Source organism: Neopsephotus bourkii, unplaced genomic scaffold, assembly GCF_033783945.1.
Source record: "Neopsephotus bourkii isolate Nb327-2 ecotype Australia unplaced genomic scaffold, CSIRO-AGI_Nbou_v1 NB_1139, whole genome shotgun sequence".
Taxonomy (NCBI): Eukaryota; Metazoa; Chordata; class Aves; order Psittaciformes; family Psittacidae; genus Neopsephotus; species Neopsephotus bourkii.
Window position 1 is genome coordinate 822,450 of NW_026901625.1, and position 61,413 is coordinate 883,862.

General features: G+C 54.9%; 4 protein-coding genes across 6 annotated transcripts; all 4 read right to left on the bottom strand.

The window, feature by feature from the left end:
* Nucleotides 1-930: 930 nt before the first annotated feature.
* RAB29 (RAB29, member RAS oncogene family) lies at nt 931-6,946 on the bottom strand. Its single transcript, XM_061362851.1, has 5 exons — nt 6,803-6,946; nt 6,288-6,359; nt 4,554-4,735; nt 3,290-3,411; nt 931-2,634 (listed from the first exon to the last, which is right to left on the bottom strand). Exons 1-5 carry the CDS (start codon nt 6,924-6,926, stop codon nt 2,517-2,519), a joined length of 618 nt encoding a protein of 205 aa, XP_061218835.1. The 5' UTR covers nt 6,927-6,946; the 3' UTR covers nt 931-2,516.
* A 2,661-nt stretch (nt 6,947-9,607) lies between these two features.
* SLC41A1 (solute carrier family 41 member 1) lies at nt 9,608-23,815 on the bottom strand. Its single transcript, XM_061362850.1, has 10 exons — nt 23,122-23,815; nt 18,964-19,071; nt 14,492-14,563; nt 14,113-14,257; nt 13,872-14,018; nt 13,071-13,218; nt 12,606-12,685; nt 11,786-11,920; nt 11,146-11,294; nt 9,608-10,011 (listed from the first exon to the last, which is right to left on the bottom strand). The coding sequence occupies exons 1-10, from the start codon at nt 23,497-23,499 to the stop codon at nt 9,826-9,828; spliced, it is 1,548 nt and encodes a 515-aa protein (XP_061218834.1). The 5' UTR covers nt 23,500-23,815; the 3' UTR covers nt 9,608-9,825.
* Nucleotides 23,816-30,124: 6,309 nt separating this feature from the next.
* Nucleotides 30,125-40,701, bottom strand: PM20D1 (peptidase M20 domain containing 1). 2 transcript variants are annotated; one of them, XM_061362849.1, is made up of 14 exons: nt 40,500-40,701; nt 39,693-39,779; nt 39,188-39,420; nt 37,897-37,983; nt 36,998-37,131; nt 36,442-36,561; nt 35,820-35,895; nt 35,549-35,610; nt 35,234-35,312; nt 34,071-34,142; nt 33,220-33,388; nt 32,456-32,555; nt 31,517-31,676; nt 30,125-31,427 (listed from the first exon to the last, which is right to left on the bottom strand). In XM_061362849.1, the coding sequence occupies exons 1-13, from the start codon at nt 40,699-40,701 to the stop codon at nt 31,547-31,549; spliced, it is 1,551 nt and encodes a 516-aa protein (XP_061218833.1). In that variant the 3' UTR covers nt 30,125-31,427; nt 31,517-31,546. The 2 variants fall into 2 exon arrangements, with proteins under 2 accessions (XP_061218833.1, XP_061218832.1); XM_061362848.1 differs by having other exon boundaries at nt 30,125-31,676.
* Nucleotides 40,702-43,047: 2,346 nt separating this feature from the next.
* SLC26A9 (solute carrier family 26 member 9) lies at nt 43,048-60,488 on the bottom strand. 2 transcript variants are annotated; one of them, XM_061362846.1, is made up of 21 exons: nt 60,123-60,488; nt 54,078-54,219; nt 53,373-53,512; nt 52,982-53,092; nt 52,528-52,703; nt 52,165-52,329; nt 51,483-51,635; nt 51,068-51,150; nt 50,706-50,853; nt 49,952-50,065; nt 49,489-49,566; nt 48,841-48,936; nt 47,449-47,555; nt 46,879-46,948; nt 46,540-46,632; nt 46,260-46,376; nt 45,439-45,741; nt 45,191-45,245; nt 44,656-44,801; nt 43,862-43,939; nt 43,048-43,265 (listed from the first exon to the last, which is right to left on the bottom strand). In XM_061362846.1, the coding sequence occupies exons 2-21, from the start codon at nt 54,200-54,202 to the stop codon at nt 43,218-43,220; spliced, it is 2,406 nt and encodes an 801-aa protein (XP_061218830.1). In that variant the 5' UTR covers nt 54,203-54,219; nt 60,123-60,488; the 3' UTR covers nt 43,048-43,217. The 2 variants fall into 2 exon arrangements, with proteins under 2 accessions (XP_061218830.1, XP_061218831.1); XM_061362847.1 differs by lacking the exon at nt 60,123-60,488 and adding an exon at nt 55,669-56,314.
* Nucleotides 60,489-61,413: the final 925 nt, after the last annotated feature.

Consider the following 61,413-nt stretch of genomic DNA (forward strand, 5'->3'; position numbering starts at 1 on the left):
GAGCACGTTGATCAGAATCGAGCTGAGGCTTTTCTGCTTCATATTTGAAAGCAGCAAGTTCTTCTCCATCTGCACGAGCGAGACTTCCCTTGGGTTAAAATACCTCTAGAAACAGCTTTGCTCCAAGGTGGATTTTCCCTTTGAGGTGTTTGAAAAGCCAGGATTATCTCCACTAGGACAAGCTGGGCACAACCCATCTCACAGTGTTCTCCCCACACTGCCTGCCCCAGCAAGGAGCACTTCTGAACCCCTCTGTTTCACAGCACTGAATCAAAGTGGGGTTGGGTTGCCTTTATAAGCACCTTATGTGCTCTGAGAACACACATGTGCACAGTCAGATCCTTTTCCTGTCTGGTTGGGTTATGCCCATCTCAAGCAACGGCTCTTTCTGTTGTGCACACTTGTTCTCTGACGCTTGGCTGCTGTCTGTTGAGATGTGAACAAGCAGCAACCAGTGTGGGAGGAAACGCAAGGCCAAGGCACACAGTGGTACCCACCGGGCTGAGCAGAAATCATGTATCATAGAGGAAAACCTTGAAAGAGCTTTCTTTGGCTTTCTGCTTGCTTTTGAGAGGCACTTAGGAAGAAGAAATCCAGGTGAGAAGGTCCAGACCCCAAAGAGGCACTGGCACATCCCACACCAACAAGCAAAAGGTATAAAGGCACTTTCCTACAGGACACGGGGCTGAGGAGCTGGATCATGGAGACAGGAATTAGGAATCTTCAGTGCCAAGCTCTGACCCCAGGGACTGGGTCCTGGGCAGAGATTCCTCAGTTTCCCCATTGCAAGGGCAGCTCTAACACTTGGTCTCTTTGCTGAAACACTTTAGAGGTGCATAGAGAGAAAGCAATAAATAAAACATGAAGCTTAAATGGTTTCATGAGAAATCCTTTAAAAAACCAGACCCTTCTCCCCATGTTCCATAAAGAAAAGAGTTTTTTCTTTTTAACACAATATTTAGGAAGTAAAATTCAACCAGAGTTCCATTTGGTCACTAACCACTTCTACACGTTTCACGTTTCTACAACAGCACAGACAAGGGTAAGTTTAAGTGCCTGTAACCCCAAATTTGGCACCATTTACATGACAGAACCCTAGCACAGACATGAACACAGTGGAATACAGCAGCAGTTCTCCATTTCTCAGCCCTTACTCTTTCCTAATCAATCCTTTCCAACTCCAGAGTGTGAAACCCCACATTTCAGTGTGCTCAGTGAAGGCAACCAACCTTCTTACCACCTTCTCCCTCCACAGATGACAGAAAGTCAGCAAAGAGAGACAAGAGGAAGACTTTGACAGAGAAACACAGCTCTCCCTTAGCAGGGATCAGGACAAGCCAATTTAAACATGGTAACTAGTGAGCTTTTACCCACTTATTCGTGTTGTTGCCCAGAACCACTCTCACCAGTGAGCACCTGGGGACGTGCTCTTCATTTCCTTCCTGTCCTGCAAAGTCTTCTCCTTTGCTCTCCCCTTGCACCAGTAAACCCAGTGGGAGGGCTTTCAGGGAGCTCCCTGTCCCACATCAGCCCTGCCACCAAAGCCACCCCTGGCTACAGAGCAGCTGTGGGGAAGCAATTCCTCAGCAGTTGCAAAGCTACTTGAGATAGCAGGCTACAGGGTGTGCTATGAGGGAAAAGGATGTTCTGTCATACAAAGGAGTTTACGACCTATTCCTCATTCCACTATCCGTGCCCTAATAAAGTGGCAGCAGAAGGACTGTGCTAGGCAGAGGCTGAGTGAGAAAGGACAAACAGAGGCAACTGGGTGATTCCTGATGAAAGCCTGAGGTCTCTGCTGTAAAGCACCATAGTTGGGATGTACAAAAGTAAGGGCTGTGCTACCCCATTTGTCAAATCACACCAGTGATTTCACAGGTCTGGCTGCACAGGACACCAGCTCATCCACATCTGGCTTCCCATCCTAAGGGCACTTACTGGCAATGAAGAGCTGTGTTGGTCCCTCCAGGACATGTAAGCAGAGGTCTGCAGTTCCAAAGCACAAAGTAAAGAGTTTGCTGCAATCCCACACTGGGAATCCAGAGGCACAGAGCATGTGCATGGAATGAAGGTCACAGCACTTGGGACTGGTGCCCTTGGGTATGGCGGGTGCAGGCAGTGGGGAATAGAAGGTGCAACAGTATTAAAAATATACCTTTGCCATCCTTTGCCCTGCTCGAGGCCAGCCCATGGCAGGGGATGAAGTGCTCCAAATCAGTTAAAATCAATCCAAGCCACATGCTTGAACACGGACCGTGCTCCTTTACGAGCAGCAGAGCTCCCAGCTGCTACTACACAAGAGCAAGGGGAATCTTCTCACTCCTCCCTTCTTTCCTTGCTCCAAGTCATTGCAGCGATGCTCTGATGAGGAGGAGTTTGCATTGAACACAAGGCAGCTCGTGAGCGAGGAACAGAAATACCCCCAAAAGCAGTGACAGCCAGGTTAGGAAAACACGATGGTGATAACAAGAGGAGGAGGTTGCTGCTAGAGCCAAGCAGATGGCCCCGTCAGGGCTCTAACAGCAAGCCCAGCCAGGCGGGGTTGGCTCTTTTATGTTAATATAATCCCCGCTGCCAGCAGAAGAGGAACTTCCATCACCAGCGGATGAGGACATCATCTTTTCAATGAGGACCCTAGAAGACAAACACACGTGAGGTTGGGTCGGGTTGGGTTTAACAGGAGGCACGGGGCCAGCACTACAGCAGAAATCAGCAGCAATTCTTTCCAGCAGGACACAGAACTCCAGACCTGCACTAAACAAGCAGGTGAAGGAACCCAAGAGCACTGACAACAGCACTACTGCCATTACCTGCCAGCATCAAAGACCCTGTGATGAGCAGGTAACACAGCAACCACCTCACCTTGGGTCCAGGTTAGGACTGGGACACAGCAAGACGCTCGCTATGTACTGACTGCGCACCCTCAAGGTGCAAAAGCTCAGTCTAACACCTTTCAGACAAGACCAAATCCCCCCCTGAAGGACTGGTGCACCACCAAAGAGTTTCTTACACCTTTGCACAACAAGTCCCATCCTCCTGGTAGAAGCCAGCACATGAAGAAACATTGCTGGTATTGTTCAAATGATTTTCTGTCACCAGAAGCACATCAGAGCTTAACCAAGGAGAAAGCAAGCTTCTGACCTTTCAGAATTCAGGTTCCCTTGGGAGATTTCCTTGTGTTTTATTGCTGCTGTCTGTTACCTGCTGACAGCATCTCCCTCACCTCAAAGGCAGCTGTGTCTGAGAGAGGGAATCAGCTCTTAGGTGGATCACCAGCCACTGTGCCTACCTCATGGACTCATTGATGTTCTTGTTCTCCTTCACAGACGTCTCCACCCAGCCAGAAAAGCCGTTTTCCTTGCTGAACCGATCCACTTCTTCTCTTGTCACTGCCCATGGGGAGAGGTCGCACTGGAAAACAAAAACCCCTTGAAGTTGAGCTTTTTGGTTCTTCAGCTGGGAGGGGAGCTGTGCCCCTCACTCAGCAAACACTGCCCGTGTGCAGGCAGGCAGCAGGCTCAGCCCATCACAGCTCCCACATCACAACCCATAGAGAGCTCTTAGGGCACGGTTCTTAATGGGATGTTGCAAGCACCCATCTATTTATCTCCTCGGAGATGCTGACACGCCTCAGTGAAGCACGCACGGAATGGAGGCACAGGGAATCGTTGTCACTCATCCAAAATCTGCCTGGCCTCTGGCTAGCAAGGAAACGTGTTAGCTGTAAAGGTAACCTGTGGTACGTGTGTGCTGGGAAGGGGCAGGGCTAAAACCTGCTCCAGTGGAAGGTGTCCCTGCCCATGGCAGGGGGTGGAACTGGGGGAGCTTTGAGGTCCCTTCTAACCCAGACCAGCCTGGGATTCAATACAGATGATAACAGCTTGTACCGGGTGAGTGCAGTGTGTCAGTCACACAGGTTTCCTTAATGCAGCAAAGTGGTAACCTCAGAAGAGCCATCAGGGAACGGTGTCTTTGTGGAGGAGAGAAGAGAAGCCACTCTCCTGCCCACCCATCACGTTTTTGAGTCAGCTCCAGCTTTAGGCTCTCTCAAAGCAGGCAAATCTCAAGCTGCATCTGGGAAGCTGCTGAGCCAGCGCTGGCATGGGAAGAGCATAAAGGTAGGCTTGCAATGAAAGGGAAACAGAGGATGGAAAGAGAGCAGCTAATCCTCACCGGGAAACCTGATCCCCAGGAAGCCAGGCATCCCTCGGGCAGCTCTGAGCAGCACCCACAGCACCACACAGAACCCGCCCAGGCCACTGCAAGTGAAAGCACAGCACAAAAGCTTCCTAATCCAGGAGCTGCAGAGCTGAGCTCCAGCAGCACAAGAGCTGCCTCCTGGGAGGGAGCAGCTGATAACATCTTGGTGCCTCTCACACCAACCCCGAGGAGAGCCCTCAGAGAGGCAGAACATGCAAGGACTTCAGGAAGGGATTAAAGAGACCACAAGCTATGGGGCAGCTCTGGGCACAGCTCATTGCTAAAGGGGTCTCCTTCCCTTTGGCACCCCTGTTGCACAGCCGAGCCCACAGAGCACACGCAGAGCTGCTCACTTTGTTAGCCAGCAGCAGGCAGGGCACGGGGCTCCCATCGGGCAGCAGGAGCTTGCTGTCCAAATCCTGCTTCCACTTCTGGCTGTTGCTGAACGTGCTGATGTTGGTGACATCGAACATGATCACACAGGCAGAGGCCTCCCTGTAGTACAGCCGGGTCATGGACGTGAAGCGTTCCTGCCCTTGGGATTGAAAGGGAACAGAAATTACCCCCCTGAGGTATCATTTGCAGGTTTGTTCATGCAAGGAACACGTTTATCCCAGAACATCGCGCTCTCAGCTGGCACTAAACCTACACTTAAGTAATGGGGAGATATGGGGGCACTGAGAGCGCTCGTGTCACACCTCATAGGTCAGGAGAAACAGCATTTCTGACAGCAGCATCCCACACTGGGGTGGGTTGGACCTTAAAGCTCCTCCAGCTCCAACCCCTGCCACAGGCAGGGACCCCTTCCACTGGAGCAGCTTGCTCCAAGCCCCTGTGTCCAACCTGGCCTTGAGCACTGCCAGGGATGGGGCAGCCACAGCTTCTCTGGGCACCCTGTGCCAGCGCCTCAGCACCCTCACAGGGAAGAGCTTCTGCCTAAGAGCTCAGCTCAGTCTCCCCTCGGGCAGGTTCAAGCCATTCCCCTTGCCCTGTCCCTACATCCCTTGTCCCAAGCCCCTCTCCAGGTTTCCTGCTGCCCCTTTAGGCACTGGAGCTGCTCTCAGGTCTCCCCTTCAGGAGCCTTCTCTTCTCCAGGCTGCCCCAGCCCAGCTCTCCCAGCCTGGCTCCAGGGCAGAGCTGCTCCAGCCCTCGCAGCAGAGCAGGACAATCCCCTCCCTCGCGCTCTCCCTGGGGCTCCCATCCAGCCCTGTCTCTGCTCCGCTCTTTCAGTCCCCTCCAGCCACCCGAGTGCCTCTGCACAGCTCAGGGCTGGGGAGCAGAGTGCAGGGACCATGGCTGTGGCCATCCCCTGCTGCTCAGGGCACCCCGAGGGCTCTGTGCCCCCCCGGCTGCCCGTGTTTTCAAACGCCTTTCTGGGGCTGAAGCTGAACCCGGCTCCCTGCTGCAGACTTCTCCTTCCTGCTTGCTTCTTTAGGGACTCCAGAAGCACGCGCCCGGGCAGAGGAAACCGCAGCCCCGTGCTCCTCACCCTCCCCATCCAGAGCTGCTGCTTCAGAGCGGGTGCTCCTCGCTCTGCTTCATCCTGGAGCACCCCCTGCTCCCGACCCAGCCCCGCATCTCCGCATGCCCTGGGTGCTCCCCAGGGATCTGCTTGCACAGATCCGGATCCCAGCAGCTGGAGCAGTGCCTGGAGCTGCTCCACACAAGAATCACGGCCAGGTTGGACACAGGGGCTTGGAGCAAGCTGCTCCAGTGGAAGGGGTCCCTGCCCATGGCAGGGGTTGGAGCTGGAGGAGCTTTAAGGTCCCTTCCAACCCAACCCATTCCATGATTCCCGGCTGTCCTGGCAGTAACTGGGACTTTAACACACCCTCGTGGCTGAGGTGTTACAAACCCAGCTTCAAATGGGCACTTTTCCCATTCACTCTCCTGTGGCTTTGAAACAGGAAAGGTGATGGATTGATCACCTGTGCTGCTGATGGGCTTTGATTGGGCACTGAAATTACCCCTGCAAACCAGAGCCCCTCGGAGCAGAGCAGCCCTGCCCCTGCAGGAGAATCCTATTGGAGGGGGGGAAAGGGGGAAAGGAAAAGAGAAGGGAAGAAGCCACCGAGAGCTTCGGGTACCTGCGATGTCCCAGAGCTGGAGCCGCACGGTCTCGGACTCCGACCACTGCACCACCTTCAGCGCGAAGTCCACTGCAGCGCCCGGGAAAGAAAGGAAACCGCGTCAGGGGCTGCTCCTGTGCAGCCTCCCCCGTTCCCCAGCACCGGAGGGACCGGGAGCTGCTGGAGCGAGCCCGGAGGGGGCACGGGGATGCTGCGAGGGCTGGAGCAGCTCTGCCCTGGAGCCAGGCTGAGAGAGCTGGGCTGGGGCAGCCTGGAGAAGAGAAGGCTCCTGAAGGGGAGACCTCAGAGCAGCTCCAGTGCCTAAAGGGGCTGCAGGAAACCTGGAGAGGGGCTTGGGACAAGGGATGTAGGGACAGGCCAAGGGGAATGGCTTGAACCTGCCCGAGGGGATGGAGCAGGGCTGGGGGCAGGAGCTCCTCCCCGTGACCCGGACGCGCTCTGAGGTCAGGGGGAGGCAGGAGCCGCGCGGGGGCCTCGGGCACAGCCGGTGCCGTTCCCGGGGCCGGCCTCACCTCCCACCGTGCTCTTGTAGTGCCGGCTGAAGCTGTCGCTCGCGAGCCGCCGCACGAGCGAGGTCTTGCCCACGGCCGCGTCCCCGACCACGAGCACCTTGAAGAGCCGGTCCCGAGGGCCCATCCCGCACCGGGCCCGGGCCGCCGGCGTCACGTGGAGCCGGGGTCACGTGGAGCCGGTCACGTGACGGCCAAGTGAGCAGCAGCCTTAAAGCGGCGCTGCCGGGACTGGACACAGGAGCCGTGCCCAGTGAGCCCCAGCCCCATGGACCCCTGCACCCCTAAACCCAGCCCCATGGACTCCTGCACCCCCAACCCCAGCCCCATTGGACCCCTGCACCCCCAAACCCAGCCCCACGGACTCCTGCACCCCAACCCCGGCTCCATGGGTTCACAAACTGAACCCAGTTGGAAAATGCCTTCAAGAGCATCAAGCTCCGTGCCCCCCGCATCCCCAGTCCTGTCCCTGTGCCCTCCTTGCTCCAGGCGGCTCTGAGCCCCGCTGGTCCGTGTGTGGGGCTGACCCACAGCAGCGAGGAGTGGGAGCCGGCGAGGGCCCTTCACGGGGCAGGATTTGCGCTGGGAGGGAAAACAGCCCCAAACCTGCACCAGGGAGGGCAGGGACCCTCCAACAGCCACCACCGAGGGGCTCAGGGTGCCCCTAAAGGTGCCCCTAGAGGGCTGCGGCAGCGGTTGATCCCTCACCCCCATCGGCAGCACAGGACACACGCAGGGAGCCCCTGCAGCTCCCTGGGTCCCAGCAGGGGTAACCCTATCAGTTACCCACATCCCAGCGCTCCTTCCGCGTAGGAAGGCATTGGCTAACTCATTCCAGCGCCTGTCCAGAGAGCCCCAGTGTAAGCAGAGATGCAAAGCACGGAATGGTTTGGGTTGGGAAGGACCTTCAATGGTCCATGGGCAGGGGCACCTCACACCCTGCAGCACCCAACAGAGACCTTTAACCAAGAGAAGGAGACACCAGGGTCCGCATAAATAAAGGCCCTCTTTATTTAACCGCTGTAATGTACTGGTGAAGGTGACAGCTCTCACGGGAACTATAAATAACCACAGTCTGTGCCTTGGGCAGAGAGAGGAACCCGGTGCCGGCAGCGCAGGCAGCAGGGGTGCAGCGGGGAAAGGGCTCTCCCCATCCAGAGGCAGCTTCCAATCCCTGGTCCGAGCAGAGCTGGGAGCAGTCAGCACCGGAGCACGAGGGTCAGAGCCACGGCCACGGCGTGATCGAGGGAGAGGAGAGCAAACCCCATGGGGCATGGGGAAGGGGAAAGCATCCCCAGACCGGATCTATGAGGATCCCATCTCTGCCCGCAGAGTGCAGCAGCAGCAGCAGCAGCAGCAGCAATGCTTACACCCAGCTGCAACAGGGATGGATCCTTTACAGCCTCAGAGGGGAGCAGGCAGGAGCCCGGTTCTGTCTGAGCTCATCCAGTGCAGCCGCTCCCAGCAGAGCCAAGGCCACCACTTCCCCATGGTACTGAGCTCCCAGCAGTGCCAAGGCCACCACTGCCCCACGGCACTGAGGCCTCGGCTCGCCGGTGCCTGCAGCCCTGCCCTGCACAGCCTGTTCCAATGCCTGAGCACCCTCTGGGGCAGGAAGGGTCCAGGGCAACAAGGAGCGCTCCAGCCCAGCCTGGCCCCATTCCAGGTGAGGATCAGCATTCCCAGCACCGCACAGCCCCACTCGCCAAGCAGAGGTGCCCAGCGCTGCGGGGACACAAAGCCAACAGAAGACAAGCAGTGGTTCATGAGAGACACAGAAGTTAAATTAGGGAGAGATGAGGCCAAGCACGGATGGGTTCTGCTGTGAGGAACACACTTAAAGCAAGGGGTGAAGCAGAGACCACATCCACAGCTTGCAAGTTCCACCCTGGAGCTGCCCATGAGGATGGGCAGTGTCCAGGCTGCAGCACAGCCACCTATGCCCAGAGCTTGGCTGTCATTCCAGGACTGGGATGCAAGGTGCTGCAGCCATCCCCTAGCACTTGGGAAGATGCTGGCAGCTCCCAGGCTTCAGGCAGTGCAGCACTAACGTCCCATCCCATGGGATAGCCTGCATTCTGCCTGCCCCGCACGTGTGAGGAGCTTTCCCTACATACACACTTGGGCATTCAAGTGGTACTCATGCCCTGGAGCCTGTTTAACAGCCCTGCTTGAGCACATCACTTCAACCGGTGCAATGGGTGAAGTTGCAGCTGATCAAACCTCCCTCCTCTTTTCCATGCCATGACCTGGGCTGTGCCCATGGGAGCACCAAGGGAAGCGGGGACACAGGATCCACAGGGGCTCCAGCAGGGCGCTGGCAGGCAGAGGGGACAAGGATGGGTGGGGAGAGCTCGGGCTCTGCAGCCCAGGTGCAGCAGGAGCTGGAGCCAGCTCCCAGTGAGGGTCAGCAGAGAGCTGCTGCAGTCCTCAGCCCCAAAGCCTTGGCTCCCCTGTGGGCACACAGTGATGGGGCTCTGGCGCAGGGGACCCTTCCTCAGCATCCTCATGAACCCCTCTGCCAGGGACTCGTGGGCTCGGGGTGCCAGGCACAGGAGGGGCATTGGGGAGGGAGGAGGGCAACAGGAGGTGCGCAGCACCCTCAGCCATGAGCTGGGAGGTGCCTGTGCAGTAAAACCAACCCCTTCCCTCCAGTACTGAATACGGTTACGGAGCGAGAGAAGCAGCTTTCCAGCTCCTGGGACAGGGGGCTCCCTGCGGGACCCCACTGAGCAGGAGCCTCCCTGGAGCCTTGGTTCAGACACAGCTAAGGTGAAATTGCACTTGGTGATTGTCTCGGTCCGCCTGGGGGGTTCGGCCTTCCTAAAACTAGATTTATTTTCTGTACAAACTCGGCTTGAAATAGAAACCACATAAAATTCCCATTGAAAATAATGAGAATCCAGTATCAAAGAGGAAGTCTCGAGAGAGACGAGGGCTGGGGGAGGAAGCAAAGAGCAAGGGGGAAGGAATAAGAACGACAACAACAGAAGGAGAGGAGGAGGAGAGCTGGGAGAAGGGGGGAATCAGTCTCCCACATCAGAGTCCCGGTCGCCAATGAGCCACAGGACGTGAAAGCTGAGAGCAAGGAGCCCTGTTCCAATGAGGTCCCCCAGCGCGGTCAAGTATGGGATGGAGAAGTTGTCCGGGTCGAGGTCCCTGCCCCACATCCAGTGCACCATCCAGTCAGCAATGTAGAGGAGAATAAGGACCTGGGGGGCAGGAAGAACAGAGCCACATCAGCCACAGATCCCGACCTCTGCAATCCCGGGATTCATGGGGGCAGCTCAGAGCCACAGCCTCAGCCCGAGGGCTCAGAACCACCTTGCTGGGTCCTGCCCCAGAGCTCAGCTCAGTCTCCCCTCGGGCAGGTTCAAGCCATTCCCCTTGCCCTGTCCCTACAGGCCCTTGTCCCAAGCCCCTCTCCAGGTTCCCTGCAGCCCCTTTAGGCACTGGAGCTGCTCTAAGGTCTCCCCTTCAGGAGCCTTCTCTTCTCCAGGCTGCCCCAGCCCAGCTCTCTCAGCCTGGCTCCAGGGCAGAGCTGCTCCTTCCCAGCCTCTGCCCTCTCCCTCTTTAGCTTCACACCACCATCAAATTTAGGCGTAAAAGGGAGAACTCTGGAACTCAGACACGAGAAAGTCTCAGTTTTGCCTCTCTGTTTTGAGCTCTAACCAGAACAGGCTGAAAGCCATTTGGGCAAGGAGGGGACTTGGAAGCACAGGAAGCATTTAATCCAGACATAAAAGAGCAACTTCCCAGCAGCCAGAACCCAGGAGGGATGCTGCTCCCCATCAGTGCCATGAGACTGTACTGGTATCTAAGACAGAATGAACCTGCAGTGGAGCCTCTCAGCTCTCAGCTCTGCCTCTGAGGGATGCTCTGAGTCCCGGGAGTGGAGCTGGCTTTGGGAGATGCCCCAGCCAGGGCACCCTTCCTGCCCTCCAGCACAGGAGGCTGCTGGATTCCTGCTCTGTGCGTGGGGCTGGATGGGCCCCACAGGGCACGGGGGTCCCTGCTCATTCCAGAGCCTGATTTCCTCACCAGCAGGGTTAAACTTGCTAAAGCACACAGAGGATAGATCACCTCGTGTGTGTTAAACACTGTGCTAGCAGAAGGACTTAAAGGAGACAAAAGAGAGATCCCAAACTTGCCAAGAATGACAGGAAGGAAGAACTGTGTGTACAGCTATCAACACAGCAGATTTATTCGGGTTGGTACCAGCTTATTTGACAAACAGAGCCTCCCTAGCGCGTGGATCACTCACCTGGGGACAGGGTTTGTGGCTGTGCCCTCAGGAGTGCAGCCACCCCGGAAGGACGTGGCAGTGTCCCTTTATTCCAGCTTACCTGGAGAAGCGCTGCTGTCATGTAGAAGACAATGAAGATGAGGGTGAGCGTCGTGTGTCCCCCCTGCATGGAGCTGATGGTGTAAAGGAAAACCAAGTGCCCAGGCACCACCAGGAGAAAGAGCACGCGAGCAGAGCGCGAGTTCACATCTGCAAGGGAACAAAGATGGGTTCAGGCTCTGCAGCCTCCCTGGGCTCCAGGGGATGAGGCAGCACAGCTCCGGGCAGACCCCAAGCAGGGCCCTGCACACTGGACCCTCAGCCCTGCGCTGCAGCGGGGACAGCTCCGCAGGGCTCAGGGCAGGGGTGCCAGGACTTGGCTGTCCCTGTGCTGGAACCTGGGGCTGCGCTGGGCCTCAGAGCACTTTGCCAGCCGGTGCTGCAGCCCAGCAGCCTCGAGGCAGGTTTCAGTGCCCCAGACCCATCTGGAGGGGGTTTGGGGTGGAGGAGCGGCAGGGCTGTGGCAGCAGGGCAGGGCAGGGGACACCCAGCGCAGCTCTGCCCTCTCACACTCAGCTCTGCTGAGGCCCGAGCATCTCCAGGCCGCATCCCTGAGCTGAGAACTGCCCCGGAGCAGGCTCCAGGCACCGCTGCCCACGGCACTGCTCCAGCACCCACAGAAGCGAAGCCACCCCAGGTACCTGAGCTGAAGAAGGTGGTGCAGGGGCTGGGGCACCTGCGAGGGGCCGTGTCCGGGCTCTCCCCAGGCATCCCACTCATGTGCAGGTAGGTGGAGATGCGGCTCGCCTGCACTGCCACCAGGTTGCCCCCCACGCCTGCAGAGAGGAGAGAGCAGTCAGAGGATGGCCCATTGCAACCAGCCTGGACCTGCCAGGTGCTGCAATCACACAGCCCAGTCTGGGTTCCACCTGGATCCCACTGCTGCAGGATGGGAAGGGCTGGGATAAAGGACGCTGCTCTACAGCTTCCCCTTCGGCCCCTTCGTAACACGGATGCAATTGTGGCACTGCAGCTTTCATTGCAAGAAAGGAGGTGAAGCAGAATGATGGGTCAGGCACCCAAACAGACACAGGAAGTTTAAAGTTACTGCTCGTTGTAGGAAGCTGTGGAAGCCACTGCCCCAAAACTAACCCCATTTCTTGCTATAGGTAATGAAATAAAGGAGTTTTCCTGGTTCTCTATGCGGAAGGGAGGTCAAAAGCAATTGGATGTCCTGGCTCTGAGCTGCAGATACAAATCTCTGTGTCACCAGGCCCAAACCTGGGGGACGGGGGCTTTCCAGCAGCCAGGGGGAACTGGGGAACGAGGAGCTTGTGCTGGACCGCTGGGAAATGCCCTGCAGGGCAGGGAAGGGCTGGCACCAGGGGGAGCCGGGCGGCTGCAGAGCCCCAGCCAAACCCCAGTGCGCTGGGAAAAGTGTCCTGAATGGGCCTGGAATGGGGAACACGGCAGAATCCCAGTGTTTCCCAAGCCCCGTGGAAGCGGGGGGGAAGAGCTCACCGTTGATGACGGGAGTGAACACAGCCATGCCAGCAAAGTTCGGATCCGAGACCGTCCTGTCCAGAATCAAACCCCCAACGCTGCAGAGGCAAGGATGAAGAGCTCAGTGCTGAACGCTCCCTGGGATCACCCACGCGAGGCACAGGGGGCTCAGTGTGTGCACCCAGGGGTGAGGCAGACACCCATGGACATGCCCTTGCAGCGGTGCTGTTGCACAGGGGTGGAAGGGGCAGTATTTGATAAGAGAACCTGGTTATCACAGCATCTTCATCCTTGTTGCCAAACCCCACCCAAGCCTGAATCCCCCAGTGTGCAGCTCACTGCAGGGCCAGAACCAGAAGCAATCCTGCCCATCGGAGGGCAGAGGGAGCTCTTGTGCTAAAGAGGATCCCTGCTTACTCCCTGGCCATGCCCTGTGCAGCAGCTGGGACGCTGCTGAGGCGCTGCATTCCCAGGAACCCCTACCTGCTGATGGCCATGGCAATGATGACAGGCTCCCAGCCCGAGTACAGCACCTCCCGGGTGGCCGCGTTCCTCTTGGCGATGATGACCCAGATGGGCAGCAGGGCGATGAAGAAGGCGCACACCAAAGGGTTCACGTAGGCTTTGCTCTCTGAGGGGGAAACAAGCAGAGGCAACGCATCAAGGGCACATCCTGCTGCAGCGCTGAGCTCCCCAGGCCTGCCTGCACCCTGCTGCCTGCCAGGGACTCCGGCAGGGGCAGGCAAACCGGAGCTCAGCTCCGCAGGACGTGGCCTTTCCTTCTCCTGGTGCCCTCCCAGGGGAGATCGCTTCAGTTTGAGCCGCTCATTCCCCTCCTGGGCAAGGCCTCCCAGGGCTGCTTCACCTCGGGCTGAACCTGGCTGAGTCACATCCCTCGGCCAGGGCCAGGGGAGGGAGGAGGAAGTCTGGAGCCTGCAGCTGCAGCTCGCACCGAGGAGCCCAAGCTGGTGCTCACGGGGCAGAAGACAGGAGCCAAAGCTGCCTCCTCCCTTGCTTCCAAGCTCCTGGCGCTCGGAAGGGGACAACCTCTCCCTTGGCACTTCACCTGGTGAGCAGGAAGCATGCAGAGCAGTGCAGGACTGCTGCAGCTAAAAGGCAGTAAGGAGGGCTCTTTGCTCCCCTTATGAGCCCTGGCTGGGTCTCACCGACTGAGGCAGCTTCCAGACCCCCCGAGAACAGACAGGATAAAGGAAAAGGGTGAAATGGTGGGGAGATGCGCATGGAAGCACCATGGAGAGACCAAGGCCTTCTCCTGCTCCTCACCCAGCTCCTTGTACAAGCCCCAGCTGATCCCTGAAAGCAGAGCCAGGGTGATGAGATCCCCCAGGCTGGCAGCAATTGGCGTGGCGACGTTATCAGGGTTGATCCCCATCTTCCTGGACCCGATGATGACCCCAATCATAATCATACCTGCAGCCAAAAAGAGGGAGAGAACGGGATGAGGCCAAGGGGAACCCAGCATCTCAGGAAGAGGGGTAGGGGGTGTGCAGGGTCTGCCTCTCACCCAGAACAAGGGAAGCAATGAAAGCAGTGGCCACGCTGCTGGCACACAGCAGGACAGCATGGTCAATGCTGAAGTGCCCATCTGGGATCCATCCGAACACCACGGCTGCGATGGAGGCCAGGAAGCCAACCACGGTGGCCTGAACCTGCAGATGAAAGCCAGGCACTCACTGAGAGGACTGGAGAGCAGGATGGTGCTGGGCTGAGGGAAACACCACCCAGGGCACTGTTACATGGGGATCAGCAGGGATCTAACCTAGCCTAAGCCACAGGGCAAGCTGTCCTGGTAGGTGGCTGTGGGACACAAAGGGGCCATTTCCCTCCCAGTCAGAGGTTTGCACCTACTGCCCATATTTCCACTTTGTTCTCCTTCTTCTTACCTGAATCAGGGCCATGTTCCCCGTTATCATCTTCCAGAGCTCTTTGGGTGTATCCATTTGGCCAATGTTAGCCTGCGAGAGGACATGAAGCATCAGTAGAGGCTGACAGCATTTAGCACTCGGGAGCAGTCAGATTCCTGCACTTGAGCTATGCAAGCTCATGCCAGGAACAGCAAAGAGCAAGGACCTCGCATCCTTAGCTCCTAGGGGAGCAGTCACTAGGAAAGGGCTGTGCCTGGGTGTGCCCTGCACCAACAGCCCAGCCTGTGGGTGTCACTCGGGCTGTGCACCCCAGGTAGGGACAGTGCCTCTTCCAGGTTACTGTGCTCTCATCAGACATCAAACCTGTTCCCAGTTTCAGCACCAGCGCCTTCTTCCCAGCTGCAGGAAGGGGCTGACACCCCACAGGAGCGGAGCCAGAGCTGCTACAGAAGGGGGTTGGAGGGGAATTGCCCTCAATGGAATGTATACAATCATAGAATATAGAACCATAGAATAGTCAGGGTTGGAAAGGACCTTCAGATCATTCAGTTCCAACCCCCCTGCCATGGGCAGGGACACCTCACACTAAACCATCTCACCCAAGGCCTCGTCCAACCTGGCCTTGAACACTGCCAGGGATGGAGCATTCACAACCTCCCTGGGCACCCATTCCAGTGCCTCACCACCCTCACAGGAAAGAATTTCCTCCTTAGATCCAATCTAAACTTCCCCTGTTTCAGTTTTAACCCATTACCCCTTGTCCTATCACTGCAGTCCCTAATGAAGAGTCCATCCCCAGCATCCCTATAGGCCCCCTTCAGACACTGGAAGCTGCTCTGAGGTCTCCATGCAGCTTCTCTGCTCCAGGTTGAACAGCCCCAGTGTTCTCAGCCTGTCTCCATACAGGAGCTGCTCCAGCCCCTGAGCATCCTCGTGGCCTCCTCTGGACTTGTTCCAACAGATCCATGTCCTTTTTCTGTTGGGGACACCAGAACTGCACACAGTGCTCCAGGTGAGGTCTCACAAGAGCAGAGTAGAGGGGCAGGATCACCTCCTCCAACCTGCTGGTCACTCCTCTTGATGCAGCCCAGGATACGGTTGTTTTCTGGGCTCAAGCTCACACTGAAGCCGGCTCATGTTCATTTTCTCATCGCCCAGCACCCCCAAGTCCCTCTCCTTGGGCTGCTCTGAATCTCTCCTCTGCCCAGCCTGGAGCTGTGCCTGGGATTGCTCCGACCCAGGTGCAGGACCTTGCCCTTGCCATGGTTGAACTCCATGGGGTTGGAATGTCTGCTGCAGAACCCTGCAGGAGCAACAAGCTCCACCTTGCCCCGGGCGCAGTCACGCACTGCTGCTCATTCACTCACTGCCTTCACCCCAGTGGCGATGAAGCCAAGCCTGGCCCGGGCCCAGCTGGGTCACACAGCCGGGAGGGACAGAGGGGTGCAGGGACCCCGCATGGCTCCAGGCCACAGCAGCAGCAGCAGCAGCAGCCCATGGGCAGGGGAGCTGGCACTGCGGCTCCCTTGCAGTTAGAGGCTGGGTAAACAAGGGCAGTGCCACGTGGCACAGGGGCCACCCGGCACCGCTGCAGCCACAGGATGCTTTGAGTCCCTGGTGGGGGATGCAGGATGCTGGTGATGGCAGAGCACGAGGGTTCTGCTCTTCCCTAGCGCCTTCGAGGTCTCTATGGTGGGAAGAAGGGATGAGCTTACATCCAGTGGTGGATTATCAGAAGCTGAACAGGAGGAAACAAGGGAGAGGCTCAGTCGGGAACAACTCCTGCCCTCCTCACTGCCTGCTCTTGAGAGGTGCCAGCTCTTCTCAACCAGCACCGGGATGTGCCCGTCTCTGTAGGGAATTGTGCTGCTGGGTTTAGTGGGAAGGAGAAAGGAACTGGGGGAAAACTAACAAAATATGGCCTGAAGTAGCCCCGAGCACCTCCAGCACAGGAATTTGAGCTCCATGTGAGGCCTGACCTTAAAATTCCAGCCCCATGGCAATTAGGTTGGGATTAACATACCCCAGCCGTAGTCACTGGCAACAGGACCCTAATCCTTTAACTAATGGGAGATTTGATCCTTAATTGTGAAGGAATTTCTGCGGTACCTTAATGCAGCACTAATGAGGAAGCCACAGGCTGAGAGCACCTGGGGCTGCTTCCCTGCGGCGGGAGCACGAGGCTCACACTGTGAAGCCCCAGAAGGGTTCCCCATGCTGAGGGAAGAGCAGGGCAAGGGATAAACAGGAAAGCCCATAGATCATCCTATCCCACCATAGCATCCCAGCCTGGTTTGGGCTGAAGGGACCCCAAAGCTCCTCCAGCTCCAACCCCTTCCACTGGAGCAGCTTGCTCCAAGCCCCTGTGTCCAACCTGGCCTTGAGCACTGCCAGGGATGGGGCAGCCACAGAGCGCAGCAGAGGGGCAGGATCCCCTCCCTGAGCTGCTGCTCCTGCTCTGGGGGTGCCCCCAGCACACGGGGGGGGTTCAGGGCTCAAGCACACACTGAAGCTCTCATCACCCCAAACCCCCATGCACTGATGCAAGAGGTAGAGCACAAGGTAAGGGATGTGTGTAGAGGCAGCACAAGCAGGGCAGAGCAAAGCAGAGGACACAGCCTGGGTGCTGGCCCATGGGGCTAATGCCACCCCTCAGCCATCAGCCCAGGGCAGAAGGAGGCAGCAGCCACGCAGCACAGCCGGATGGGTGCTCTCTGTGCCCGCTGCCTCACGACCCTGCTGCAGCCACCAGAGCACAAAGTTTCACATCCCTGGGGCTTTCTGTCCAGCCTCGGTTCCCTGCCAGCCCCATAGGGAAGAGCACAGAGAAGGGCTCTGCTGCCTTCATCCCGGGAGAGCCAAGCAAGGGCGAGCTGGCCATGAGGGAGAGCAGGACCTGAACAACAGAGAGGGACTCAAACAAAGGGGTTTGTTTCCCAGCACAAAGCTCAGGCTCTGTCCCTGCAAGCCCTGGCACAGGAGCACAGCGGGGCTGGGGCAGCACGGAGCCTCCCAGCAGCTCTGTTCCTGCCCAGCAGCACCTGGGGAGAGGAGAGCAGCCCCAAGGGGACACAGCCACGGCCCGGCTCCTGCCTGTGGTCCAGCCAGGCATCCCCAGTACCCATGGAGTGAGGGCTGAATTGAGGAGGGGGTCCCCTCACTGGGCAGCAAGGGCAAGGCAAGGGAAATGCTGTGTGCATCCCTGCTCCCCAGGGCTGCAGGGGCAGCCTCAGGCTCTACAGAACATGATGCTCATGTGCCACTGGTTCAGTGGAGAACAGCAGCATCCCATAGGGTAGACACAGACCAGTGCCAGAGCCTGCATGAGCAGCTCAAAACCTCGGCTCTGCTGCCATCAAGGAATGCACCTCAAGAAGAGGCCAACAAGGAATTACTGAGGAGCAAAGCGTCACAGCTGGGATCTCCCCATTGCTGAAGGTGAAAGAAGAGAGGACCCAGGAGCGCAGATACAGAGACCTTTGACAACACTTTCTGGTGCTTTCCCCTGCAGCAGCCAGCAAGGGGAACGCTGAGAGGCAGGCAGCTAACCTAAGCTAACCTAAGCTAAGCTAAGCTCAGTGCTAGCTATCCCTGCTGCTGCCACCCAGGCACACAGGTCTCCATCCCTACACCCCAGTGCCTTCCTGGGCAGTGCTCTCAGGCCAAGGCACATCACCTCCTTTGCACCAGGCTGCTTGCTGCAAGGGCAACCCACAGCAGAGAGACAGAGCCTGGCAGATGTCAGGCTCCAAGCTCTGCACGCTCCCATCACGGACACATGGAGACGTGGGGCAGTCACTGGCTGTCATGCTGCAGCAGGAGGTGGTTTGCAGAAGGAAGCGGTGCTATTGGCCCTGGGAGGAGAGGATGGCAGGCTCAGCTCGGCTCCGCTCCACAGGCAGGCTGCTGTGTTAGGGAGGCACTGAAACCCAAAGCAATTCATTTCCAGCTGGACCAACCCCGTACCCTGAGGGGTAACAGCGCCTGCCCCTGCCCTCCCAGGGAGCTCCCCGTTTCCCAGGAATCAGACTGGGTTCTAGCAAGAGCAATGCCCAGCCGTGCCTCTCCATCAGCTTCAAGAGGCTGCCAGGCCCCCTGCTCGCTCCCCGCTGCCTCAGCCGTGGCTGTACAGCCCTGTACATCCCTCTGCAGCCCTCCTGAACCTGGCCTCCTGCAGCCGGCTCTGCTGACATCCCTGCACCAGCTCCCTCCTTAGGAACGCCGGATCCCAGCCACTTTGGAACAGCTCTATCCCACACTGAGCCTCCAGGCCCACCAGCAGCCAGCACGAGGAAGGGAACTGCCAGCAGAGCTTAGGGACTATTAAACCTTCAAACCGGATCAGTCCAGAGGAATGAAGGCACCTTCCCCGCCTGCTGAACTGCGGTCACTGACAGGGATGTGTCCACCCAGCCAGCACACACACACACAGAGGCATTCCCAGCCCGTCCCAAGCGGGCATCCCGCTCCCTCCTCCCCTGGATACTCACAGCTGTGGACAGGCGAGATGCCAGCGTCATCTCCAGGTTCCCCTTCAGGCCCAGCAATGCAGGGACCAAGATAAAGACCTCAGTCACGTATTTGAAGACATCCCAGTGCTGCAGGAGTGAAACAAAGGCCAGTAAATAACCAGAGCCTGGAACGGGTGGAAGGCACCTCAGAGCCCCTCCAGCTCCAGCCACAGGCAGGGACCCCTTCCACTGGAGCAGCTTCCTCCAAGCCCCTGTGTCCAACCTGGCCTTGAGCACTGCCAGGGATGGGGCAGGATTCCTGCCTGCTGGAATGAACCTCTGCAGAACGTGACACAAACAGAAGCCAAAACAGGGAAGGGTGCAGAGATCTGGCCCCATACTTGCAGTCGGTGGCAGAAGTGAGTGCTGAAGCTCATCCAGCCTCCACTGGGAGCCATTCCCTACAAACACCCCTTGGAGCAGTTACCCCACTACGGCCTCTGCTCAGGCTCCCTCGCCTGCACCTACATTACTCATAGGATCATTTGGGATGGAATGGACCTAAAGATCCTCCCGTTCCACCCCCTGCCATGGGCAGGACACCTCCCCCTACAGCAGGGATGCACTGACCCCTGTGGCTCTGCAGCCACGTCAGCTCCCTTGGGCACAAGGCCATAGAGGCAGCCACGGCTGGATAGGGAAGAGGGAAGGGTAATTGCAGGCTGAGCACACAAACCCACACCAGAACCAACCACAGAAACCTCCCTGCCCCATCCCCTGTTGGCAAGAAGGCCCCATGGCCAAAATAACTCCTGCTCCCCACATTGCCCCAGCGCCACGCTGCCAGCAGGGCACCGAGCACAGCGGGAACGATGCTCCCAGCAGCACGGAGCGCGGTCACAGCCTCCTGCTCCGGGTGCAGGGCTCCATCTCCCTCCTTGGCAGTGCCACCCACCAGGATGCTGAGCCAACAGGACACGCATCCCCTTCTGGAGCAGGAACTCGATTGGCCAACACCCTCCAGCACACACAGGTGGCTGCTGCGGGAAGGACGGGTGTTATCCGTGTTTGCTTTTCCAGGCTCTGTGCCTCCTGCCTTCACCCCCAGCCAACCAACTCCTGCCAGGCCCTGTGCAACACCACAGCCAAGCTGCACTCGCCCCAACAGCCATCCGGGAGCAAGCTGTGACCACAAGAGACAGGAAAAGCGCCATGGGGATGAACTGGGACCAGTTCTCAAAGGGGAAAATTGGGTTTCAGTCGTTGTAAATGTCCTTAACATCTTGGGAAGACAAGCTGACCGTATCCAGCGCCCAAGGCAAGGGTGGAAGCTGCTCGGATGGGTCATAGCATCCCAGCCCGGTTTGGGTTGAAGGGACCTTAAAGCCCCTCCAGCTCCAACCCCTGCCACAGGCAGGGACCCCTTCCACTGGAGCAGCTTGCTCCAAGCCCCTGTGTCCAACCTGGCCTTGACCCTTCAGGCACAGCCCCAACCCTCTCTGTGCTCGGGGACACAGCTCCTGAGGATGTGCCTGGTCCCCTCTCTGCTACGCTGTGATGGGCACATCAGGAAACCACGGTGGGTCCTGGGTCCAACCCCTGCGCTCTGGAGACGCCTCCATTCTGTCCCCACGCAGGGGACATCAGAGCTCAGTGCTCAATGAGAGAGGCAGGAGGGAGAATCCGCCTGCAATACTCCCCCAGCACAGCAGCACTCCGGGCTGGGCTCCCTTTCAGGTCACACATAGCCAGGGGAGCTGGGCTCTCCTCAGCCTGTTTTTAGGCATTCTGATTCTCTGGCTGCTCTTGCATCCACGAATCCTTTGCCACGACTTCCCTTTGCAGGGCCTAGAACTCAAGGAGGAAGCAACAGGCTCCCGATTCCCAACAGGACGAGCTGGGGGTCACCAGCATCACTAGGAAAGGAGCATCAGCATCAGTCAGCCCGGGGGCTGGCTGTAAATGCCCCTTTGAAGGAGGCTGTGCTGGAAGCTGGTGCTGCTGGAACTCCCTGCTCAAGGCAAGGTAAGGACCAAAAACCATCTTTGGGGAAGGAAAACAAGGAGATTTGTGCAGGCATCAGCAGGGCAAAGAGCAGGCCCCATGGGCTCCTGCCAGCTCTCTTAACCTCAGGTGTCACACAACAAGGGGCTGCAGGCATTCAGGAGGGCTTGCAGAGAGCAAAGCCGTGTGCCCACACTGCGGCTCCAAGGGGACAACCAGAGCCCGCCTGTGTGGGGAGCACAACACAGGGAAAGAGAAGAGGAAACGGGGATTTCAGCTCAGGACATCGAGCTGTTAAAACCCCTTTCTCCCCCCCTGTATCCCTCCAATCTCTCTGTCCCAGCCCCTCTGAGAAGCACAGAAAGAAGCTGTTTTGAAGGGTGAGGAGGGAAGATAACAGCACACGGGAGCCTCCAGGTGGCTTTGGGCAGAGCATGGAAGAGAACCACAGGGAAAGGGACTCCATGCCCAGCACCTCCTCCTGCCCTCTGGGACTGGGAGCAGGGTGACCATCACCACTGCAGGCTCCGAAGCAGCACCAACCCCAGATGGTGCTTTCAGCTGCCTCCATCTCACTGCTTGCAGAGGCTCTGCCCCTGCACCCTGCTGTTCCCTGGTGGCAGAGGCCTCTCCCTGCTGTCATCTGGGTTTCCAGGAGGCAGGAGGGAGGTTTCGCCCAGCTGATAAGGGGGTGGTGACTCCCAGCAGCTCCCAGGGGAGGGGATGCTGCAGGTTGGAGCTGTGGCTGCTGGAACAAGCGGTCTTAGTGCAGGAGGTGCAGCTCCAGAGGGATGCTGACTCCAGGAGCAGCCTCCACCTCCAATACTGCCCATCCCATGCAAAGCACCTGCAGGGAGCAGGCAAGGCTGGAGCAAACCCAGGGCTCTGCTGGGAGAGGAGACTGTGCCAACAGTCCCGCACTGCACACACAGGAGCAGTCACCTGGTCCAAAGGGAGGAGAGGCAAATCCCTAGGGACACATCAGTGGGACAGCATGGCTAAAGGGGCTGCTGTGCTCACAGAGGGGAACCAATTACCGCTGCCTGATTAGTCTGTGTAGCCAAAACAGTGGAACTGGAGTGGATGGAGCCCTGCATCCATCACTAACCACGGCTGCATCCAACACAACGGGGCTCCAGCCACCCTGGTGCTCCAGCAACCCACTCCACGTGCATCCTCCTTCCATCCAAGGCTTTGGATCTCCAGGAAGCCAGTTCCAAACCAGCTCCCCAGGCAAGCAGGCAGGGACCACACGCTTCCCCTTCCCACCTATGGCATTTGAACGCCTCATTTAGTGCCAGGGCTAATGGGAGCTGGCAGGACACGCTGCAGAGCCGCACGCTGAGCTGCTGCGGGACAGAGGAATGATGCGAACACAGCAACACCCCCCCTGCCCACCTCCTCCTCAGCACAAAGGCTGCTCCTTTGCCAGGAAAGGCTTTAGGCTGGGTTCAGATCCCGGCTCTGGGACCCTGCCAGAGGCACGAGGAGTTTGCAGGCAGCCTGCAAAGGCAAACATGCTCGGAAGGGCTCCTTTACAGCAGATTGTTCTGGTAAACCTCGCCTGCCTTCGCTCAGCCCTGCCGGCCCTTCCTGCTCTGAGTCACCCCACAGGTTCAGCACCGGCAGCAGCCGCAAGGGTGGCCACTGGGCACAGGCATGCGGGGAAGCAGCCCTCAGGGAAAAGCAGCAAGAGCAGCTCCTGCCCGGCCCCACAGCGCTGCGGACCCGACCGACCCTGCGGGCACAGAGCACGGGGGCAGGAGCGGAGCTCTGCCAGCACAGTGAGGTTTCACCCCCTTGAGCAAGCAGAGGAGCTCCCAGCAGAGCAGTTTGGGTTGGCCACAGCTCCAAAATGGCTGCCTCCTCCATCCAAATCCAGATCATCTCCTTGCCCTCCTCTGCTGTGGGCACCAAACCAGCTCCGTGCTCCAGAGCACAGGAGAGGGGGTGAAGCAGCTCAGGTGCTGCCAGAGACACACATGGGTGGAAGACACAGCCTCTCCTCCCCTCGCCCCAGGCATCACCAGGGTCCCCACTGAGCCAACCAGCATCCAAGGTAACGGATCCCTCCCAGTTGCTATCTGCTGAACTAGCCATGCCATTCCAGTCTCTCCTGGCTTGGGATTAAGCCACAGTCTACAGAGACAGGATGCAGAGCCCAGCGCCGTGACAGGGAAAGCGCAATCCTACCTGCACAATGTCCAGCACCATCCCAGCAGCAACTGTCCCAAAGCCTGCCAGGAGGAAGGGAAAGAGGACTTGCAGCCCGATGGAAAAGGAGGTCTCCTTGAGGGGGGAGGCTGGCTCGGGGCCTCGGTCCGTGCTGGTGTCATCACTTTCATTGCTCTGGCTGCCGTTTTCCAGCAGGGCATCTTCCTCCCGCACCCCTTTGGCATTGGCACGGGACTCCAGCACCACCACTTCCACCCCAGCGCCATCAGGTCCCAGGAAATCCGAGGGCTCCACCAGCTGCCCTCGCTCCGGACTGGCGCGGCAGTCCACGGGCACGATGGGCAGCACAGCCCCGTTGGCCTGGTGGGTCTCCTTCTGCTCTGGCTTGGAAGACATGCTGCAGAGAGGCTATCCTGACCCTTGGCTTGGTGGGCCTACAGCCAGCAGCTGTTCCAGGGGAGCTCTTCTGCCAGGAGCTTACACAAATGGCCTTTCCAGCATCTAGAGGCCACCTCCCCTACCCCTGCTTGCCTGCCTTGGAGTGCAGAGACTGCTCCTGCAGCAGAGATCCCCATCAAGCAACGTCCAGGAATGGAGGACACCGAGCGCACGGAGGGAACACTGCAGGAGCTGGGAATTACAGCAGATTCACTCCGATTCCCCTTCTCTCCAGCGCTGCATGGTGCGGCAGCCACTGAGACAGGATCCAAGCTCTTCTGCCTTGGTGTATGACACTTTAGTGCATCTTTCTCCAGATCCCTCTTCCAGCAGCACGACTGCTGTGATGGGGTATGCAAGGCAGAGGGAAAAACAGATGAAGGCCACTGACTAAGCTCAGAGGGATGAGGAAGCAGAGAACAGACCCGAGGGGCTGGGTTTCCGAGATGATACAACTGAGAAGAGCTCTTCTTGCTGCCAGGGCTTTGGTACCTGCTCCAGTGGCACTGCAGAACTGGAGTCTGAAGGCTCTGGGGGGGGGTTTGCTTCAGCCTGCTCTGTGCTCTCTGCCAAACACCCAGCAACACCAGCACGCTCCGACCGCCACCGCTGGCCTCTTCCAGGCGGATTTCTCAGCTCACAGCACGAGTGAGAGCTCTTATTTAAAGTAACAGCAGGCTCCCAGTTCAGGTTACTCACGGGGCCGAGCAGGCTGCAGGGTGGGAGCTGGCATCGGAACAGCCTCCGGCTTCAGGGCACCCTCCAAGAGCTCCTCTTTCACCTGAAACGCATGGGAGGAGCACAAACATTCCGTTGGCCCGCAGCGTTCACAGCTCATTCATCCCAACGCATCCCGCCCCAGCGCACACCGAGGGCCCAACCCCCGGATCCCCAGACCTCCCCCTGCAGCCCTTCCAGTGCGCCTGGGGCTGTGTAAGGGGCGCGGGGGAACCCCCGCTCTCTGCTCCCCGTGCCCCCGAAGCCAACACCGGGCCAAACCCCGCCGGACCCCCCGGGCAGCGGCGCTGCCCCAGGGAGCCCAGCGCGGAGCCGGGCCTGCGGGAGAAGCGCGGCCAGAGGCTGCCCCGGTGTCCGCAGAGCCGCGCTCCCCGAGCACCACCACTACAGCGGCCCGGGGCGCGCTGCCCCGAGCGGAGCGGAGCGGACGGAGCTCCCGCCGGCCCCTCCCTGCGCCAGGCGCTGACCGCAGCCCCCGCTGCGCTCCCGGCCCCCCGGTGCCGCCGTGCCCCGGTGCTCACCTCCGCGGGGCCGCCGCTGCCCGCCGCGCTCCGCCGCGTTGTGCCCGGGCCCGGGCCGGGCTGCCCCGCGCCGCCCTGACATCACCGCCCGCCAATCGTGGCCCTGCCCAGCGCGCCGCGCGGCGCACCCATTGGCCGGCTGAGCGTGGCGTCACGCCTGGCCCCGCCCCACCGTGAGCAGTGAGGCTCCGCCCCTTCGCAGCGCGGGAGGCGTGGCCGCAGGGTCACGTGGCTCTGGGCGCACATGGAGGGGTGCGGGGGCGGAGCGCTCCGGTGGTGCCCCCGTTCATGGGGTGCTGCCGGGAGCGGGGATCCCGGCGCGGGGGTGCCCCCATCTCCACCGGGACAGCCGCGCTGGGCAGAGCCCTGCTGCGTCCCCAGCACTAGCGGTGTCCGGTGCCCCCCACCCGGGGTTCGGTACCTCCACACACGAGGCTATTCCAGCCCCACTCAGCGTTGGGACCTCAGCTGTCAGCCCGGGACCATGGAAGCCGTCTCCAGAGACGGGTTCCCACCCGTGGGTTCCAACCTATGGAACTGCCTCAGAGAAGCCAGCTGAAAGGGTTCTCCGAGACAGTTCAGCCAAGAAAACTGGAATGCTGTCACATCTCCTTACACCAAACCAATCCACAACAAAACACATACGTAAACAGCAGCATCTTCTGCAGAAATCAGTGACTCATAGCACTCTCAATTCCTGAATGAAACCAGCTCTTCTGATTCATGTTTTCCTCTCATTTCCCCCTTGTTTTTTTGCCTTGTTGCCCAATGGAACTTCTGACCAGCTGTTGTTTTACCTTCCGGCCTTTCCTTTCCTCCCAGGAAACGCTCACCAGCAAGTGATTACCCAGAGCCATGACGCGTCCCCAGCCTTGGAGGCAGGTCATTGAGTGAGGAATGGGCCCTGTGGCCCAGCACATGTATGAGGGGAAGAGGGGGAGCAGCCCAGGGGCTGGAATCCTCTCTCCACCCCCACCCCAGACACTGAGTCAAGTGTGACCCGAGCTGGTGACTTCACTTCTTAAAACAAGGAAACAAAGGCAGTCAGTGGCAGCAAGAGATCCACTGGGATCGAGACCCCTCTGAAGCTCTGGGCTCTGCTGCTTCATTTCTTTCTGCTTGGATTTGAGCAAACCGATCTAGAAACCTTCCTAAGCTCAAGTTTTCATAAAGCCATGGAATGGTTTGGGTTGAAGGGATCTTAAAGCTCCTCCAGCTCCAACCCCTGCCACGGGCAGGGACCCCTTCCACTGGAGCAGCTTGCTCCAAGCCCCTGTGTCCAACCTGGCCTTGAGCACTGCCAGGGATGGGGCAGCCACAGCTTCTCTGGGCACCCTGTGCCAGCGCCTCAGCACCCTCACAGGGAAGAGCTTCTGCCTAAGAGCTCAGCTCAGTCTCCCCTCAGGCAGGTTCAAGCCATTCCCCTTGGCCATTTCCTACAGGCCTTTCTCCAAAGCCTCTCTCCAGGTTTCTTGTAGCCCCTTTAGGCACTGGAGCTGCCCTAAGTTCTCCCTGGAGCCTTCACCATAAACAGTGTGGCACTCACTATAAGCCTGGTCTGTCAGGCTCTCCTTCTGCCCCCATCTTTCCTTGCTGCCTTGGAAAAGCTGTATCTCCCCCAGGGTGACAGCTCTTCCCCCACCTCCCTAAAAACATGGTGCACCTGAACGTGACCTTGTTGATGACAGAGGGCCCAGCTGCGTGCTCAGGAAGTGGCTGCGCAGACACAAAAGCTGCCTGAGACAAGGAAACAGAAATAGATAAAACCCCCCCAGAGATCAGAAAGGCAGAGGATGAAAGGGCAGGAAATGGGTTTCCAGTTGCAGGGCAGCAGGTACCAAGGGCAACAAAAGGCTTGGAAAGGAGTTTACCACTGCACTCCATGCCCATGTGTTCCACACCTGACCTGGCACTCCCAAGCTGTCCAAGCACTCACCACTGACCGAGGGGACCACAATGGCAAGAGGAGGATTTTCCCCTTTCCACACAAGAGTCCAACAAAATCCATTGGTTTGGCCACAGTCACTCAAACAACCCACCTCTGACAGTGGTCACACAGGTCCCTTTGCTCTGCTGAGCCCCACTGCTGTGTGTCACCGATCTAATGCTGGTCAGGATGGAGCCCAAGCTCTCTCCTACCAAGCATGCTGAAGGAACCTGGTTCTTGGTTACTTATATCCAGGAACCTTAACAGGCAAACTCAAAGACTGAACAGGTTGTGGATAATGACTTATCCCCACCGAGGTCAGCCCAGGGCAAACGCAGCTCATGAGGGCAGGAACAACGTCAGAAGCTGACCCTAATCTGGTCCTGCCATGGGGAGCACGGAAGTTGTGTTTTACCAGCCTGGAAGCAAACAATCCCGTCACCATCCTTTTTCCAAGGTCCGGGTGACCACTGCTCCCAATCCGTGTGTGCCCCACGTGCTGTGCCTGCGGTGACAAACACGGGTCAAGCTCAGGCAGGTCCATCCCGAGGGCTTTCTGCCACGTGAGAGCACGCGGCAGGGAGGAGGTGGAAGGTCTTTGCTTCCTGCATTCCACAAGGCAGCAGCTGCTGCCCCAGTGATAGCACGCACCCCAAAATCCCAAAGAGGATTAACCTTTTGTGATCATCATAGAATCATGGAATGATCTGGCCTGGAAGGGACCTAAAGCTCATCCAGTTCCAACCCCCTGCCATGAGAGCAGGTTGCCTCAAGCCCTGTCCAAGCTGGCCTTGACGTCTATATACAACTAGGAGGAGTTCATACACCTTACTCTGGCCACTGGATCAATTCCTGGTGGTAATTCACTGCTGCCTTTCTCTAATCACCTTCGCCATACAAAGCATGAGAATACCCTGTTTGTAGCTGTGGTAACTGGGCAGAGAGTGCATGGAGAGCCTCAGCACTGACCCAGCACAGTCCCTGAGCAGAGTGTTCCTACCATGAACAAGGAACTGGTTACTTGGTGAAACAGTGGAGCTGCAGCCAGGCCCTGCCGTTTGGTTGCCTTCCTAGTGCAAGAGCAGGCAGTGTCCAAGTGATGTGAGGATTTACAGAGCTACAATAAAACATACAACCGTGTTGGATTAGAAAGAGAAATTCAAAGCTGAGTGAGAAGCACCCTGGGATGTGCTGCATGACTTGCATGTTGTGTCTCATACCCCACTGCCCAGGCTGTGACCTACTCCTAGGTACATCCATCAGTGACAGAGCATTTACCCTTTGTCCCTACCCCCTGCATAACCACCCTTCCATGCGGTCATTTTCCTTCCTGCTGGGAGCTGACTGCAGCTTCCTCTGGGCCCCAGCTCCACAGCTCTGGAACCAGCACAGGGATCCCTCCTGAGCGGAGCAGGGCACTCCCTTCCCCACCACGCTGAGCTCTTGATCTCGGCCGCCCTGGGAAGCTGTGGAACAGGAAAGCAGAGGCGAGCCCCTGCACAGCAAAGCTGACCACACACACACACACACACACACAGAGCCCTCTGCATGCCCCAGCCTTGCTATGGGCACTGGGAGATGCTGGCAGGCGACTGCCAGTGCAGCACCGGAGACCTCACAGGTCAGAGCAGTGGGGTTCCGTTAAACAGTTACTGCAAGAGCCTGAATATGGGGACTAAAAGGACAAGCTCCAGAGCTGCTGGAGCTCTGTGAGGAGCTGCAGAGGACTCAAGGCAGTGGCAAGAACCCCTGAGGGTTCAACCTGGCAGCAGCAGGCAGCAGTGAAGAGCACTAAAGGTCAGGCCAAGCAATAGGTGAGGGCTGCTGCTCTGTGATGGCAAAGGATGCTATGACTGAGCCACCTCAAGGTTCCTCAGTGGGTGTCTTGCTCCCCAGCACTCACAGCTCTAGGGCTCAGTGGTGGGCTGAGCACAGTGCAGAAGCTTTCCCAGCACTTGCTTGAGAAAATGGGTTTCACCAGCTCCCTGAAACACCAGGACTATGGCAAAGGAGCCAAGAATGCAAATGTCAAACGCAAGGCTGGAGGAAATGACCCTGTAAACACCTTGTTCCTGTATTCTCCTCCAGCTCCGTGCCTGAGCTCTCCATGGCCACTCAGAGCTGAAAATAACCCAAGCCCTTTGAAACAGAAGCCAGCAACAGAGCTTTCTTTAGAAAATGCAGGTGTGGAACGTGACCTTTTAGCCAGGGTGTAGCAGCCCTCATGACCCTAAATCAGCTGCTCTGCTCCCCAGCAGCCTGCTCTGCCTGGGCAGCTACACATGGGACACTTTGAGTAACTGTTGTCAGGAGAATGGCAGCTTTGGAGACTTGGCTCCAGGCAGGGAAGGAAAGGAAGTTGCTGTGGATGGAGCACAGGAACATGCTACACGAATACCAACAGCATTCAACTCCCCCTTAGGGTTTTGACAGCTTTCAGGTAGTAAAGCTCTGTTGAACATCTACTCAGTGCAGAGGCGCTGCACAATGCCAGCTCAGGCTGATGAGCAGTGCTCAGAGAGGCCCTGCAACAAGCTGCATTAGCAAATCCTCATGGCACACATTTGCACAGGACCTGCCAAACCAAGCCTGCTTTCCCAGGGCTGTTTGCCCTTCGGCAGCAAAATGGATCTTCAGATGAACATCCTTTAAAGAAACAGTCCTCACAGAGCAGAGATTGCAGTGATTTGGGGTTGGGGACAGAAGATTACAAATAGAAAGGATGTTTTATGTCTTTAGGACCCTGGGCACCCTGTGCCAGTGCCTCAGCACCCTCACAAGGAAGAGCTGCCTAAGAGCTCATCTCAGTCTCCCCTCTGGCAGGTTAAAGTCTGCAAACTCTTGCAGAGGACCCACTGCCCTATCATCCAGGTCATGAATGAAGATGTTGAACAGTGTTAACTCCATACGGTTAGAGGCAAAGTGATGGCTTTAGACTCAGACATCTTTATACACGCTTCCCAGAGGAAAAAATCCAAACCAAACAACAAAACCTTCCTCCCCCTCTCACTGCCAGGGATGTATTTGATGCTGTGCTGTACCCTGACACATGGCTTTTGCTGTGTCTGCAGCAGGAGTTTGCAAGAGGACTGACACCTTCACAAAAGAGCCACAGACACGTGGCTAAACAAATCCATGACATCAGGGCAAACAGTCAAAGGGAAATAAACCCTAAAAGATGCAAGCTATTTACTACCCAGTAATGCATAAACAGAGTGAGCTCATTTGGTAGAGAAAGGGGAGCACCAGGGAGGGTGCAAAGATTAAAGCAGGCTGGAAAATGTGTGGATTTGTTTTGATGGAAACTTTAGGACTTGCTCTCGTGTCGAATCAGGTGTGGAAATGACTGTGTTGCAATTAGATAGTTCCATTAAAAGACTGAATAATCATCAGGAAAGAGTCTGCATTCCTTGTTTTATTACATGAAAATGCCAATCTGGTTTCAGTGATTTAGCAGATGGATACAGCTTGAGCTCATTGGCTGATAAGATCAGACTGCAAATAAATAAGAGAATGGGGAACGGAAAGGACAGGAATCACAATTCCATCGCTGCTTTTCAGGATACATTTCAGGGTGTTTCCTGTACATTCCAGTGCTTTTTACACTATGAATTTAGAGCAGAACCACCACCCATTCCAGTGTATAATTCAAGTTCTGAAGGAGAGACACATCTCTGCAGCAGCGCAAGAGGAGGAGCTGCACTAGTACCTGCAGGTCAGCTCTCACCCACTCTCATCTTGGGCTCACATCTAGTTGTTAATTCTTTGTTTAATGAATAACGGTAACCCCAACTAAAGGTCAAAAGAATGCTTAAGCTTTTACTGCTAACAAAGGCGTGCTAGTGCAAGATGAAACAGGCAACATCAAATGTCTGCACCAGGAGTCCCAAAGAGCTGAGTCAACACAAGTGCTGCATGAAGTGAAACTGCTGGCACAGGCAGTGCAGGAACAAAGGTTCCTGCTGCACTGGAAGAAAGTGAAGGGCTTCACCAGCCTTCCCAAGCAAGTTCTCACAGGAGCAAGAGAAACACACACTGCAGAAGGTGATTCAGGAGCAGACAACAGCGATGCAGTTTGCTATTCCTCGCTCGGCCACCCACCGCACAACACACCCATGGCCATGCCAAGGAGTGAGGGACAGACACAAAGTCACTGAAGAGACAGGGAGAAAAGCTTTCAGCACCTCTGAGATCAGAGTGATAACAGTTAAAGCAACTCACTGGGACTTCCGGAGCTCAGTTTCACTTTAAACTAGAGGCAAAAATCAGTGCCTGCATGGGAGAACACAGTGGGAGCAAGTTACCACTGGCTGAAAGCATCACCTGGGGGAGAAGCCCCCATCAAGCAGCAGGGCAGCAAACCCTTGGAGTAACTGCCAGTTACATGAAACCCACACTGTGGCACAGCCCTTCAACGTGAGCTTCTGACACACAGAGCATCTGTGAGGAATCCATTAACTGCATCAAATGAGTTAACAAAAGCACCCACAGAAGATTCACCTCTTTTACTGACAGGTGAGTGACTGCTGATTATAGCTCAGATTTAAGGGACTGCCAATTTCAGAGGCTTAAAGAAAGTGCTGAAAAAATTAATACCATTATTAATGGCTGGAAGTCACAGGAGGAGCAGGAATCGGGGTCAGTTGTTGTGTTGTGTCCAGCAAACCACAGCCTAAAGCAGCAACCAGCAGTTTTCCCATCTGTATGGAAATCACAATATACAATCCCCAAATTTCAGATGCAGCTTAGTATGAAACCCAAGCACAGACCCCTCCATCCCCTCATCCACCTCAGTAGTTGCTCTTCTCAGGGGTGCTCCTCAGAGCTCGTGGGAGCTGGTGTGGGGCTCCGGCAGCTTCTCAGTGTCACAGTTCTGAATGAGCTGGAAGAGGAACTCGACCTGCTTCTCATAACCCTCAACTGAGATCCTCTCATTCAACCCATGGATCCTGGAAGTAAAAAGAAGAATGTTTTTCAGTCCAGTGTGTGTTTGTGACCCACCTGCATGCACCCAGCACCCTACTTGCTTGTTCACACGTAACACAATGCACAACATCAAAATATGGCAAAATACACCAAATACTGCAATATCTGTTCCTCAGAGCAACCAAACTGACTGATTCTAGGGCTCAGAGCACAGCCAAGTTCATGGTGTATGAAAAAACAGTATTCCATCTCCCTGCCTATTCATGTCACTGTCCTGGCTACAAGAGCTCTCCTTCTGTATCATCTGCACCTCACTGACCAACAAATCCAGTGCGTGCTAAATAAGCAAACAGTCCCTTGCATGATGATGTTCTTTGTTATCACTTTGCTCCAGGAAACCTAACTTCCAGCTTTAAGGAGCAAGTAAATTCAGAGTGGCATGTGTCCAAACGGATGGATACAACTCTTAAACAAGGCCAACTATCAGAACACCACCTTCCACTCTGCTGCACTGCATAAAGGATGCAGTGAGCTTCCCAGCATTGCTGCAGTGTCCACTGGGACACCTACACAAGGTCTTGTCTGCATGTGAAGTGCTAAAGCTCTCCCAGCATTAGCTACCATCCATCCCTCTTTGAGCAGCACCCAGGTCTGCAGGAAATGGATGGCCTAATGGAATGTGAGGCAGCGTTGCCACCGCGCCAAGGTACACAAGGTTGGGTTTCCTTCTGCCAAACACTGATCATCTTCTCTTTCCCTGGTCCCCACCCCAAACTGCTGCCCACGTGCACACAGGCAGTACCTGGGGAGATCATCTGAGCGCAGGAGCAGGGGGTTGAAGCGGTAAATGGCGTTTGTGAGGTTAGTGAAGTGTCTGCTGTCCGTGTTCCCGATGCACGTGCCTGGAACACAAACCTCAGCTTTACTTTGCATGAGAGCAGCAATTTCATGAGCCCCACTTTTCCCAGCAGAAAGGAAAGGCATCTCATAACAGTTCTTTATAGCCCCCCCAAAAGCACTGGGAACAGCTTATTGGTACATCCTGGAAGCACATTCGCTAAGAGCTGAACATATGATTCACTCATTCTAAGAAAACCCAAGACATTAAAGCTTAAGCATCAAACTGCAGTCAAACAGCACAGAACTAGGAAGGAGCTGTGAGGAAGGGAAGGGGCTGGGATCACAATACAGAAAAGCAGGAATGGCTTTGCCAGCTATGAAAACAATAAAAGAAGACCTAAAGCAAGAAGACCTCCTACTCTCCCTCACAATTCCTTTCTTCCCCGAAGAGATTCCTTTGTATGTGCAGAGTTAAATGGAAGGCTCATTGTTCCTGTCAGTTTCCTGTTTGCTTTTTGTACTTCCACTACTAAAAAACAACATGAAAACTTTGAAAACATAAAGAGGGAAGGGAATCAAGAGGAAAACCCAGCTGTTTCCAGCAGTTAACAGCTGGGGTGGAGGAGTACACACAACATGGAAACAAGTCAACAGTGGGGGATGAGGGAGAGCAAAGCAGGGCGGAAGCTGGAGAGGAAACAATCATCATCCTGTGCTTGCTGTTACCTGGGACTACACTGTCAACATCTGGGAAAGTATCCAGAATGGTCCTTTGGAAAATGTGGACTCCAAATGACTGGTCATCCCAAGGACTGGTGGGGAGTGGGTCAAATGCCTCCACAACATCAATCTTCACTCTGTCATCAGCAATGATGTTTCTAACTGTCTCTAGCACCTGTGGGTAAAAAGACAGGCATTAAACAAGCCAAAGAAATGAGAGAGATGGCCACAAATGTTCCACTTTCCAGAGAACATTTGTCAGCCAAATACAGTTGCAGAGTTAGGACAAACTGGGGGCAGCCTGTCTTCCTCTCACTCAGTGAATGGCTGATACTTAAGGTTTTGACCCCAGTGTAACCAGATGCACATCACTGTCTCAAGGTATTTCTGGACTGCATCAGTCCTGACAGCTTGGTAGTTGGGTCACTGAAGTAACTAATCCAGGAAAAGCTTCCAGAGAGGTAAACTTCCAGGAAAGCTCAGGAAGGGAAGATGTTATTTACTGACAATGTTTCATACCTACTGAGATGTACAAGTTCCCCATATTCTCACAGGTCACAAACCTTAATGCTTCCATTTCATAACTACATATGATCCATGTGCTCTTTTGGCACAAAAAGGCTTCTGAAACCTGCTTGATATAAGTGCAAGCCATGCCTCTTGCTCTGCTCCACATTCAGAAGCCACATTAAACAATGCACTTTGTAATCCACCTCAAAGGAGGAGAAAAGGCATTTGATAGGCTGTGTTTCTGACAGTCTCCATAAAGGAGCACTTCCCAAATCATCCCCTCCTACTGCTTGTATGAATACAGGGGGAGATGAGATGGCCAAGTGTCGCTGTAAGGCTGGAAGTACCTCGGCGGCCTTCTCTGCAGAGTGGATGCGGAAGTTCACAGTTGCTTTTGCAGAAGATGGGATGACATTTAGCTAGAAAGAAAAAAAAGGAAGAACCAACACTTCAGAGGAAGCTCAAACCAGATTAAAATGCCAAGTGCAGAGCCAGAAAGTGCTCAGACAACTCCAGCCTGATGCTTCACTGTTTCCACTAACATGAAACGTGGGATCTCCTTCTGTACTCTCTCTTAAAACACTGTAAATCTCATCTAGAATGTAGATGAAGTCACAAAGAAATATTCATCAATTCAACAAACAATGAAGTTTGCTGATAGATACAAGGTTTCCTCTTGAGAAAAGCTCTGTCCCCTCAGAAACTTTATACTGAGAAATCCTGGAAGTCTTTTTAAGCACTGTTTGTACCTCATCCTCGTATTACTTTTCCCCAATATGAGCCAGGTAAGTCATTTAAACGGTGTTACTGAAGACTCTTTTTCTACAGAATCAGTATTTATACTTTTGTTAAACAAAAAAAGTATGAACTCTAAGGAAAAAACCCGAACCAACAAAGACAAGACGAAAACAGGGTGTCACTTCTGTCCTGGCCACTCAGTGTCACTGTTCAGCCACTGCATCTTGTTTTCCTGTCCAGTGGTGCTTTTCGGTAACAGATTTTTCAGGGACACACCAATCAGCCTGCTTATCTTCCAGGGCTACAGTATTTTTGGATAGCTACACCTCCTTATCAGGGCAAGATCTGGCTGTATCAGCCAGAACCTGTTATCACTCGGTCCAAGGTGCACACACCAGACTTGAACGGAGGTAAACGGCAGACCTATGCTCACAAACACAGCCCCATCTGGGCTATGAAAGTGTTTAGGACAGTGAGTTTCAAATACTGACACTGATATTTTGTATGATTACACAGAAAATACTCTTTTCCACCCTAAAATCTTGACACTTGATTCACAGAGATCTTTCTGTGACAGAGAGCAGATACTTCTGAAAGGAGCTAATACTCAACTGTGGCTAAAACCAAGCCACACCTGGAGTAAAAATGAGACTGGTGGTGACACTGCACAGCGTCCAAGAACAGGGATCATGCTGATCTTATAACCAGGTATAAACAGGTGCAAACTATATGCCCCCATTCTCTCATGGTAGAAAGGTCAAAATGAAGCTACCTTGATTCCTGCGTTAAACATCGTCACCGCTGTTGTCGTTCGAATCAAGGCGTTGGTGGAAGGTTTCCAGGCAAGAACTCTTACAAGGAAGAAACAAGTTTAATATCAGTAAACCAGAAACACCGTAATTCCATAGGCAATAAGATGAGTAATGGCCTATTCAGTTAACAAAGTGGTTATTAACAGGAAAGCACTGATATTGTCTAAGCTATGAAGTGGTAGGACTATTTCCTGGGAAGATTAGAAATGGCTCGTGAGCTTCATCTTTGAAGGGTGAGAGGTCTGGGAATGCTTATCAAGAATGTATTTTCTTACCTGCTGACAACAGGGGAAAACAGCCACAGATTGCTCATGATGAGATTGAGGGGAAATGTGAACTAAGGGGAAGAAATAAAACCACAAATCAGAAGGTTTCTAGTCTTCAAGACAATGCATGGTCACTCAGCTCTTGCTGAAACCATGATCTGGGGGAAAGGCCAGCTTAAGCCTCCTTTTTTCCAGGAACGACGTAACTACACTCGAAATTCATATGCTCTTCACTTTCTAATATGAAAATCTGAGAATGAAATCATAGCTCTTTCCTCACCTCTGATGCGAGGTGCTCCATAGTCATGAGTTCTGGCCCGTGGCCAAACAGGTTCCGCAAGGGATTCTGCTCCAGTCTGCAGCAAAGCACATCAACATGTGGCATTTAGAACCCCTCTGACTATTATCACTCCAGAAGGTCGATAGGAATTTGATTTCTGAAATGCATCCATGGATTTGAGATGCAATCACACTGTCCTCTCCTGATAAGTACATCTGCAAGCACAGCTCCCTGACTGATGCTTGAGCATTCCAGTCCCATACAAAGACTTTCTTGGAAGAACAGTTGAAAAAATCCCAAAGCCTGACACTTACAAGGAATATATGTAAATCTAGAAAAACACCACACCGAATTCCATCACATCTTGACATATTTTTGCTAAAAGACATGTTTATGAGCCAATCTGCTATCTACACAGACATGTAAAGAGAGGATTTCCCCAGTCACATTCTGACTCTTTCACTCAGCAATTGTCCCTTTGCTCAGGATTGCATTGCAAAGGGAGTTACAAGTTTCAATATACTTTGGGAATTTGCAAACTATAACTATTTAACAAGCCACTTATCAGTGACTTAGGAGCCTGCTGAACTCTCTTGGATGTCAGATGACAGGGAGCTCTCACCTGGTCATTGCTGCTGCAAGAATGCCAATACTTGTCTCCTTTGGAGGAAAGGATGAATGTCCTGGCTCTTTTTCCACAGTGAAGTTCAGTGTTATTGAGCCCTTTTCTGTGATAGCAATTCTGTCCAATGACAAAGAAATAAATGATTAATGCATCTAAAAACACATGCTTAGACCACAGGCAAAAAGATCTACACTGTGTATTTTTAGGATCATAAAAAACAGTAAAGAAGCAGCAACATCAAATCCTCAACACAAGCTTTAGATGTTTGGAGGGCTGATGTCTTGGCTGCTTCTCCAGTGAGTAGACACTACAGCAAAAGCATGCATGTCCTGGCTAAATGGAGCCTTCTGCTGCTGTCAGCACAGCTGTGATGGACAGCAAGCAAACACCAAAGGTCCTTTGCTTGCACTTTGTGCATTGCTGTAGCTTTAGCAGCATCAACACTGCCACATGCCTTGACAACATATTTTATTGCCATTAGGAAGGTCATTTTCTTACAGATTAATTCTTGAAAATGGATCATTTTCACCATAGTCAACGTGTTCTCTCTTACACAGCTACTGGCTTCTTCACCCCTGTGACGATGCCATCGAGTATGGCACTGCCTTCATCCAGCAAGAAGCAGAGCTTCACTCCTCGTGCTTCCAACAGAGCTGCCATCTCCATCGCTCCCTTCTGACCAAACACCTGTGGGAATCAGCCAGAGGAACTCATCAGGTGAAGCCACCCCATTGGGAAGAACACTGGAAAATATCTTGCTGTTGACAGTGCCCAGTGCTACAATGCAAATAGTGACAGAAATCCCCTAGGGAGCAGCTCCAGAGCAACGTGTCAGGAGATCCTTCCCAGCAGAATCACTGGAGACCATTAATGGCCCAGTAGCAGATGAATCTATATTCACATTGGGGAACATCCACATGTCACTGAACATTGCTGTGAGCCCTTGGTTCTTGGATGCAGATACATCAGAGCCATGAGCTCCACAGGTAGTCTTTTTAAAGAGGTATCAATAATTCTTCCTATTTCAAACATGAATAAAGAAACCCTCCTCATCTGTCTCTCTGCACCAGTGGCCATTTTGGCCACAACAAACAGGGAACGTTTCTGGTTGCTCTTCCTGACCATTTGGAACAAGCACATAAATCTTAAGCCAGCTTTTCCTGTACTACATGGACTCCAAAACGTGACTCCTGCTGCACCTTCCTTGCACAAAACAATTTGCACTAGCACCCTCCTGTGTTCCTTTCCCTTTGCTCATCACACCAACCCCTTTGTCAATGTCACGTAAAGCCAAACAATCAATATTAACTATGCCCACGTACCTGACACAGGATCTACCCACAGAACCAAGAAAACCAGGAAAGACTTTCTAGGTAAACAATGTTTTAAAATTAAGCCTTGTTACATACATGAACAACGCAAACAACTTGTTATTTCAGTGAAAGAAAATACCTCTTCATCATGGCCAATACCAACATAGAAAGATCTCTGGGGTCTGTAATTTCTTCGCAGCAAAAACTCCAGAGCTTGCAGAATCCCCTGCAGAAAAAAACCCAGAATGTGTTCTATTATTCTTGTGTGTTAGGAAGGAGAATAAGCATGAAAGAATGCAATGTGATGTCAAAGAAACATGATGCATTCACAGCCCTTAAGGAGACTTTGTCCTGTTCACAGTTGAGCTTTTATTTGTACAGCTCCTACTGGGGATGTTCACATTCTTTGGGAAACACACTGCAATAGTTTTGATCACTAATGTTTAAGACTTAGTGTGCTACACAGTGACAGTGTGCATACACAAAATACAGTGTCAGCTTGTTCTTGCTGCTGGTGAAGTCAGGGACAAGCCCCACAGGAAGCCCATCACAGTTGGGATTATCCAAGGAACTCGCTGTTCTTTAAGCTGCCTGTCCAACACGCAGCTTGGCTCCGACTTGAGCCTCCAAATCCATTTATATGAATGAGAACTCAGTTTTGTACAAGAAGTGCTAAGATGACAGAAACAGAAATGAAATCTCCCATTTGCTGTCTTGGTATCATCTCGCCCCATTTTTAAATTGAAGCTAATCTCTTCTCTTAGAAGAAATGACACTGCCTCCACCTTGCCATGTTCACTGCAACTGTTCATTGTTATTGCCCACTTGTGGAGTTACTCATGCACTTCACAGTAGAAGGAAGCATCAAACCAAGGCTGTAAATTGCAAGGCTTTGATACTGATGATTAAACAACCTCAAGAAACTTTCGAGGAACATGGTCTACGCAGCCGCAGGCTCTTTGCTAAACATCCATTTAAACAGAAACAGAGGGCTGCCATGGAAATGATCTTTGCAAGTCACAAAGGACTATTTTCCTTATTAATTTTTCCACCAGGCTTTTCCCAAATGAGAAATCCTTCACAGATCAATCTTTTCCGTACTTTATTCCTCCCAAATGTACTTCGTACAACAGCTCTTTGTTCTGCCACAGTCTAGATAGGTGATATTTGACTCTAATATTAAATCAACAGTGTTTAATTTGGAACTCAAGCCTTTGCAAAGGGCCAAGCTTGGCTCTGAATGCCCACATGACACCTGGGAAAGTGCACAAGGTCTACCCCTGACTTCAAACACAGCATGATATACAATTTACATAGGGCAAAGAGGGGTAGGAGAGACAACACAGTGAGTTTCAAGAGAACAGATTCCTCCAATCTACCTTTTGTCAGGCTCTGTATCTCTCTGAAATGATATTACCAAGGCGACGTACTATGGCAGAGTTTTTGTTATCCAGAGTTCCTCGTCCATAGATGAATCCTTCATGCTCTGCAGCTGAGAAAGGAGGGAATTCCCAACCCTCTGGGGGAGCAGGCACAACATCCATGTGTGCAAGAAGCATGTAGGGCATCATTTGAGGGTTAGAACCCTGGACGGTAAAGAGATGGCTGTAGCCACCAACAGTTTCGTGTTGGATGATCTCTGAAGAAAACACAGCTGGGAAGACTGTGAAGAAAGGAATTGAAAAGGTCATTTAACCAAGTCACAAACCAAACCCCACCATTGCAAAAAGCCACTTGAACCTTCTCTATTCTAACTCTGGCCACGCTACATCACTGCATGGTGCAGAGGTGACTTCTGCGTGCTGGTTTTGCCAGTCCTTTCTGGAGGAAAACCAAGCTTAAAATCTGTTCCAGTCTATTCAAGAACCCCATACACACTCTCCATTTACTAAAAGAAAACTGAGCAGCAGAGGTGGTTAAGAATGAGTTTAGTACCTTTCCGAATGTAATTCCCAAACTCGGCCATGGCAGTTGTATTCAAGTCCTCTGGAGATACGGAAACAGTTGGGATTTTAATAGCACCTTCAATGGAATATGAAATAGAAATCATTCGACACCAAAATCAGTCAAACAAGACTTAAATTGCATGGCAAAAGGGAAAGGAGTATTTCTGTTCCTGAATGTTTTCCAGGCTTTAAGGATTATCTCAGGACAGGAAGAGCTGCCACTACCAAAAGAGACTGCTGTACTTGAGCTGAGCTGTGTGCAAGCAGCACACCAGCACTTCCTTCCACTGCCAGCCAAGGTATTTCCCTAGATACTCCATTCTTCACCCTAATGTGTTGAATGATGCTGTCACAAACGCCACTGTCCAGAAGCAGCTGAGTTTTGTTGGCTGACCCAGTTCCTCATAGTCACAGCCTATTCCGGCAGCTGCCAGATGGCACTTCAAGGCTTTTTTTCAACAGTGAGGCTGTGCTAACAGCTTGTTTCATAAAGACAGGTCTCCTGTTTGTCTTTCTAGCCTCGTGTCGTTTAAACAGGGGCGGACAAGGCCGCTCTCCAGCATCAAATCCCTGCCATGCAAAACACGGGTCCCAATCGCAGCCTCCCTAAACGCATCTGGCAGCGGAGGGTACAGACACAGTGCGCTCCCCCCGCGCCCCCTGGTGCCAAGCTCTCCCCCTGTGGACAGAACCGCACAGCCCTGGGGCACCCCATGGAAACAGAGGCCGGGGCTGCGGCCACGGCCCCCGAGGAGGCGCAGTGCACGGGAGGGCGGGCCCAACCGGGCCCCCTCACCTCGCAGCGCCTCCTTGAGCTCCAGCCTCTCGCCGGCACCGAAGGCGGCGGTGGCTCCGCGGCGGGCCCAGAGCCGCGGCACGGCCGGAGCCCGCAGCACGTACGCACGGAGCAGCACGGCGGCCACCCCCGCCAGCAGCGCGGCCAGCAGCGCCAGGCCCGCCGCGCACCGCGCCCGCCGCCGCCCGCTCCCGCCCGCCATCCCCGGCGGACTTCAGCCTCCGGCCGGACCCCACTGAGGGCCGGGGAGGAGCACCAATCGTCACGCACCACGCCCGAGAGCGTGGCCAATGGGCGCGTTGGGCCCGCCCCCTCCGCTCGCGCGTGGGAGTCGACAATGGCGGCGGTCGGGTGTCGGGGACGGGATAGAGATGCTCGGTTCTGTGCATGGGATCGCGTTTTCCCATGTCAAAGGGGTGGTTTGGGGACGGGATGGAGATGTTCGGTTCTCTGCATGGAATCACATCTTTCTTATGTCAAAGGGACGGTTTGGGGACATGATGGAGATGCTCGGTTCTCTGCATGGAATCGCATCTTTCCCATGTCAAAGGGACTGTTTGGGGACATGATGGAGATGTTTGGTTCTCTGCATGGAATCGCGTCTTTCTTGTGTCAAAGGGATGGTTTGAGAATGTAATGAACCACTTCCCGTCCTCACTGCAGAGAGCGAGAACGGGAGCATCCCCTCAGCATGGCTCAGAGCGTGTCCAGAGCCCGCTGACAGCGCAGGGGCTCGGGATGCTGCTCCCGCAGTGTGCCTGATGGTGAAAGGTGCTGTGAGGAGGGGCTGTATGGACACAGGTTGGGCAGGAGGACAGCGGTCAGTGGGGTGCGATGGGGACGGTGCTGTCCCGCTCCAGTCCATGCTCCTTGCCTGGTTTCACACCGTAACGTGTCCCGAGGTGCCGCATCCTGGCTGGGAGCTGCGAGGAGCCCGCTCTCTGCTCAGCAGCAGCAGATGGGTGTTCACACGTTCTTTATTATCAAAAAAGAAAGGATGAAACCAACATTAAATTAAATAAATTACAAACATTTCAGCTGGTTGTACATCCGCGTTCATCGAGTGAGGCTTCGGAGCCGTTACACAGCAGCAGCGCTGGCTTTGACAGCAGTAAAGGGACACTGGAAACGCAGATATTCCCATCCAGGCTTTGATTTCAGTTCCCTAATTCACTTCCCCATGCACCTGGGAATGGAGACTGTGCCTGCAGCAAGGCCGTTTGCCCCCGATGTTGTGCGATTGCACCTCAGAGATACAGACACATGGATCTGCTGCTGCAGGAGAGTTTCTTGTTCCATTGCACCGATTGCTTGGTTGCTTTCTTCCAAAGAGCAAGTAAAAGCAGCGCTCGGGCAGTAGCAAAAGACCATGAGTAATCACCATGACCATTACCATACTCATTACCATGAGTAATATAAGAGAATTCATCTCTATTTTACTTCTAGAACAAGCTATATACATGGTTCTGGGAAAAGCACTGCTCTCTAAGATTAAGATAAGCAATAACCATTACTTGGTGGGGTTTTCCTGTTGGAAACCATCCCTCTCTGGTTGTATTTCTCTCCTGCACCACGCAAGCAGAAACTGAGGTAGAGAAATGGTGACTCAGGTACCTAAAACCAAAGCAGCAGGGTCCTGCTATTGCTTCCTTTGATGGGTGTCTGTGATGGTGCATGAAGTTCTGGTTTCCTTACATGAGACATCTGGGAGCTGGAGGAAAGCCCAATTTTGCCCCAAAGCCTTCTAGCAATGTGCTGGGGAATCAGCTCAGTAATGGATAGGTAGCTCAAACCTGCGCATTAAAGCTTGCTGATATTTTTAATAGAGAAATAAAATAGAAATAGCTTCTTAAATTATAATTTACTTTCATTATTAAGGCCATTATTTTTTGCATTCACGTGAAGATCACAAACTGTCCACTTTTGCTTCCGTTACTGTTCACTTTCTCTTGTTGACTCTTGCGTTTTATCCCAGTGCTGGCAATACTCTATAGGAAGGTTTGCAATTCAAACAAGGGAAATGGTTTCCATTGCAGTGTGTCTTTATCTTAAATCTTTTCTACCCTTATTGCCATAAAAGCCATACTGAAGGTTGAAATGCACTGAAGAAAGAAGGGGTGCTTTAAGCCTTGGCTTACGCTTTGATTTTTCAGGCTTCATATTGTCATCTTGTCATTACTGTCACAACATCAGCACTGGGTAAGAAGGGAAGGCATCAGGAAAGGGAACTAGAACAGCAGCTGTTATTAGCATCACTCCGATAGAAGAGAACGTCAGACTTGGGGATGGTGAAGCTCCCAGCTGGCTGGCTCTGTGTTAGTGAGGCAGGCTCCTTTGCCTGAGATGGTCCTGGTCTCACTCGGGCTGCCCCCCAGTTGCAGGCATAAAATACACTCAGATCTCAGTTTGGCTGCTGGGCCCCTTGGCAATAGCAAGTGATTGTTCTCTGTGTTAAGACACCTGCCTTGAAACGAACTCACTGCTCTTCTGTAGTTCATGGGATGGCATTTCCTGAGTTCCACAGGGTTTCTGCAGCCTGCTCTCAAGAGCAGAAGTAGAGCAGGATGGAGGGAGGAATGTACCGGTTCAAGAGGGGTGATGGCCTCTTGCTTTGCAAACTTCTTGTGTCCCCCCGGTAGAAGTGCAGCTCTTCACGAGGGGATGGGAGAGAGGAGGCTCTTTGGGAGGGTTTGCCTTGTGCTGAGGCTCCCTGTGTGCTCACAGAGCTGTCTGGGTCTCTGAGTGGAACATGCTGCCAAACATCTCCTAAAGGGCACACAAGACACGCTGGGTTAGGGCTGATGCGTGGCACGCACCCAGCAGCACAGCTCAGAAGCCATTTGGTCACACAGGGGAACGAGGGCAGAAACTCCAGCCCTTCCTTCCCAGCCCTGCTCCGCAAGGGAAAGCCGGAGGCAGGGAGGTCACTGTGCTTCCAGCCATGCATGGATAGCATGGGGAAGGTCAGCGCTGGAATGTGTCTCCTCCCATGGACCGGGGTTCAGTGGGTGCAGATAACTTCAGCATTAACAAAGGGTGCTGGAAAACTTGACCAGGGACTGTTGGGCTTGAGCTAAACCTGGTTCTCCAAGTTCACCCCAGTGCATGGAGACCACAGGTCTGATGTGTGAGCCAGACTGGATTGAAGGATTGCCCTGTGGGGAGCCAGGGCTGCTCCTCATCCAGGTGCCTGCCCGAGCTCCTGACAGGAGCTTTCAATCAGTGTTCAGCTATTGAAAGCATTTCTGTGTCTAGCAGTGTGCCTGGTGCAGGGGACTGCCCATCCCATCAATCCCAACCACAGCTTCTGATTGCCACCTTACGTCCACAGCTCAACGAGTGACCCTGGCACTAGAGCTCACCTCCTCCAGGTTCTTGAACTCTGTGCTGCCTTCATCCGCAGACTCATCATAGATGGAGAGCTCGGTCTGGTCTGGCCTCTGTGCCGGAGAGAGTCAGATCCATGAATTAGCAGAGTGTGGGGTTGGAAGGAGTGCAGAGGGCTTAAAACATCCCAAGTGCTCCCAGGGAAATGCCCAGGAAGAAGAGGCACAGAAGGAATCCCATTGCAGGGGTTTATCTCCTCTGACTGAGCTGGCATGTAGAGATCTCTCTGCTGAGATAGGAGATACCCTCACTTGTTCTAGGGGATAACTGACTGACACTGCCCTGCTTCCAGCTCCAGTTACCATGCAATAAACCAGCCTGCTTCTGGGGAAGTAGCCTGTGTTGTGAGCATGTGCCACATCCCTGCCTCAGCCTTTCCTCCTCCCACCAAGGGAAGCGTTCAGGGATGCTGGGGCTATTCCCGGACTGGTGAATGTGCTTTGCTTTCATCTCTGGGGGTCAAATTCTGCCTTTGTATGCGGCTGCATATCCCAGCCAACACCAAAATGAGGGCATAGTGTTGGCACAGCTCTTTTGGCTTCTCCAGGCTGGGCCAACATTCATCTCCCAGGTAGGGATTGAATCAATTCAAACCACAGGTGCCAGCCCAGACCTCAGAATTAGGAGGTGAAATGTTCTGTAGGATTTAGACCTTTGCTGCTTGAGATGAAGCAGAAGGGTGCAGTGTTGGGTTATTCTGCCCCTGTGCAGTGTGTAAACCTCACAGTAGAGTCCTGTGAGCTGGAGAGATCCTGGGGGGCAAATTTACCTCTTCTAAGCTGGGTGGGCGGACAACTGCTTTGGTATCTGCCAGTGCAAACAGGACGGCATCATGGATTGTCAGGAAGAGGTGGCTTCGGTCCAGGCCTCCTTCCTCAAAGACTCCGCCTGTGCTAATGTCATTGTAAACCTGGGCTGAAGAAAGGAAAGGCCCATGAGCAAGAAGGAAACCAAAGAAGGAAGGCTCCGAAGGCTGACAGTGGTCCTGTGAGCTAAAGCAGGGCTGGGATGCATGGAGAAGAAACAGGTCTGCTGCAGGAATTAGTGCAGGGATCTGTTTTCCTACATGCTAAACATGGAGAAGTTCCACCTGGATCCCTTCCCAAGTGAAAGGAGCTGTTTCACACACAGAGAACAGGGTTTCTCTTTCCTTTCTTCTGTTCTCTTCTTTCGTCTGGGCTAGTCTGGTCCGTCAAAGGCTGACAGCTCACACAGTTTGCATAAGGAGCACAAAAAGGTCTGTCTGCCAGGGGCACACGAATGGGGGGAGATCACATGGAAATGTGTTCTGTGTGGATTCTTACCCTGCACGTTTGCCAAGAACACTTTAATCCCGATCTTCTGGTAACTGGAACACAACTAGAAGGGATGAGAAGGGAGAGAGCGGATTAATAACACTTCTGCTCCAGCTGTGTATTTACACGTGAAGCCTTTGGTCCAGGGCTTTCCGCGGGTCCTGGGAATGCTGAAGGAGAAAGCCTCTGGTGAGGAGGGCAAACACCTTTATCCAAGCTGCCCAATTGCCTGCCTGTGTTTGGAGAACACAACTGACCTTGCCCAGCGCCTTTGTGCCCATGAGGTCAACAAAACACACTCCGCTCATGTCCAGGATGATGGTGTGGAAGCTGAGGTAGGGCGGTGCTGTCATCACAGGGTCCAGCTCTGCTGCAGGCAGGACAGTGCTTCCTTGTGCAGTACTAGTGCTGCCCAGCTCACTGGAGCCAGCGCCGCTGGGGGCTGCGGGCTGGAAGGTCACGTAGGAGATGCTGGCCCCGTTAGCGGTCGTCTGGTTGTTGTTGGTGTCTGTTGGAGAGCTGCCTTCAAAGTCCTTCTGGAGCTCTTGCAAGGACAAGGTCTGCAGCAAAGCAGAAAGGTGCAGTGAGGGCAGGGCGAGCCGAGGTCCTGACGTGTGAATGCACCTCAAGTAGTCGGTGGCAGGAAGTGGTTTAATCTGGACCAACTCCAGCCTGGTGCTGGACTGAAAGTCCCTTGGGGTTGGGGTACAGTGAGTTAATCTCAAGTTATTCCTGTTCACGTGCTTCAAGGCTGCTCCAGTGAAGCTGGGAAATGTGCTTCAGAAGGGCACGTCTACCCTGAAATGCTGACAAAGGGCATCTTTAAAGAAAGAGGGCAAGCCCAGTTCCTAGCAGATCATTCACCCTGTTCCCATCTCTACAGCTTTCTTAATCCCAGCCACTTCCTGTTCTGCTGCATCTTAAGGTTTAGGCTGTTGGGAGGAATGGAGATGTAGGTGGGAAGGAAAGGAAGCAAAGTGTGGTCAGGAAGACAGTGCAGAAAATCCTGTGTCAAGAGGAGCTGTTTGATGGGGACTTGGGGTCCCATTCCTCAACACAGGAACCCAGACCGAGTTACCTTGTTCTGCCGCAGCAGGAGTTTGGGTAGGTTTGGTGGTGGCTGTGCTGTGCCCTTCTCCTGCCGCTTCACGTACTTCCTCCTGGCCAGGTACACTTTGCCAGGATCCACCCCTGTCTGTGGGAAAGAGGCTTTGCTTTGGCATAAAGCACCCAGAGCCTGGTGCTTTGCTGCTGCATGTGGCCATCCTAGGCTGAGTTAACTCCGTGCAGCGATGCCAGAGGGAGCAAGGGCCGTCTGGGGCTGGCTGCAAGCAGGAGGGTGTTAGGGCAGCACTCACCTTGGCTATGATCTTCTCCCGGAAGATCTCTGAGTTGGCAAAATACAGTGGGGAGCAGTAGGTCACGATTTTAATGCCACTAAGTTCATGCACCTGCAACAGAGACAAGAGCTCAGCCCAGGCCTGCTGGGGTGCTGCAGGGTGATGGGGGCTTGGGGCAGCAGGTAACAGCAGCAGCTCTCCTGCTACCCCTGAAACCAGACAGCAGCCAACCTCATGGGCTCGAGCGTCCTCACCACACTGTGCCAGAGAACGGATGCTCAAGTGCCCGTGGCAGGGGTTGGGACTGGATCATGTTAAGGTCCCTTCCAACCCAAAGCGTTCCGTGTTTCTGCTTACCTTGCTGTAGGCTTTCGGGTTCTTGTAGATGTCAGTGGAAGTGATCTGGCCCAGGGCAGAGCCGTTTCGGCTGGGAGAGAAGGGGCAACCAGCGTTAGAGTAAGTGGTGGAGGAGAAGCAAACTGCTTCGCTCCACATTCCATAGCAGGGGATGAAAACTGGCTTCATGAAAACACCTCCATTTCATCCCTGCAGAGTCTATAGGGTACAAACCCCAAAGAGTCAGCAGTTTAAGATCCCAGGCTGGGAAATGTCAATAAAGGGCTTTAATGGATTAAACCCGGTGTGAAACCTTCACACACGTCCACGTTCCGAGCAGGGCTTTCTGCTGGGAACTATGCAGGCAGCTGGAGCGGATTCCTTCAGCCTTCCCCTGCCTTGGGATGTGCACAGGGCCGGCAGTAAATTAGCGCCTGCCATTCCTGTTTGCACATTCCAGGAGGACACCTGCACTCCCCCGGGCTCCTGCCGCAGCCCCTGCCCCGCTCGGGCCAGAGGTCGCTCATAAAAGGAATCTGTCGTGAGGTTTTCCTTCTCTTTTTGCTCTTTGGGGCTGCTCCCGGGACTTACAACTGGGTATGGAAAACCACGACCAGCACGGAAAATCCCACGCCCACAGCGACTCCGTAGGGAAGGCTCAGGAAGAAGGCGGACAGGAAGCTCACCAGCCAGACCAGCTGCAGGGAGAGAAGAGCATGGCACAACCTCTTCCTCTGCCATGGGCATGGGGAGGGATGGAGAATGGTTCTGTGCTGATATCCTGCACCCCAAGAACTACACAGATCAGGGTGAAAAGGCCAGGACCTGAATTCATAGAATCATGGAATGGTTTGGGTTGGAAAGGACCTCGGGATCATCCAGTTCATATAACCATATCCATATAACTGTATCCATACAACCATGCCCTCTGAGAATCACCATCAGGTTATTATAATCCCATCCTCAACCCTGATAAAACCTAACTTTGACCTGGGAGAAATCAGGGTAATTTTGATGTCAGCATCTTCATTCACATGCATTGTACATATAAATGACAAGAAGGGCTTCCCTCCATCCAGACTCCGCTCTGGGCTGTGAGGGATCCCTGCACTTAGTGCTGAAACAGGGGAAGTTCAGGTTGGAGATAAGGGAGAAGCTATTCCCTGTGAGGGTGCTGAGGCGCTGGCACAGGGTACCCAGAGAAGCTGTGGCTGCCCCATCCCTGGCAGTGTTTAAGACCTTGTTGGTCAGAGCCTTGGGTGGCTTGGTCTGGTGTGAGGCATCCTTGCCTGTGACAGGTGTTGGAACTGGATGATCTTAAGGTCCTTTCCAACCCAAACCATTCCATGATTCCATGTGTGGATGGAGGGTGCCTTTCCCTCCTGATCCCACCCCCGTGAGCCCTCTGCCTGCTCTGCTCACCCATCTCCATCCCTGTCTGAACACTGCTTTGGGGCAGCTCTGGACTCAGTCCAGCCCCTTTGGACTCCTCGTTTCCCCCATAGGCCGTGTGCCAGGCACTGGCAGGTCGCTGGCTCCGTGTCCCGCTCCATGGGAGCCCTTCAGACACTGTTGGTTTATGTCAGACCCTTCCAAATCCCGTCTCGCCCCCCTCACCCCCTGCCTGGGTTTATCCATCAACCCCTGCCTCGAGTCCTTATCACTGCGAGGGCTCTCCTCACCCTGCAGGGCTATTGTGTGACTCCTGCAGCCCTGACTGCGGCACCGAGCAGGGCCGGTTTGGCTAGTTCTGGGCAAACAGGCTCCCGCGCTTGATTGGCATTTACCCAGAGCAGGGAATAGTTCAGGCCCCTGTGAGCCGTGCGCTGAGCGTGACAGTGCTCAGCTGGGCTCTGCTGCTGCTCCGGGCCTTGGTGCTGAAGGGTTGGGAGCCAAGATCCCACCACGGGGGGCTGAGAGCATCCTCCTGCTCCCCAGAGGCTCTGCCCTGCGGCTGCGCTGCCTCCCGTGCCCAGCACTCACGCAGTCCAGCCTGCTCTTCCTCCACAGGTAGAAGGGATCCGCCAGCTGCTTGAGGGAGTTCTTGAGGTTCACTGCGATGAGGGCTCCCAGCACAGACTGAGGAGGAGATGGGGTTGGATCAGTCAAGGCTGCGTCCAACCTGGCCTTGAGCACTGCCAGGGATGGGGCAGCCCCAGCTTCTCTGGGCACCCTGTGCCAGCGCCTCAGCACCCTCACAGGGAAGAGCTTCTGCCTAAGAGCTCAGCTCAGTCTCCCCTCGGGCAGGTTCAAGCCATTCCCCTTGCCCTGTCCCTACAGGCCCTTGTCCCAAGCCCCTCTCCAGGTTCCCTGCAGCCCCTTTAGGCACTGGAGCTGCTCTAAGGTCTCCCCTTCAGGAGCCTTCTCTTCTCCAGGCTGCCCCAGCCCAGCTCTCTCAGCCTGGCTCCAGGGCAGAGCTGCTCCAGCCCTCTCTCTGGATGGGAAGGGCGACAGACACAGAATCCCGCTTGGCTCTGGGTGGGATCATTCACACTGCTCTCTCCTGCAGAGCCTCAGTGCAAACAGGCAGGAGCACCCGGTGCTGGCAGCAGTTTGCATCAGGGGGTTTGGAGCAAGCCCCTGCCCTGCCTCGGGTGCATGGAGCGCGTTGTGTGCACAGATGTGCGTTACCTTTGGAAGGGGCTCGAGGTAGATGCCCAGCGCCAGCATGGTCACCATCACCACCATGGCCACAAAGAAGCTTGCCACCTGCAGCAAAGGGGGAAAGGAATCGCATACAGAGACATCAGGGGCTTCCTAATGCACCCCCCCAACCCCCAGGCTTCTGTCTCCTGCTGCTCCAGCCCGTGGCATAACTGCCCTCTGCAGCAAGGCAGAGGTGAGGATTCTGCAGATCCCACAGATAACCCCAGCCCTCCCTCAGGCTGCTGGGGCAGGGAATCCAGGCTGGGATTTACAGCCCTGCAGCATGGCCGATCCAGAGAATCATCCCGGGAATGAAATGGGGCTGGGAGGGAGGGGGCTCTGCTTTAACCCCAGCAGCCTGGAGCACTCCAGAGCCGCAGCGGCGATGCCAGGCCGGCAGCACACAGCTCCTCTGTGGTCCAGGCGAGGAAGAGGAGAAGATGCTCACTTGTGACTTCCCTCCTGCCCCATCCACGGCGAGAGTGACGGAGAGGGCGCAGCAGATCACGTGGATTTTGAAGAAGGAGCCAAAGAAATTGCTGCAGCCCAGGGCCAGCATTTCCTATGGAGACAGGGACACGGCCATCAGAGAGGAGAGATGCCACAGTGGGTGTGAGCAGGAGAGCTGCTGCCTGAGCCTGGGCATCGCGTGGCCGGGGAAGGGACCCTGTGGCGTGTGCCAGACCCTTTCCTCGCACTGAGAGCTGAGCTGGGCTCTGCTGTAGCAGGGAGACCCGGCAGCACGATCCCGTATCAACACGTTGTCATCAGTTGACGCAGGCAGGGCAGGGCTCCGTGCGGTATGTGCGGCTGCTATTGAGAGCTGCCGCTGTGCCAGGGATGACAAAAGAGGGTTATTTAATGTCCTGCCTCCCGCAGTATCTGGGTGACACACCAGGAATCCAGGTCTTTGCTTGGTGAGAACCACACGTGCTCGTTGTGCTCCAACAGCAGCAAGCACGCAGCCTCTGCCAGCACAGGGCTCAGCCTGAGGCTCCCTTCCCCTTGCAGGCTCTCCGGTGCACACGGATGGATCTGCCATGTCCTCTCCCCGCTCCATGGCAAGCTGCCACGTGAGCCCATGCACGGGAGCAGCAGGGCTGCAGGAGCAGGGCGCGTTTGAAAGCCTCCCATTCACACAGCGAGGTTTTCCCTTCACGCCTGAGAGCTCCTTGGCTGCGTCCTCCCAGGCCAAGCGTTACCTGGTTGGGGTCCACGTCGTAGCCGTGCTTGGCTGCCAGCGTCCTCCCCATGGCCAGGTTGATCACGTAGCTCACGATGGCGAGGGAGAAGGCGGTGCCGATCATGTCCTTCCACTTGTGCACCAGGGGCAGCGTTGGTGCTGGGAACCTGCGCGCGGGGCAGAGGAGGGAAGCAGCTGTGACACGAGCGGAGCGGGTGCTTGGGAATGCCATAACCCCATGGACAGCTCGGAGGGATGGCGGCGCCTGGGTAAGGAGGTGCAGTGCTGGAAGGGGGCTGTCATACAGCAGGGAAGGCTGCAGGAGGAGGAGGAGGAAGGAAAATGAGCTGGAAGTTGAGTCAGACCCGCACAGGCACTTACCCCATGCTGATCTTCCCAACAACGGGCATGCCGTACTTCTCAGGCATGTTAAAGCTGCCAGAGATGGCAGTGGCAACTATTACCTGGAAGGACAGGGGATAAGAGAGCAGTGAGCAGAAGGAGCACGAGGTCTCTCAGGAGCACTAAGCTTGCTGTACTCCTGGGGCTGACAGTGCAACATTAGCACCAGATTTGGGCTAGGGAAGGAGAGACCTTCCCCATGAGTAGTTATGTTCCTCATCCTCAGCATCACCAGGATGCAGGTGCAGTGTAACAGGGATGAGATGGGCATCAAAGGTATCCTCCATGAGGATGGCCCAAGACATGTGAGGACCACATCATAGTCACTCTACTGTCAGGTAAGGAGAGGGACTGGCTCCTGCAGGACCTAAGGAACAGCTCACGTGTCACTTACAATGATGATCTCCATGGGGATGGGCATCCGGATCTTCTTCATGTACTTCAGGTTGAGCTCCTTGACAATGATCAGGAGCACAGCACTGACCAAGGCATAGACCAGGGAGGCGACGTTGGTTTGGGGCAGACCTTTACAAATGTCAATGAATGTCTAAAGGGGAAAGAAGAGGAGAAGGTGTCAAAGGGAGCCAGAGACTCTGGACAGCGTGGGCAGCAGAATGGAGATCATTTGTTACCACAATCCACTGCAAACAGCCTGAGAGGTGACGAGGGTGAGGGAAGCACTAGAAACCCTGCTGCTGAGATCAGCAAGCAGCCCTGGGGCTGTGCTCTCCACTTAAATGCAGTTCTAGCTGCATCAGTGGAGGACGCATCCATGGGAGATGCAGGAAAGCCCAGGAATGGGGAATGCTGCTCATAGGAAAGGTTTCTGTTGATCACAACTGTGCAAGGCTCCTGCTGTAAAGCACAGTTCATGTTCTCCCCAAATCCCAGGCCCCTTTCAGTGGTTCTAATTGGAAGCTAACAGACAGATAACACTGTAAGGAAACAATGGCAGCAGCATGGGACATCCGTATTCCCCTTTTCTCCACCCTTTCCTTCTCCCCAAGCCCCCCTTGCCCGGGTGCCTGCGGTGGGGTGTCACTGGGGAAGGAGGTGCAGGGGAGGCACCCACTTACATAGACGATAGCTAAGGGCCCGGTGTAAGACGGGACTGTCAAGCCGAAGACGTACTTGAGCACGGAGATGAGGATCTGCAGCCCTGCTGCTGTCATGAAGCCCCTGATGAAGGACTCGGAGAGGTAGATGGCAACAAAGCCGAACTGCACGAATCCCAGGCACAGCTAGGGCAGGACAGACAGGGGGGTGTCAGGAGCATGGAGCCTCTGGTGGGAGCCTGCTCCGCTCCGGGAGGGTTTCACACCGAAACTGGGATCCCCCCAAACCCGAGGCATCGCCCACTCCAAGTGGGGCCTCTTCTGGCACCTCCTGCCACCATCTCTGCGTGGCTGACACCATGTGGGAGCCATACGAGTCCTTACTTGGATGATGGCGGTGAGGCAGGCCAAGGTGGCCGAGATCTCGAGCCTGGCTGCCTCCAGGGCTGTGGTGTTCACACTGGTCTCATTACTGGTGTGGTTGAAGTACTGGAAGTCCGACTCCGGAGCCAGCTCATTGCAGACGTTGCCAACAATAATGCTGATGACTGCAAACGTACCTGCAGCACAGCACAGTGATGTCAGTGCCTTTCTCTAGAGAGCATCCTGTCCTGGAAGGCGTTTGGACCGAGTCACCCAGCTCATCAGCACAACCAGCCCCGTGGCAGGATGCGGCTGTGGGTCAGTGGGGTGAGATCCTGCTGTGCAGCCAGAATATGGGATCCCATAGACCCCTGGCAGACCAAACATGCCCGAACATCTCTATTCTGGAACACACTGAGTATGCCCAGCCAGTATTTAACTGCCTTGTGCAGGCGGTTGCTGTGCAGACTCTTACCTGGGACCATCTGATGGATGCCCCCAAGGAAGAGGTATGTTACCAGCGGGAAGAAGGAGGAGTAGAGCCCATTGACAGGAGGCAGATTGGCCAGGAGTGCAAAGGCCATCCCTGGAAAACACAAGGGAAATGGGTCTGTGAGGATGGTGTCAGCCCCTTGCCATGCTCACACTCATGCCAGCTCCAAGAAGGTGCTGTGGGAAGAGGCCAAGGAGGGCAGGGAAAGGCACCACAGAGGACAACAGGGACAATGAGGTCAGAGGCAGAGCTTAGGTGCATGCACATCTTCAATAAAGGCAGCTAATCCCCCCCAAACTGGACTTGTGCAGGCTTCTCCTTGAGCTGGCTTAGTGCCGTCCCCCCTCAGTGACCCCGAGTCATCGCAGCTCACCTTGCGGCACCTGGATCGTCCCCGCGCTGACCCCTCCGAGAACATCAGGCAGGATGTACTCCTTGATTTTATACTTGGGAAGCCACACGAGGATGGGGAAGAGGCTGAAGAGGATGAGCTTGAGTCTGGATGCTGAACACCTGGAGGAGACGGGGAAAACGAGCACTAAGAAGGCAGGAAGCAAGGGAGGGTCATCCTAGGAATGCCTCAGTCTTTCTCCCACAGCAAATCCTAAGCCCAGACTGCTTCTGGGTTGGCACATGCACTGTCTCTGCCAGCTAACGTGTATGGTCTTGCTTCCCTGTGCTACTGCCTCCTTCTTCCAAGCAATGGGGCTGGATTTCCAAGACAGTGCTCAGCCAGTTTATTCATCTTTATTTGCACAATTATTAATCTTCCTTTAAGGAAGGGCAGTGCTGGTTTTAATCAGGCAGCTGATACAAGGATACCCCCCTCATCCCGACATCCCCATTGGAAAAGACCCCCGCATCCCAAACACTCTCAGTGCAAACCGTTCCTGCCAGCAGGGAGAAACCAGCTCCACTTGCTCCAACACGATCTGCATTTCTCCTGTGCCTTTCATCCCCCCGAGCCCTGAACATCACGGAGGTTTCCCAGGGTGGAAATGGAAACTACATCCCCAGGGGTGAATTGCAGCCCAGCTCCAGAGCGAGCCTGGTCCCGGCTCAGCCCCTGCTCTGTTACCTGAAGAGGCTCCTCAGCTTGTCCCCAACGGGGTAAGTTCTGCTTTTCTTCTCAAACTCCTCATCGAAGAGGCTGAGGGAATAGGCAGGACGCTCGATGACGTAGCGAGGCCTGGCCTGGTTCATCTCTGGATCATTGGATTCTGCTCCCGGCACGGAACAAGAGGGAAAAGCAAAGGCAGGAATGTGAGTGGAGCCGGCCCCACCTGCGCTATAACAGACCGGACACCTCCAGCGCCTGCGAGCCCTCCCCACACATCTCCACCCTAAATAGTTTCCCTGTGGCGCAGGGGCAGGTCCTGGGAGTGGCTCCTCCCGGCACCAGGGGCTGCTGCTCCCCGGCACTGGGATCCTTCCCCGGCTCCCTGGAGGTGATGCTGATGAGCGGGAAGGGGACCGGAGCGCGCCCTGGGTTGTGCAGCACAGGAGCAGGGGTGGCAGCCTCAGCTCCGCCGTCACTGCCTCTTTGCCTTGGGCAAACCACTTGACCTTCCCCGTGCCTCAGTTTCCCCACCTGCCAGCAGGGTTGGCCGGGCTTTGCAAGGCAAAGTAGGTCCTGACTAAAGGCAGTTTCCACCCGAGGGCTCATTTCCACTGCCAAAGGAGCTCATTTGCATCCAGCAGCCATCCCGTCCCTCACTTGCCAGGGGACAAGCCTAGGAAGTGATGTGTGCAAGGATAACTGTTGCTGTTTCATTCCAGTGAGGAAGATGCCTGAATATCTGGATGCACTAGTCCTGCCTGGTGTCTGGGTCTTACCAAAGAGGGTAAATTCCACAGAACCCTCATTTTACTATGACCAGCGATTCCCTGGAAGTGGGAGAATCAGTCTGGAGAGGCTGGGAGTGGAGGAAGGAAGTGGTCAGGTATAAACCAGGGATCTTGGTAATTATTTGTGGTATGGCTTGTATCTAAGTGGGTCATTGCCCAACAGAGGAGTGGAAGAGGGGGTGGAAAAAGCTGGTGATTCAGGCAGGAGAATGCACCAAGAAACAACAGCCCCGTTGCTGAGAGCTCCCACAGTGATTTGAATGAGGGAGATCCTCCTCTCCCCTCTGCTGGCACTGCTGAAGGCGGTGAAGGCACTGAGTGCCCTGGCAAAATGCCCATCCACAGGACTAGGGTCAGCCCTGGCTGATAAGCAGTTACCTCGGGCTAGGGGCTGGAAGATGTGACTAACAGGGAGCAGTGGCCCAGCAGCCCAGGGCAGGAAGGGAAGGATGATGCAGGCACCTGAAACTTGGGAGAATTTAGGTCAATGGGATCATTATGCAAATAGGAGCTAATGGGATCCGAAAGGGAGGTCATGGACCCCACTCCTGCCTTGATCCTGGGGGCAATCCGGTGCCTTTGCTGTAGAACAGCTCCAGCAATGCTGTGTTTCTGATTCCAGGCTCTGGGAGAGACCCAAGTGTGTCCCTGGGGGGCAGTTAAGGCAAAGAGGAGACGTGTCCAACCCAATCCATGCTATGATCCTGTGTCCCTCTTCCTGCATTACCAGGTGCTGAATCCAGTGCCCTCTGCAGGCACTGGAGTCCCTGCGGCTCCCTTTCAGCTGGAGATACCCTTCCAAGAGCAATCCCAAGCTTTACCTCTCAGAGGATTGGTGCAGGCCAACACTGAGCAGTGTCCCAGGCTCTTTCCCAGTCCCGATGCCCATACTGGGAGCCCATCTGATAACCGGTCATTCCCTGCTTTTCCCACGTCAGGCTGCAGGAGCCTTGTCTCTGCCTCCCGCTCCCGTTGCTGGGCAGGTTCCCATCATACCCAGCCTTTCCCAGCTCCCAGCCCCACAGCTCTGCTCTCCATTGCCAGTTTCCATCGTGTGGCCCAGGTCGAGGTTCAGCAACAGGCATGTGAAGGGTGAGAACCCCGCCAGGTTCTGGGGCAAGAAGCCCCTCTTGGTTTCTGTCTGGGCTCCATCGCTTCCCTGCCACCAGCCAGCCTGGAGCAGCCGGCTCTATCCCAGCGCCTTAATGAATTTCCCTGCTGAGCGAAAGTGCTGGCAATCAGGGGAAATAATAAACAAGGCAAGTATCAAGGGGAAAATATCCCCATGATTAAATTCCATCTTAAACAAACAGGCTAATGATGTCAGCCTCTCGGACAGAGTCAGGCTCTTGCCTTGGCTTATCGCTGGCCTTGCCCTACATCAAACAGCGGGTTAAACCTCGGAGGTTTCACAATTAAAGGGAACCAGCTGCGGGACTGCTCCTTGCACAAAAGGCAAAGCCAGCTGTGCTGGTGGTGGTGGGATAAGAGCAGGGCTGCAGGGCCGGGGCAGGATGCTGGAGCAATGCGATGGGCATGGAGGGAGAAGCAGAGAGCCAGGGAGCAGGGTGTTCACAGCTCAGTTCCACAATGGTGTGGCAATGAAAGGACGAGTTCTGGGGGAAGAGCTCCACGTGCAGAGCTCCTCTTCCAAGCTTTCCAGGCAGCCCATTCCCATGAGGAGTGTGAAGTTTGGCCCCAGTGATAAATGCACTGAGAAACTGTGGCAGGCTGAGGACAGGCAGGGAATGAAGGCAGAGCTGCTGAGCTCCGAGGGCATGACGGGGGTGAAAGGTACTGTACCAGTAGATCATCAGCTAAGAGACCCATGGGCTCCTACCTGGCTGACCCCTGCCCCAGCAGCCTCAAAGCAGCCTGTGCATGCCAAGCATGGACCTTTTCCAGTGTTCATCTTGCGCATGCACTCACTGAGCTCTTATCTTCCATCCCTGCGCTGGTGATAGCTGTGTTTGGGAAGAGGAAAGTCACATTGAGGTTTCTGGCTAGTGCTGATAGGAGCCACTGGCATAAAGCCGCTTGCCTTCGCTGGCATAGGCATGGAAAAGGGACCCCAGACCAAGGAGCGGGAGTGGGGAAGCAATCTGTTCACTGCCTTACATGTGGTACAAGGGGCCGGATTGATCCCAGTGCAAGAGCTGGACATTCAGGGAATGCCTCTGCTACAGTTAAGGGAGCAAAAGTCAGTGCTCTGGAAACAACATTTCCTCCTTCGCCTGCCCCTTCTCCATCCCCCTTCTCCTTGCACAAGGCAATGCACACACAGGTCTGCTGATTGCTGCTCGGCTGATGGAGGTCTGCTCCCCTCCACATCCTGGGGGAATCCTCGCCGAAAACACCTCTTTCCCAGCAAAGTTGCCCAAGAACCGGTTGTAAAAAGCAGCTCCCCCCTACCCCAGGAGGCAAGGTCTGCCTGCACGAGCAAGCGCAGGTGCAAGGGTTCGGTTGCGACACCAGGACAAGGTCTTGACTCCTGCTCCCCGCAATCAGTGCCCTCAGCACTGAATCCACGGCGATTCCCAGCCTCCCGCTCCCGGCTCCGGCTGCAGGTGCCATGGAAGCCCTGGGGCAAGGCGGTGAAAGGGCCCAAGTGCTGCAAGGTCAGCGAGGAACCTGTCACCTCCTGCCCTGGAACCTGCGCTCTGCTTCCCACTGGGGCACGGGGCAGGGCGGCTGCGTTGCTGGGCTCTGCCCCTTTCACACCTCTGCTATGGGGCTGAGTGCACAGAGCACACAGGCAGGAGGAAGAGGAGGGTTTGCTGTCAGCCGGTTCAGGGCTTGCAGGAGGATGTTGTGTAATCCACCTCTATTGGATGCTCCCCGGTTGTTCCCTCTTTCTGACCTCCTGGCACCAGGGACCAGGCAGGACCGAGTGTGGATGATGGTCCACACAAGGGGACCCCCAGCATGTTCCTGGGGGTTAGTGTCTTCAGCCATTGCCCACACCTCTTTCCTCACAGCTAAAATCACTCTGATCCAATTGAGTTTCGTTTTCCCTTTGGCTCTGAATAGGGTTCATCTGCACCTTGCAGTGGGAAAGCCAGATCTGGATCCCATGTTTCTGGCACAAGCATAGAGGTAAAATCACCTTTCCCAGTGACGTGGGGAAGGGAAGAGGCAGCAGCAGGGCAGCGGTGGCTGTTCCCGGAGCTGAGCAGCCAGCACACCCGGTGCCACACATTGATTGCTCACATTTGGAGCTGGGGTTTAGCAGAGGCTGATGCTGGGCGAGCAGACGGATCGGTTATGGAAAACATCCTATCCCAAGAAGGGCTTTTAGCATCAGAAAGGGCAAAATGCCAGAGCCCATAAAGTTCATAAAGCAAAGCTGTTTCAATCCATTTTACCCCAAGCAGCACGCAAGGACCCGTCATGACGGCTGATGGAATGAACTCCAGACAGAGGGGGACATGGAGAAGGAGGGAGAGGGGTGCTGGGAGGTGTTAACTGGCCCTGCCTGACGTGGGGAGGCACGGAGGGATCCGCACACCACGGGTGCAGGGCAGGGAGGAGACATCCCTGCTTCCCTCCAGCTCCCCCCTTTCCATCCCGTGCTGCAGCCTCGGTGTTAGCATCCCCCTTTGGGAGCAGCCGAGTTCCTCCACTGCTGCACTGTTGCCGCGGGGCAGGCAGGCATTAAATCAGTGTGTTCTCCCTTTGCTTACATCAAATATTTGGCGTGTTCAGTAGGTGATTTCCATCGGGCAGATGCCTCTTTGCTGGTTCTAAGTGACCCAGCCCAGCGCAGGCACTGGGCAGGAGCCGGACTCTTGTTCTGCCGTCGCTGGGCCGGTGCCAATGTTTGATGTACCACTTCACACGAGTTTCTAACCAAACTAGCTCTGCACTTGGTAACCAGCATAATGAGATCTGCAGACATCTGCCAGCCACTGCAGGTGAAGCCAAAGGGTGTTTGTGGAGTAAAATGCTTGTATTCAGCAGCTCTCTGTATGCTGTTCAATGCAGCACAAGCCGGGGGCATGGGGGATCTGCCCCGCACTGACACAGGGGTGATGGAGCCTGTTCCTTGTGTGGTTTGATTAGGGATGGACCCATTGCAGCCTCCTGCTCCCCACATGCCTCCAACACAGACCTTGCCCTCTGCCTTTGAAGAGTAGGTGGGCAGTGCAAATCCCAAGGAATTACCAGGTTTGCAGACTGCAGCATTCCTGCACTTACCCAGGATGCCTGCTGCAAATGCTCCTTTGGGAAGGAAAAACACCTCTGGGGTCAGCCAGTCCATCCTTTCCCAGCGGTCGAGGATGAGACAGTGTTCCTGTACTGGAAATCTTCAGCTCGGGGCAGAAAAAGAGTGTGGCCAGCAACAAATGGCACTGCAAGGACTTATCTCCAAGGGAAATATTAGGACGGGTCCCCAGGTTTTCAGCTTGCTTACAAATGAGGTGTGGGTGAGTTTTATCAGGGCAGAGCGGAAGCATCCCCGCTGCGTGAGCAGCAGTTTACCCAGTGGAGCAGGCTTATGGGGATATCTTCTATTACCTGTGCATGAGGGCCACTGCCCAAACGGGACCTAAACATCCCATGAAATGACACTGGGAGCAATGAGAGATGCTGTGCTCAGTCTGGGAGCACTTCTCATTCCCAGCTTTAACACTCCTTCCTCATCTGGTTGCATGTGCACATGCCCCCATGCACCAGGAGCTGAGACCCTTTGCCTAGGGTAGATTCCAGCTCACAAACACTGCTCCTCGCCCATTGCCTCCAGGTGCCTGTATGTGCAAACTCTGCAGCATCTTCGGGGCAGGGACCACTTTCCATCGAGCACAGAAAGTTCTGATGACAACAAGGACCCAGAAACATATATATCAATGTTATATAAACCTATAAAACTTGTGTGAAGAGGTACATCAATATATTAATATAGATGTTATATATATATATATAAATGCTCTGTCTTTGGTATTGCCTCTCCTATCCCAGGCACTCCCCCCTTTACGGAGCGCAGCAGGAGCCAGCCAGGATAAGATGGCAGGATTTATTCTAGCAATAATGAAGTCACGCATTTGGCTCTTCCAGCCTCTCTCCATCAATCACGCCCTTGGATCCTTGGTGTTGCTAATTCCTGAGTAAATCTGCTGCTGGAAACCCCCCTTTTGCAAAAGGAGGGAGAAAAGAGAAGGGTCGGGGGGGGGGGGATAGAAGTACCAGTTCTCCAAATAGTGCAGCTCCCACCCGGAGCTGTGCAAATCCCCCACGCCCACCCAGACAAAGAGCACGATTGTTGGAGCGGGGTTACCTGCGCCGAGGAAGGGCCGATGCTGGGGGGGAGCCGCGATGGGGCGAGAGGTGCAGGCGAGGAGCTGCGCCAGGGCTGGGCTCCAAGCAGCCCGTGAGTCATTTATAAACCACCCCGGTGAAGGGGACCGAGGGCTGTGCTCGGCGCCTGATTGGCTTGGGGCAGGTAATTGCCAGCGAGTGCACCCAGGCTAAGCCCCGGAGATAGTCGGGGAGATAAGGGGAGATCTGAAGAGGGACAAGGGCTTTTTTGGATGTCCCCCTCCACCCCACCCCTTCCCGCGCTGGCTTGGGCCGTTTGATCACCTCTGCAGGTCGCTCTGTGCTCCCGGTCACAATAGCTCATATTCACCATCACCCGGCCCCCTCCCTCACCTGCTTTGGACCCGGGCTGGGAGAAGATGCTTTTGTTGGCCTGGATGAGGTGGGCAGCGTCTCCCGGCCTTTGTGCTCTGTCTCCGGGATGGACAATGGAGAGCATTGTGCCAGCGCCGGACCCCGCAGCTCGGGCTTTGAGGAGGGGATTGGCAGTGGAAAGCAGCTTCTTTCTGATTTCCAGGTTCAAAGGGATGAGAGGAATGGGGAAGAGTCGCTTCCTGGCCGAGTGGGGACAGCTTCCACTAGAGGAGGAAACAACCTGGTCTAGGGGAAGGTGTCCCTGCCCGTGCAGGAGGCTGGAACTGGATGAGCTTTAAGGTCCCTTCAACCCAAACCATTCCATGATTCTATTTAACATGTGGAAGGTGTGGGCTCCGTTCCCTTGTGTCCCCAGCCTCCACTGGCACCACTGCGCTGAGCTGTGCCTGGGCTCGTGGTCTCCTCTCCTCCTAGAGGGATGCAGGAGCGCAGGAACTGGGTACCAGTCCGGATGTTGCAGAGGATGAGATGGAATAGGGACATCAGCAGGGGACGTCACCAAAGGACCAGGCCGCTAGAAGGAACGTGTGAGGAGCTCCATGCTGTAGAAGGAATTGATCTCTGGTACCTTGTGCATGTAGAAGGCATCAGCAGTTACTGCCAAGAAACCTCATGTTCCGGCAATCAGTCGCTGTGCCGGAGCATGCCAAAGGAACACCCTGCCGGAGGGTGGCAGAGGAAAGGGGGCTGATTCATTGCTCTCACAGAGGTAATCATTGCCAAGCTCTTATCCTGTAAATATCATTAATAACCCCTATCAAGTGTGATTTTTAAAGGGCAGCCTGATACGCACGGAGCCCTTTGAGACGGAAGCGTGTGACATGGCAGGGCCAGCCCAGCGCGGTCCCTGTCACGGGGCAAATCCTGGCAGCACC

Bases quoted from the DNA above. Each gene is read 5' to 3' on its own strand.
- RAB29 (XM_061362851.1), bottom strand. From the start codon at position 6,926: ATGGGCCCTCGGGACCGGCTCTTCAAGGTGCTCGTGGTCGGGGACGCG. The intron at 3,412-4,553 runs GTGAGCAGCTCT...TTTGTTTTCCAG, and splicing joins GCCTGCTGCTGGCTAACAAA to TGCGACCTCTCCCCATGGGC. The intron at 2,635-3,289 runs GTAGGCACAGTG...TTTGTCTTCTAG, and splicing joins AACATCAATGAGTCCATGAG to GGTCCTCATTGAAAAGATGA.
- SLC41A1 (XM_061362850.1), bottom strand. From the start codon at position 23,499: ATGTCTTCCAAGCCAGAGCAGAAGGAGACCCACCAGGCCAACGGGGCT. The intron at 14,019-14,112 runs GTGAGAGGCAGA...TTTTGGCTGCAG, and splicing joins CATTGCTTCCCTTGTTCTGG to GTATGATTATGATTGGGGTC. The intron at 11,295-11,785 runs GTACCTGGGGTG...GTTCCCTTGCAG, and splicing joins CACCACCTTCTTCAGCTCAG to ATGTGAACTCGCGCTCTGCT.
- PM20D1 (XM_061362849.1), bottom strand. From the start codon at position 40,701: ATGGCGGGCGGGAGCGGGCGGCGGCGGGCGCGGTGCGCGGCGGGCCTG. The intron at 34,143-35,233 runs GTAGCTTCATTT...TTTTCTTTCTAG, and splicing joins TGTTTAACGCAGGAATCAAG to CTAAATGTCATCCCATCTTC. The intron at 33,389-34,070 runs GTACTTCCAGCC...TTTTACCCACAG, and splicing joins CTGCAGAGAAGGCCGCCGAG to GTGCTAGAGACAGTTAGAAA.
- SLC26A9 (XM_061362846.1), bottom strand. From the start codon at position 54,202: ATGAACCAGGCCAGGCCTCGCTACGTCATCGAGCGTCCTGCCTATTCC. The intron at 45,246-45,438 runs GTCAGTTGTGTT...CATCCCTTCTAG, and splicing joins GCACAAAGGCGCTGGGCAAG to TTGTGTTCCAGTTACCAGAA. The intron at 43,266-43,861 runs GTGAGCTCTAGT...TGTGCCCTTTAG, and splicing joins AGTTCAAGAACCTGGAGGAG to GAGATGTTTGGCAGCATGTT.